Source organism: Ruditapes philippinarum, unplaced genomic scaffold (assembly GCF_026571515.1).
Source record: "Ruditapes philippinarum isolate M1 unplaced genomic scaffold, ASM2657151v2 ctg1099_1_1_1_1, whole genome shotgun sequence".
NCBI classification, from domain to species: Eukaryota; Metazoa; Mollusca; class Bivalvia; order Venerida; family Veneridae; genus Ruditapes; species Ruditapes philippinarum.
In genome coordinates, this window is record NW_026862937.1 from 26,306 (window position 1) to 87,253 (window position 60,948).

A 60,948-nucleotide genomic window follows, 5' to 3' on the forward strand; every position below is an offset into this window, starting at 1 on the left:
ATACGTAGCTTATTTACTCTTTTATTCAAATTATACATATTTAGTAAGAATTGCATAAATTTCAATAATTATTTTGTGAATTGAAATATCTTCTTGAATGCCAATTTCTTGGAAATAACAATTGCTAAGAAATAATTTATCATGTATACATACATATTTGTATCATTTCACTTAAAGATCTCCTGTAATGATAATGCATATCAACAGAAACGATGTCAAAATATTGACAATAAATATTCATGAATTAAGTTCATGTAGTGAATTGATATAACTTTCAATATATTTGTAAAATTGTTACAAATGAATAGCTTTTTGGCATAATTACAAGTACGCAGCTGATAACACTTTGATAGCGATATAGATTAAACATGGTATCATTTAAAATTTACGAATCCTCTTATTAAATATACGACTTTATCTATTTAATTGAAGATCCTTTGGGTAAACATACTCTGGCTTTTATGACAGATGCAATTGAGTTAAACGTCAAAATAAAATATCACTAACAATAATTTTATTCTTTATATATAACATCAATTATATCAAAGGAAATGAAAATAAATATCATTCTTCTCACAGAGGTATCCAAAATGAGATGTTGTTTTTATAATCCGGATAAAAGCTGTTATTGAAAATTCAAATTGTCAAGCAGTAAACAACTCGACGTAAAAGTCAATTACAATGAAGAATGCAAGGTCGATTATAAATATAAACATATCATTTGTCGATTAATTGTGTTACTTGATGGAGATTTGTAAATCCTTAAAGTGAATGGTAGTGTATCACATTTCATGAACAGAATGCACATTCCCTTAATTCTATTCAACAATTTTCATTGTTGCATGGAAAAGGGCAATAAAATAAACCAATCATTATAATTGAAGGAGAGAGAGTACAAAAAGCTTGAAGTGAGCTTGATGTAAATACTTTGCAATGACGGACAAAGTTACCTTCAGGAGGGATTCATTTCTTTGTAGGAGTTTGAAGTCGGTCGAGGTCAGAATTGCGACAAATATTCAAAACAAGCATTATCATGTTATATCAAAACGTGAATTTGTCCATATATGGAAGGTACACCAAGCCTCTTCTGTATTGTGTATATTTATGTATTGAACTCTGATCATATGATTTTTTTCATCTGAGGATATTACAGCATATAAAATGTCAGTGTTCAAATTCGGGATAACCATTTTAGACAAAATCATAATATTTTTATAAAAATGCAACTCAATTAATTAAACTCAAATGGTTATTATGTAAAATTTTGATATTCTTTTTTAGAATCGTTAAAACATACATTTTCTAATCAAATAAATAATCTCGTAAATCTAGAAGAGGACTATCTTTTTAGCTCACTTATGACGTAATGGTTTTCGTCCTTGTTAATCAAGTCAAAGCGATATTGAATTTGTCGACCATATTGAACGTTATTTGCATTTATTATCACATTTTACGTCATAAAAATTCAAATTTTGTATTGAATCATCAATTTATTATCATTCCCCTTATTAATGCCGTGACTGTTTTTTTTTTATTATTGAAAGAGACATATGTAAATACCCGTTGTAATTGAATCATACTTACGGAGAAAAACGCTAGTCCATCATCCAACTTTCTTACCAATGCATGCTTTCTTGAAATAGTTTCGAAATTTATATACGAAGTTTAACGTATCATCAATATTTCTCAATATTTGATTTATTTATAGGTATATAATAAATGATTATCATGTATTTTTAGCATTTTTGTATTGCAATCGAATAATAATTTTCAGAAATGTTTTGTTTTTTCTTTTCTTTTTTCCAACAGATATGACTGGATTAAAGCGCCGACCTTTCGTCTTTGCTTGCTTATATCAGTACCAATGTTAAAATTACTATTTTGATTACATGTGTAATACTATAAGTTCCATTTCTATTACAGGTGTTACATTTTATTATTATTTTTACCTTTATTAATTAATTTATTTGTTTATTTATTCATTTTGTTGTAATAAAAATGTTATAATTATGTTGTCCGAGTTCTGTATTTTACTTTTGAAACTTTTTTCAAGTATTGTGATTAAATTCAGGAGATTTTTTGTATAAAGGGAGGTAAATCTTTTTATGATACAATAAACAATGGTAACTGAGTTGTCTGTTTGTGATTCGTCAGGAATTCTAGAATAGAAATATTTTCAATATCTTAATTCCATGGAATTCAGTAATACCTTCATCATAGACCTTGACAGCGAGTTTTATTTTAAATTCCATTTTTCATAACCACCTTATCCTCTTCTTTATTAGATCTGGGACCAAACTTATTGGTCCCAGATTCGACACGGACTGATCAAAGACTCATCAACTAATAAGCTCCCTAGCCGCGAATTTGCCAGCATAAGAAAAGTGTTTGACCGAAAGTGCATTCGTTTGTGTGAGACATCATAAAAATACTAAGCGACTGGTCAGTGTTATTGCTTGAAGGTCCCCACTTAAGGTAATATAGAGCAAACGCCTAAGAAATAAGGTCGGCTGATTTGTCCGCATGGCATGTGCAGTTTGTTCTTCCTTTTTGTAAACTTTACGATTTTTTGTTTATTTCACTACTGTCAGATAAAAATAAAAATTTGGTTTGGAAGCATTAATCACAACACAAGAGCTTGGTGAAAACTCTAGCTTACAATCTGCTCAAAAATATTCATATTTCTTATTGCAATTGCTTCTTTTTTTCTGCCAAGTATGTTTGCAAAATGTTTGTTTGATTAGGATTGTGTTTTACATCACACCGACACAGTATAGCTAGGTCATATGGCGACGTTCCAGCTTTACTCATGGAGGAAGATCTAAGGTGCCTATCGTGCATTATTTCAGGCATGAACGCGCACCTGAGTAGAACCACCGACGTTTCGTAAGCTAGTTGGATATCTTCCTCACATGAAAGAATCCAAAGTCCCTGTCGGGATTTGTACCCACAGCGGTGAGGGGCAAGTGGTCTGCCAAGGGTGTAAAATACAACAACAAACATAACAAATTATCTGTTTCAAACTTTACTTTAAAAAATTTGTGAAATAACATATTGTTTAATATAATAATAACAGCTCTATTGCTTCTAGGTGTATATATAACTGATAAAACATAATTATTATCTAGTGTATAAATCTGACACAAATAAAACCAGTTGTACAGTATTTTTATCAACATAGTTTCTACCCTGATACTAACAAAGAAAAGTTCCCTTCTGTACATTTTACAATTCACTGATCATTACTGTACATAGTGTCATAGGCTCGATTATTTGTATACTAGTAATTAAAACAATCTTCAATTTTTTCATAAAAAAATTAACACAAATCAGTAAGTGTGTCCCTTTAAAGATTTTACCTAGGACATCGTCAAACAACTATATTTATATAATTATTCAAAATCTAGCGAAATATAAAAAAGTAAGTTTGCAGTATCATAAATTCGTTATAAAGATTCCCAACAGGTTATATGGCCTTGCCTTACAGCTCTGGTTATATATACAAGTAACCATTTAAAAGGGTCATATAACCTGCTAAAAATCTTTATAACTATAAAATATATCATAAAAAACGAAGTTGTTGTGTAACAAATGTTAAGTACTTTATTTAAAAGGAGAGCATATGTAAAGTCTTTAAAAGAAAAAAAAGTTTTGCTTTGTAATTGCTGATAATAAATCTATAATAATACATGTAATAATAATAATACATATTGCATTATAATAGGGTGTCATATTTGGTATGTGAAATAAAGTAAAACCAAAATACTGTGTCTTAAATGTGAAGTCTATGTACACTGTCTACATGGACAATTGTCTATAATGATTATATATAACAATACAAATGAAATGTAATAAGAAAAGTGAATTTAACATTTCCCCTAACATGTTGTATCACACTCCCAAAGTTTTGATTATGTTTCTCAAGACATAACTCTGAACAGAAACAAATAATTTCCCCTACAGGAATTTGTATTTTGCTGAGACTTGAATGTAATGTAAGTAAATAACACTATCAAGTATAATTATACTTGCAAGAAAACAAAATAATTGGCATCTTTTTTTCTTCAGAAACTGCAATTACGGAGATGGCGTTGCCACAGGAATAAAGCTAATTGGAGTAAAAAATCACACACACAAAAACACAAGAAAATTATGTTACTTATCTGTCGCAGAATTACAGAACTGAAATGTCTTGTTACACCACCGGATATAATGTATTATCCAGACATATATAGCAAATAATTACAGTTGACTAAAAATGCAGACTCAACATTGTGACAAACAAAATCATTCATCAAGAGTAATTACTGTTCATTATGGGCGCAAACTTTCAAAGACAAATGATGATATTGTTTTTTCTTGAATATTTGTTAAATCATCCAAAGATACATCAATGTTGGTATTTTTCTTATGTAGTGAAAATAAGGAAAACAACATCATTTGATCACTTTATACTGGCATAATAGATTAGTTAAAACATATTTCTTTAAGCTCGATTGCTAAATAAGTTCTTACAACTTATATTTATCACTTTCGAGTCCGCTTTCTGGAACTCACTAATACTGGTGTCATATTAAGAAACATAGTCGAAACCAAAGTAGGGCCGGAACCCATGATACCTGGGTTGAGAGGCAGACACCTTAACCACTAGGCCACCAATCCCCTTAATAGCATAATAGCACTTAAAAATTTCATTTAACAATTCAAAGATGAGCAGACTGGCCTTGCGGTCAAGATGTCTGTTTTCCTCAAGTACAGCATTGTTGAGTTGGAGACCTGCTGGGGTCACGGCCATGTTTCCTACAATGACACCAGTACTGGTTATTTCCAGGAAGTCGACTCAAGAATGTCATTTAAATAAGATTCAATTGAGCTACAGTAAATAGTAAAAACTAACAATGTTAATTTCCCGAAAAAATATATATATATCAAAGTTGCATTATAGGAAAAAAATTTCCTGTCACTACATGTAGGAAACTTGTTAAGTTTAGTTGCAATATGATTGATCCCTATTCTTACCTATTATTTGAATAACAATAGATTTAACCACAGACATGTGTTCTTTTGTTAACAAATAGGTTGTTTGTAATGCACTTATATGACAATTAGAACTAGTAAAGTTAGGATCAGAAAGGTAATTTAACAAAACTAGGCACTTTTTTGAGCACAAATGTAAATTTAGATATTTTTTTCTTCATATAAACATGACATATTAAGAAATTTTAGATCATATATAAAAGACTAAAGAATCCAGTTCATAGACACTTGCAAAAATAGGCAATCATACCCTGGCATGGTTCTTTAATTTAATGAAATGTTCCCTGACAAAAAGACATGTCCCTTTTTACACAAGTCAATAAATGAAAAAAAACACACACAACTGGCAAGTAGCTAAATAAGGTGAAGAAATGAAGAAAGAAAATACACCTCTTATAACAAATTTAAACCTATATCATGTATATGCTAAACAAATACAGTTTTTCTTATTTCTTATCAATTAAATTTAATAAAATCTAATAAGTAATATATGCTTAGTCATTTAAATAAAAAAACAGGAATGTAGAAAAAGGGGAGATAACAACGAAAAAATGAACACTGCAATATATCGTGAAAGAAAGAAAGGAAAAAACATGAAATGTGAACCTCCCTTATCTGAACAGAAAGCCTATGAAAAAAAAAACTAACAAAATTAAACATTAAAAACAATATATGTAAAAACAAATTACAAAATATTAACAACATAATGGCACCTTAATGCAATAACTGATTAACTCCTATTAAATCAAAAAGGACTTATGCCGTTACTGCACTAAGGTGACAAATAATACAAAAACAACATCTATGGCAATCTGACAAAAACAATTTCAACTATAATAAATGGCTACTTTTAAATAAGGACGGCATAAAGTAACACATTCATGTTACCAAATTAACTTTTAAGACATCCTATATTTCTATAATGGACTCATCCTTCTTTGAATTTGGAACTGTCAATTTTTGGTTTAAGGGGATTTTTTTATATAATTGTTAACATTAACCCTTTGACAGCTTGCTGGAACTGAAAGTGATAAGCCCATGCCACCAGTATATAGCCAGGCCAGCCTGCACATTGGCGCCGTCTTACCAAACTCTATACTGTTGGCTGACTGACTTAAAATTTTCAACATGACATCCCAGCATTGATAATGGACAGTTCCAAAAAAATGGAAGCTGGACAAGTCTGTTTGAAATTTCAGCAGGAAAAAAGTTAAGCATAGGACACAGTCATACTCTATACCAATGGTATAGGCAAGCTGTAACTGTTAGTTTTCATTACTTTAAATTCTCCTTCATGGAATATTTAACAAATTATTGTTACTTAAAACCAACATTTTCAAACTTTTGTTTCTTAATAAAAAACTGTGTGTTTGATATGTATCATCTGAAAGCATGCTTATAGAGCTTTTTATATAAATATCACATGCTTACAAAGGTTTTAACATAAATATCACTTGCTTACAGAGGTTTTAACATAAATATCACATGCTTACAAAGGTTTGAACATAAATATCACATTATGGCAAGTCATAACAAAACATATGTTTCAATTTTGTATACATGTTGTGATGATATGACAATATAGTGTAACCATTTATGATATTTTTAGCAGCATTCCATTTTTCCCAGCATGCCAAAGGGTTAATACAACAACATTCCCTCAGCCCTCTTGCACCATTAATCCCACCCTCTGTACTATTCCACATGTATACATTACAAATGTCTATAAAACAAAGACTGTGTGAACAATAATCACAGACATGTGACTAGCTTTTCTAGAGAAAAAAAAAGATTTAACTAAAAGAAAAGTATAATAATTAAAACAAAATATTAAAAAAAAAACAAGAAACTAACCAATAACCCTTACTAAGTTGAAACCAAAAACAAGAAAGCCTCTGCAGCAGTGAGGGGCAAGTTGTTTGAAGTAAACAACCTAAACTACAAGGTCAGAGGCCCGACCTAAATACTGTGTCTGGGCAAAAGTATCTAGCTGAACCAACAAAATGTCTAGAAAGAATTACCATATTGTTTCATAATATTTGCAAAGCATTTCTTTTATGGTATACTTTCCTCCTCCTTCTTAAAAGATTTTCATATGTAACAAACTACCTTGATTTTTTTTGTCTGTTTTAAATCCAATTGAGGAATTAAGTATTTACATACACGTATTCTTGAATAAATGCAGATTTCTGGAAATGTACATGAATTAAATTAAACACATGATTTAATGAAAAATTTGAAGGTTGAATAGCTTCTTTTTCCCCCTAGTATATGCATGATATAGAGCTTCAAATTATATTTTTACACATTCAAAATAAACAAGCAAATTCATGTTCAACCATACGTCATAGTTGATTGAAAATTTTTAATTAAACATTTTCACCAAGTTTTTAAAAAATGTTTCAACAATATATTAACAAAATATAAATATAAAAAGAGTAAAATAAAAACAACTAAAGGCAGTAGAGAAAAGTAATTTGAAGTTGAAAAATGTCCGATAAATCAAAATTAAAAAAAAAATTGCCCATTGATTGTATAAAAATGTTCTTTGTTACTTTGACAACTAATTATGAGCAGAATTATGAAATATATTGTACAAATATGAGCAGGCTGGATTCAGGTCAAAGGTCAATACTTCTGATTGTATTCATCACTTATAAGGTTAAGAAAGCACTGGCGTTTCTGAAATAAACAAAAATAGATAGAAATTATAAAATTATATAACCAAAACAACTACATCTGCGGATGTTTCTTAATTAAAATTTCACCATTTTCATGTTGAAGTGTTGAAATCTGCTTAAGCTGGTGCTAGGGGGCATGGATATTACCTTACAGGAATATGAATTTTAAATGAAAATTTTAAAAATAAAATCTGGTTTTTTTTAGCCCAAATAAAGCTGTTCTTGGCACTATTAAAGTGACATTGTACTTATTTTCAGCATAGTTAAATATAAAATTGGACATGATCATAGCAAAATGGGAAGTTATTTTTACTTTAACCTATACAAACACAATTTACACTTTAATGGATATAATTCCACTTTAATTTCAAACTCAAGACAAGGGAAGTAACCTCTACATAAAATATCTAAGATACTAATCAATACATAAAAATTCTAACAATTTTTAGCACAGAAGAACAATCTTTTTTGTTGTTTTGCCTCCCTGACTTTGACCTCCATAAAACTTTAAGCCACCCACCCCCCATGGGTGCAAGTACATGCAAGACACAACATCTTAAACATCTTATATAATTGTGACAAATACAGAAGCACAACAAGAAACAGCAACTAAGTTTGACAAAATAATTACACTGTATGAATATATGTTCACCAGTAAATTTTGTGTCTTAGTCTAAGATGAATGGGAGGGATACAAAATATTAATGTAGATACTATTTTTGCATTGTGATGTGTGGAACTGCAGACATACATTTTGCATATAACAAAGTCTATCATTTGACATATTTCTTGTTCATTTGTTTAGTTTTTTTTTGTTGTTTTTTTGTTGTTGTTGTTTTTATTGTTTTGTTTTTTGTTTGTTTTTTGTTTTTTTTTTTTTTTTTTATTTATTTTTTGTTGGTTTTTTTTTTTTTGTTTTTTTTTTTTGGGGGGGGGGGGGGGGGTTACGTCACACCAACACTGTACACCAGCTTTACTGGTGGAGGAAGACATCAGGTGCCCCTCTGTGTGTTATTTCAGACAGAAACAACCACCTAAGTAGAACCACCAACATTCTATAAGCTTGCTGCAGCAGCTGGATAGTTTTCTCACATATAAAAATCTGAAGATGCTTGCACATCTCCAACCTACAACAGTGAGAGGCAAGGAAATTGAAGTCAACGACCTTAACCACTCAGCCATGGATGGTCCCTGAATATTTTGTAGTGTAAAATGGTAAATAATACAAAAATTATTACCATAGGTGATGGCAAACATGTTCCAAAAGCTTCTAATAATAATGGTTCATCTTTTATTGCTTGTTCGAAATCTGCATATGATAAACGGCTGTCATGGTCAAGATCCTGTAAAATAATGAGATAAATGATGATATAAAATAATGAGATAAAAAATGAGATAAATAGAAAGATAAATAATGAGATAACATAATGAGATAAAATTAATTAAATTAAATTTATGAAAAATATATGAAAATACAGAAAAATTCTGTGTTACTTATTGACATGAAAATCCTTTTTTGATAAAACATTCAACAATTCATACATACATGTCAGTGTTATGCATTTATGTATTGATATATGAATTAACTCTGACACATTTTCAGTAGTAAAGTCTCCGAACTATGATACATTATTGAGAGATAACCTACCATCATTTTAACACATATTTCCACCAATTCTTTAATACCTTCTTCTGGATCCTCTTCAGTTGGTTGCTACAATTTTAGGAAAGAAAGGACATGTTCAGTATAATTTACACATCTAGAGTGTTTACAGTGTACCATGAAGCACCTCAATATTTGCTTAGGAATTTTACTTCAACCACTTTTATTTTACATTACAACTGATGTATATGGCTAGGCCTATCAAAATAACACATCCTTTACATGCTGAAGCCTGCATGGTATAGAAGGTAAGCAGTTCAATCCATGTGCAGACTGATGCTTGAAATAATGCATTAAGAGGTATTTGACTGTTTTGAATGGCATTTGGTCGATTGGACAACCTGTCAGGCTTGTAATTTAAGGACTGCAGGCCACATTAGTTCGGACCCAGTCAGGGACAAGCCGTTGTTTCCTAGAACAAGAAATTTTACATTCATTGCTTAGTGCTGATTGCTTCAAGAGTCATTCAATAAGCTTATAGCTTCCAATACAAATCAAACTAAAATAAATTTGTATAAATTATATTTGATTTTTTCCTCTACGAATAAAGATCCAGACAATAGAAAGTTTTCAAATATAGTCACAGTGTACATTGTCTGTACAACTAAAAACTTTATACATGTACATAATTTGATATTTACCTTCACCATACTGTTTTTGAGTAACTGATACATTTCTTCTCTCGAGATGTAACCATCTTGATTTAAGTCATATGTCATAAATGTATCTGTAAATATAAAATCATTATGTGTGAAACAGAAAATTAATGAATGAAAGTATAGTGTACTACAAAACTGTTGTTTGTGCAAATAAATTTACAAAAGTATCTTTATATTCAAAACTGTTGGGTGTGAAATATCAATTTAATATTACCTACAAATACATTTTGAACTTACTGGTCCCCTCAGCATTAAACAAAATTTTACTCTTCTAATACTGCTATTTTTTCTCAAAAAACATTTAATGAAAAAGGATAAAGGATAGCAATATTATTGTAATGTATCAAAGTTTTATTAAAATCAAAATGTCATTTTATAACAATTTCATACAAAAATGCTAAAACATTATTTTTCAATAATTAAATATACATATTGTTATAAATTTGAATCAATTCACAATAAAAAAAAAAAATAAATAAAAACATATGTACCATATGAAACAACTTACATTTTGTTAATTCTTCTATATCCCCTTTTAAAAAGACTGACAGTCCAAGAACCCATTCATCTTGATTAATATGGTTGTCACTGTCTCTGTCAAATGCACGGAACACTGAAAATACCAAACATAACATACAGATGAGTTTTTTTTTTTGTTTTTTTTTTTTTGGTGTATATCAAACTGATTTTTCTAGCAGGTGCTAGATAATGCAATCTTGCATCTCAGTTATAACAGAAAATGTGAATTTATATGCTTCTTTAAAGGCCCATTATAACCCAGAAATGTTTTTATTTTTATTCCTCAAAAGCTTTTTATGTTAATGTCCTGTTACAGTTTCCAAAAAGTTACTCATTGACCAATACCTGATCCAGCTTTTGACTCTGTTCCCTTTTGAAAATTTTGTAGTTATATCAATTTAGTATTTTGTATAGAAGTCTACTACTTTATTTACATTTTTATGATTTTAAAACAAATAATTTCACAATCCTTGCTACTTTCTTCGGGTAATAAACATGAAACATGTTCTAAAATATTACTTAAACATTGCAAAAATAAGTTTGCCAATTCTAAAGAAGGAACCAATTTTTTTTATTTCTGAGGCATAATGTGGCTTTAAGAAATAAAGCTTTTAATAAAATTTTGATTATTTTAAAATAGGGATGGCAACGAATACCAAAATCAATACTCGAGTACTCGGTCATTTTTCCGATCGAGTACTCGGTTACTCGGATGATTTCCAATGATCTTTAAAGTTTTATCACACAATATCAACACCGTCTGCATGCTACTTTCGTTTTCTATTTTAATTCATAGAATTCGTAACTATAGATAGGACTGCAAGAAATACATATATAAATATAAACATAAGAATACAAATTTTCCCCCTAAAATACAGGATGAATTTGAAGCGCAAATACGCTTCAACGGATAGAAAATTCCGTATTATGTTAGTGGCAAATAAAGTACCAGATGGAAGTGCCAGACTATTTTTGACGTTGGTTGTATAAACGTAGCATTTGGAAACGGAAACGAAAATTATAAAAGGCGTGGCTGGTTTTGCAAAAACAAAACGTATTCATCCGTCGGTCATAAATTTATTTCTTGACAGGTACATTTCATTTTCTGAAATTTCTTATAGAAGTGTAATATTATGAAAATCATTTGTAATTCAAACGAAAAGGAAAAATATGTTGAAGTAGCTTTCTGAGCTTATGCATTTTTCTCTTCGGAATAGCGAGATATCAATTTTTCCACCGCTGCTCGTAGCAAAATACAAAGCTACAACATAATATTCTGTATATATTTACGTTTTAATAATAAACAAGTTTCGGCTACAAATTGTCTAATATTTAAAGGTGATTAAATATCATAAGAGGCCGAATGACGTAAACGCCACAGGACTGTGTTCAATCCCATACGCGTGTCAAACTGCTGATCGCCTTGTTAAACTAACGATATCATTTTCACACCTCTGCAAGAATGTTTTGATTGCATTTAACAAGTTTTTGTACAGATACGTGTACATTTCTGAACTAATCTTTCTAAATCGCAGAAAAGTAGAAATTAAATGTTTTTTTTCCGAGTAATCGAATATCAATTTTGTTAACCGATATTCGGACGTTCGATCGAGTACTCGGTTAACCGGTTACTCGTTGCCATCCCTATTTTAAAACTATAATAAAAATCTAAAATGCAATAAAACTAAAAAATCACTTGATGCTGTCCCCAGTGATTTTTCTCGTTTAATTGGGAAGAGGCCTTAGCCTCATGATTTTGGGAAAAACTATCGCTAAAATTGCTTATTTGGGAAGAAAAAAGCAGGTTTAAGTTCAGATTTTTGGGAAAACTGCATGATTTTAAAGAAAATTTCAATTGGGAAGAGGCCCTTTTTCGGAGTCTGTTTTATAAGTAGGAAAATCACTGGTCCCACATAAGAATCTACAGTTCCAAATATAAAGTAAGACAAATCTATTATCTAAATTTCAGTTTCTAAAGGATTAAGAGAAAAAACTCTCTTAGGACAAAGAAATGCATGGATAGTATTTGAAAAGTTCAAAACAACATTATGTCACGAATCTTCAAAACATGTTACAACAGCTTTGCAATGAACCCTTGCTCTATCATTCTAAACCATTATTTTTATTATAGGACCCAAATATAATAAATATGTTATGCAACATTAGGAACTAAGTTATCACAAAACAGACTTTATACAAGTAAATAATTTTGCAAACTTTCAGCTTTCTAAGTGGTCCACGCACTCTACACATCCCTAGCAAAGAGCAAAATCATTTTTATTTCAAACCAGTTGTCCCTTTTCCAAGGAATTATCATCTGTTATGAGTGTAAATATTTAGGTAAATGCTTCAATTTGCTTGAAACAAAGGAAGTTGGCCAGAAATGTAAATATTTAATGAGCATCTGAACTGTGTGCTGTACAAGACATTTTTTATCAAGTTTGAGGGTTTCTAAGTGCTAAAAGTAAATAGCAGTTGGTGTGATTAAAACATTGGTGCAAATAAAAGACAAGTATATTTGTTAGGTTTTACCATGCACCAACACAGTAGAGGTCATATGCGTAAATTAGGTTAAATGGAAATAGAAACACAAAAAAAAATTTTAAAAATTTTTGTATTTTTTTTAAATTGCCAAAAGGGATTGGCAAAAAAGGGTGAAAACATGAAAAAAAAAGGGGAAAAACAACCTTTAAATAATCCCCTGTATTTTGTCAGTTCTTTTCCGTGGCTGACAAACGGCCTGATACACTATGGCGAAATGGTGATTTTCCCAACATTACGGGTGTTTAAAACTGGTTGAAAAGGGCCCTAAGGTCCCCCTGTGTGATCATATTTTGGGGCCAGGGAAAGGACAGTCTTAAACAGAACCACTAAACTTTAAGGGAAAAGGGCTTTTGGGGATAGCTTCCCACATTAAAAAATCAAAAAATCCCTGCAGGTTTTTTGAACACAAAAAGTAATAATGAATGTTTATACCTCTGTCCATTAACATGTCATCTGTCATGCCAAACATGTTATGAAGAATGTCTCGAAACTTCATTCTGTCAAGTTTCTTGTTGGTAGCACCTTCAACATATTTGTTATACATTGATAAAAGTTTCTCAATCTCTGCCTTTTGAACTGGAAAAAAAAGAAATATTTTCTTTTCAAAACATATCTACATGTAATGGAATAACTTACACATTACGCAATCTAGATATTCACATGAAGTGCGGGGTAGAAGATGTTTGGTGAGTTTGAACATGTGTTTATGTGTTATCATCAAATAAGTAAATTGAAGAGTGCTAAAAAAATAATAATTCATCTTTGAATCTTATTATACTACATAATCCATAAATACATATCCTTCAAAAATTTAATTTTAAACTTGACAAATTTTGAAAGAACAAACCAGTAAAAAAACAATATTATCGAAAGTCAAAAGATTAGTCACACTAACGGATTTTGCGCCATAAAATTGCTTTTGAAATTGGGAAAACATTTGGTACCTTTTGAAACCCCCTCTTGTGAAATAGTTATTACTCTAAATCAATGCAAATTACAAATTGATAAACATGTTATTTAAGATTATATTAAAATATGAATTATTTTTCTTTAAAATGTCCTTAAAAACAGAATTAAGAATTAAATATGTCTAAGTTGAATTATTTCACTTTAAAATGGCCCGATACTCTTCCCCAACACCCCTAGCTATCTATCTAAAGAAAATTGTCAGTTAACTATAAAAAATACAAACCAATGTGTTTAAACATAACTCATTTGTAATTAACACAGTCCTCAAGGACAATTTATGCAAGTTTCATACCCCTGCACAGGCATCAAATAGTAATATACAAGTGTCATCATAATCAGAAATAAACATACTAGATCATTTTTAGTTTGGGGAAAAACCTAGTTGTAATGTGTACCTTCACATTAAACTTGAATTTTGAAATATGAAAAGGAAAAAAAATGTTTTAAAAACAAACCAGTTTATAGGGCCCAAAAACCCCGTGGGGTTATGATTTTTATTCAATTTCTGAAAACCCCCGTTTCCCTTTAAAAAAAAAGGAAGATGTCAACTACCCCGTTTAAAGGGATTTTTGTCCCTTAAAAAGGGGGAAAAAAGATTTTTTTTTCAATTTTTAAGAAATTACTGTCTTCACAATCAAAGCAGTTTATCTTTTTCATACCCCTAATTTTCAGTTTGGGTTTTTTAGGGGCATGTAATTAAAAAATTTGGAAAATTTGGGTTTCAGTTAGGGCAGTTAACATAAATTTTGGATAGGGAGTGTGGGGAGGTGGGGATGTCCGTAATCCCGGGAAAATCCCTTCCCGGGAAAAAACGAGATTTAAAACCCGGGGAAGAAAAGAGAACGATTCCTAGCCGCCATCTTGTAAGAAGGTAATTAGAACGGCAAGATAAATCCGAAGAATCTGAGAGATATAAATGGGTCATCCGTACAGGGAAAGTGTTTTCAAGGTAAGCAGAACACTTTAATGGTGGCAGCGGCTATTCGAATTCACGTCAACTTCGTAGGAATTCTACGCAATCCGGAGGGTAAACCAGCGATTTTCTCAACCATAAAAACTTTGGTTTTCAAATATTGAAATCTAAGTATTTCCAATATTTGGGAGGGGGAAAAGGGACTGTTGGTTTGGATTGAACATGCACTGTACGTTTAGATGATTTAATGTGGAAATTTGCTAAAATTGAGTATTTAGAGTACTCTTTTGGTAAGTTTAGAAAACTTCGGATATTCGGACTTACGACGCATGCGCATCGGAAAGCTAAGCTTCCGCCCAGGATCAGTTTCGCACGTGAAAACTGTGCCAGTTCAGCATTATATTTAAAATATTTTTGGAATAATATTTGGGTTAAATTTTTTTGGTATATTTTCAGCGGTTCAGTATAATTGATTGAATTTATTTGCATTGTTGTTTTTCAAGGTCAATACACAAAGTAGATGTACTCTTGTTTGATTTTTGTTTGTATTGTATATAGTTGAAGGCTAAGTCTCACTATATATTTAATTTTACAATTACAGGCACAGATCCTCATTGTAGTTATAAACAACAAAGTCAGATTTTTGTATTTTATTTTCGTTATTGATTTTTGAATTACTTAGTAAAAATTCTATCATAATTTTAATCTGAATTGTTTTAATAAATGTAAATTATTTTTCGGAAAGGAAATAATTGTCTGTAATACATTAAAGTATTTCGAGATGTAAAATAATTGCAAGGTCTCTGCTGGGTCCCTAACCGACTGATTGACTTGACATATTTAGCTGAACTTCACTGAATCCAAATTGGCAACGAATTATAACTAATTCCTGCATTAGTCGTCGTTAATATCCTTTTGGGCTTACCAAGTAAGAACAAAAATTAATGGCAGGGTGCAGCGAAAAGAAAATTTGTGTTAATTTTGGCTTTTCGAAAGAGGAACTCTCGAAGGATTCCGGCAATAAGTTCAAGAATAAGCTGAGTCTATTATTACAATCCGTTAATAGTGGAGGGAAATATAAACACTCGGAGTGCTGCAAGACATGTTGAGCGCACTTTAGATAAAGAAGGAAGTAGGCTCGCTTGGACTTCTCCCCAAGTGAGGGGTTGCCAAAATTAGAATTGGGGGGAATATACTACCTAAAGTACCATCTTCGTCAAGGAAAGATTCTGGTGAAGGAGGGGACAGTCGAGCAATTTTGGACAGCTTGTTGGAAGTTCAAGAAAAAGGGAACTTCAATGAAGATGCTGAGGAGCCCGACAAGATTCCTTCAAGAAATGATTGGCAAGAAGTACAAAAAGTCTTGAAAGTAGCCAAAGATATCATTCGCGCCAAAAATGCAAGTAGTGCGGTTGACCCCCTGTCCTCAAAGGCCAAGTCTTTAAGAGGTGGGGCGCGTCCCAAGCTAAATACAGCTGCTAGGTATGATGATTCTTCAAGTGATGAATTATCTGGACTGAGTAGACAATCTTCTCCGCAACCTAGAGTTAAACATAGCGCGAAAAAGTCCGAAACTGCAGCATTTATTCGGAGTCTGCCGAAGAGGTTGCAGTATGATGGAAAGGGAAACTGGCTGGCATTTAAGCAGAAGTTCTTTCGTTATGCTAACGCATGCGATTGGACGTCAGACGAATGCCTTGATGGTTTATGCTGGTGCCTGACTGGAAAAGCCGCTGACTATCATGCAATCATCGTGGAGAGAGATGGCGATATTTCTTATCGGAAGCTCTTGCAGAAACTGGAGATGAGATTTGGTTCCAGGGAACCTGCTGAAACAGCCCAAGTGTGTTTCCACCAATCTTCACAGCTGCAGGGGGAGTCTCTTGATGATTGGGTAGATAGGGTCATGACCCTGGCGACAAAATGCGTTCAAAGACCTGCCTGAATACTATTCCAATAGGCAGACAGTGAGCAAGTTTTGTGAGGGTCTGGTAGACAAAGATGCCGCGGTAGCCGTAGCCATGGATAGACCTCAACCATGGAGGAGGCAATGAATAAAGTCCACTGGTATCAGCACCTGCATCAGTCAGTTTATGGCCGTTCTAAGAAGAGGGCTAGTAAAGAAGTTGTTGACGATGGCGCTAATGTGTTTGCCCTAGAAGAAGCTCCTGAGGTTGCGCAAGCCAACGCTGCTCCATCTCAGTTGAGTTCTTTGGAAGTGGCAATTGAGAAGCTTCAGAGATGTTTTGACAACATGATCCTGAAACTAGATGAGGAGAACACTTCTCAAGGAAGAAGCAGATGGCCTAGAAGAAACTTGTTGTTTCGGTTGTGGAAAAGAGGGTCATTTCAAGTCTGACTGCCCCTCACTGCAATAAAAAAATCAAATAAAAAGGGGAGGAGGTAGTATGTGTTCTTCCGTTAGCGCCAGATTCTCAAACCAGCGTCATTTCATGCTAAGCATGGAGTGAGACCAGGTTTGTGAAGGAAACAGTCATGGACTAAGTTCCATGCTGGATGTATTCTCGATGTAGACAGCATGTAAAAGAAACATTAGCAAGTGTATTGCAGAACAGTTCAATTCGAGGCTCATTTGGTTATTGCTGGGAAAGAAGTAACACAGACAGTTTAAGCCAGGTCGAGGAGGGTTGTTCCATAGCAACATAATCCTATGTGTTTGTCAGAAGCATGTCAAAGCTGCATTGTCACTAATACCGGTATCGGGCATTGTACGAGTATGTTTCTGGGGTCGAACTGAGGAAACTGCCTTGTGGGGGGATGTGATCATTGCGCAAGGGTTGACTTGGACCTCATCATGAGGGACGTAGATGTGGCAATTCTCTTGGTATTGCAAGGTGTGTGAAGATGAAGTTTGACCGTGACAAGTCATAAGGTATCATCACAATAATGTCGATAACCAGGTATCACGAGGTGTGCGAAAGATGAAGTTTGACGAAAGTCATAAGGTATCATCGCAATAATGCTGATAATCTGGAAGAGATTTGCGGATCCATTGTATCGTCGGCAATTCCAAGGTCACAAGGGTCGCAAAGGTTCACAAGGAAGCAAATGTCCAAATGTGTTGGGGTTGTAAAAACGCACAGAATCAGGTCAATGGTGCTAAAGTTTAGTGTGTTTGAAGGATGCTGTTAAAGAATTGTGAGCAGATTATTGAGAATACAGATGATGCTCTTGTGTGGAAGGGAAATAGGGCACAGTTTTGAAGTAGTCAGGGGTTGTCATAACATTTTTCGCAGAAAAGGTTTGTTTTTGAACTTGAGGCGGTCATTCCTTCTGTCCTTTATCGAAATGCAATAACAAAGATGTTTTCTTAATTTTGAGGCGGCCCATAATGCATTTGAGAACAGGGGGCATTTTGGGGCCTCCTGCCGCCTCTTAAATGACATACCTGTGAGTAGTGGAACAACTTTCGGCTAGGGAAGCTGTAGAGTAAACTTCCGCAGCATGCTAGCTATTCTAAGAGCTAGTGCTGGGTATTGTTACCGTAAGTTTGCCAAAGTCATTAAGTAGTTCTAAGTAGGTCCTGGGGCATAAGTCCCACTGGCTTGAATAAGGAACAGTACTTATAAATAGACTAAGTTCTATTGAGGTACATGGGCTATACTAAAGGTAAGATTCCCAATAAGTAGAAAGGTTCTTCAGATGAGTCAGGATATACCATCAGGTGGTCTCTAGGTGTTGCAGTGACCAGGGCCAGGTTTAAGAAGAGTGTTCTTCTGGTATGGCAGGGGTCAAGATAGTGCAAGTCATGTGACGACATGTGGATTTGCATTTGCAGCATGAAAGAATGGATGGTCATGGGTAGGTTGGCACAACGGGTCCTGTTCTGAAGATACAAGAAGAGAAAAACTGAGGTTACAGCCAAACCAGCTGTAGTCCTTTGATGCTGTTGGGAAATCTTATTAAGAAATAACAGAAGCCTGTGGGATAATTTAACAAGTACAAATGTGCAATGCTAAGTTTGTTGCTTTCTTGTTCTGTGTTAATGTGGCTGCTGTGGTGTAAAAGGTAGCTCCATAAATCTTTAGTTAACACTCAGGGTGTTGGTATGGAGGTGTAAGCTGCAATCGGCTTAGGAACTGGACGCTGGCCGATGTTAAAAACAGTGCCCAGGAAGGTAAGATATCTAAGATATCAGTTATCCAGTTAAGCTATCTGTCAATAACTTGTCAGATAGGCATTGGCAGATTACTGTTGCACAGGCTAATGCCTGCCCACTTATAATCTGTGTTTACAGGCCAACGCCTATAAAGGCGGTTTTGTGGTACTGGTTTGAAACCCAGGAGTGGACTTGAATCTCGGGGTCCCGCACTTCCAGTGAGAGGACTTCATCTTTAAAAGCGGGGGGGAGTGTGGTGAGGTATGGTAGTGTAACCGTAATCCGGAACATACCGTTCCCGGAAGGTACGAGATTTAGTCCGGGCAAGACGAGAACGATTCCTAGCCGCCATCTTGTAAGAAGGTAATTAGAACGGCAAGATAAATCCGAAGAATCTGAGAGATATAAATGGTCATCCGTACAGGGAAAGTGTTTCAAGGTAAGCAGAACACTTTAGCAGTTAAACTGCATGTATTTTAAACTCTTAAAAGGCTAGCATTGCTTCCAGATGTTCTAGCCAAATGTGAGTCACATACGCTAGTCTATACCATGTAGAGGCTATCCGTATGGTATTATTTTCAATGATAAATAAAGGACAATAATGACAGAGTGTATACAGTCTAGATACTGGAATAGACCCAGGGCCAGGATCATTGCTTTTTCTTAAGTGTATTACATACAAATTTTACTTCTGCAAATATACATATACTAAGGGATCTAATCCAAGTGATTGCCATGTAGTCATACACGATTCACGTGCGGTTAGACAGGAGACAGGACCACCAACATCTTTTTAGCAGACACGAAGAGCAGACACGAAGAACGGAAGTTAAACAGTTAAAGAGTTAAAACACGCCAGCGAAATTATCTATATTCTACTTACAATGACAACCACCGCTCCCATCTTTGTCTTTTTTCTTGCTCAGCTTATCGATGAGTTTTGCCTGCTCTTGGCGTTTGGAAGACATGGTTGTCTGATGGCAAAATTATCGATATAAGCCAAATTCAAGAGAATTTTTAATGTCTTTTAACAACCGGATGTATACTTGTTGTTAAGTACAATGCGCATGCGCAAGTTTATTAATCTCAACGTGTAAAAAATACCAACAAGGAATTATATTTACTTGAAAGCAGCAAAAATTTAACGTATTAAATAAAGATGTTGTACGTTATATTGATATTCATTGATGATAAAAAATAATAATCAAAACTGTATTGCTTGAAACCAGCTATTTGAAATCAGTTCACTTCTTTTTGTAATATTCTTTAAGTGGGGAATTGGCCTATTGATTAGAACTCAAGAGATCATGTGGCCTAGCTCTACTCTTGTCACATGATGTTAACACGTTTTCTCGGTATGAAGACACCTAATCCACCTCGTTCACTCCCAAAGTATGCAGTTCCTGCAAATAAGGATGTCACCAGATCATCAGTTCATCCCCTCATTTATCATATTCTAGAAAGTGGTCCATATGTTGAGTCTTTGTTTGGCATATCTTCAAGGTAAATATGTTAACATTAAACGAGCTTCTATCTGTTATTATGTTTATTATATATTAGCATCATTATTGCCAGAGTAATAGACTTGGCAGAAATTAACGACAGACATTAAAACAAAAAAAATTGAATATTGTATCATTGATCGCCAAAGCATTTGACGCAGATAGAATCTTGCCATAATATATTCAAAGAGACTTATCTTGATCCTAAAATCTGTCGATCTAATCCTACAATAAAAGCGTTAATATCTATGAATATTAAATTCAAAACATCTAAAATGTCGGTCAGTTAATAAAGGTTCTCTTTGATGAGAATTATCTTTTCATTATAAACTATGTTACCGGTTCAGTGGCCTTAATGTTATTGACCTAAATCTATCAAAAGGCTAAAAGTCCATACTGATAGTATGAGTCACAAATTGTCTAAACGGAACCTTGGACGGGAAGACAAATAATTACTTACTTCTATTGACCTTACTACTATAATTAGTATGGGTTTTTTCTTTTGTTTTGGAGAACATACATGTATGTATGCTGCATTTGAACAGAACTTCAAGAATTGAAATAGAATATTTGCCTACCTGGTGTACAAAACACGATTCTTGTTTCTAAATTATAAAGTTAAACAGTTACAATATAGAAGTAAGAAAAACATGTGTTTGGTAAAAATATAATACCACAGAACCAAATAACTCTGAAAGATGATGCCCATCCAGTAACTATCTAATAAATAAGGAATCGAGAATGCAAAATATTAAATGAATTACTAACTTTGAAAATGGTAATTTGAGTATTCAATACTATTTTTACTGACCAGTAAATAGAAAGGAAAATATTATGAACTTGTTGAAAAAGAACAACATTTTAACTGTATAAAAACATTACATAAAAAAGTCTTACACATAAGTTTATGGCACATATTTTATAAGACAATTGTCTGCCATCTCAAGAAGATGAACAAAATTAAAAAAAAAAAGCTAACCTTTTTTTATTAAATTTAGAAAGAGTCGTACTCCAGTGAAAAAAACATGGTTGCTGTGTCGTTTTGTACTTCAAAATGAAATTCTGAAGATCTGTGGCATTTGTATTTTGAAGAAAAGAAAATTCAGGTTGCTGAAATGTTTTATTTACGTCTGGTTTGTTTAAAGAGAAGATAAATAGGGCAAGTGTATTCAAAATTTATATAATTTGCCAGAATCATGACAACGATTGGACAAAGTTCACAGCTTTTAAGATTCCAGGATCATGGATTAATATGTGCATGCACTTGCCGAAAAAGGTTCACCTTACAGCATAGATTTTCAAAATGCTTGAAGTGGAGAATAACCTTTAAAAAATGGTATAGTTATGGATTTTGCAAGAATTAATGCATTTTGATATGTTTGTAATAGTGTTAATGAGTATGAAGCCACTGATACAAGTAGAACTTGCAATTAAGTCCAACTTTTTAGGGTCTTCACGTGATGCAATCCTAGTCTTTAAATATCAAAGTGCAATAACAATTTTGTTTGTTAAGTAATCAAAACTCTTTTGTCAATAACAATGGAATTCAGCAAATGCAATCCATGACAGATGATGAAAAATGACAATGGTGTGACGATATCTGTGCAAAAGAGAAATGTTGGTAAAATAAAGTTTAAGAAATTGGGATAGAGCAAATTTTATTGCGTATCGCATTTAATGACGGCAATGAGTACACATGCATGTTTGCATATTTTATCATGTGATGTAATTAAATTGTCTAATATGATCTCGCTATGAAATTCGATACATAAAGTCCAAAGGGGTGTATTTGAATTGTTGTTCGTCATATTGTATGCTTTTGTGGTAGCTAGTTGTCAATTTTTTAAACAATATCTTCTCCTAAACCACATGACGGAGTTTGGTCAAATTTCACCTGAATGATTGTTAGGTGGCCCTCTACAAAAGCAATATAAATGTTTCCATATTTATAGCTAGCTCTTTCATCCCCTAGGGGCGTGTGCTTTCGGACAAACAAGCACAAAGCATCGGTTGAAGATCAGCAGAACAAGATATGTTTGTAAAACATGTATGCCCCCTATCAGCAGCCAATTAGTCATGTGATAAGGTTATTATGCATGACTTCTGACCCAGTGATCAAACAATTAATAAGGGTTATCAAGTATCTACTGGTCATGACCTTAACCTTTGACCCCTTGACCCAAAACTCAATAGGGGTCATCTGCTGATCACAACCAATCATCATACAAAGTTTGAAGTTCCTAGGCCTAAGCGTTTTTAATTAATTGATCGGAAACCGTTTTTACCTTCAAGGTCAATGTGACCTTGACCTTTGACCCCTTGACCCCAAAATCAATAGGTCATCTGCTGGTCATGACCAACCACCATGCCAAGTTTGAAGTTCCTAGGCCTAAGCGTTCTTAAGTTATTGATCAGAAACCGTTTTTACTTACAAGGTCAATGTGACCTTGACCTTTGACCCCTTGACCCAATACTCAATAGGGGTCATCTGCTGGTCACGACCAATTATCAAACAAAGTTTGAAGTTCCTAAGCCTAAGCTTTTTTAGTAAATTGATCGGAAACCGTTTTTATCTACAAGGTCAATGTGACCTTGACCTTTGACCCCTTGACCCCAAAATCAATAGGTCATCTGCTGGTCATGACCAATCACCATACCAAGTTCGACGTTTCTAGGCCTCAGGGTTCTTAAGTTATTGATTGGAAAGCATTTTTACCTACAAGGTCAATGTGACCTTGCCCTTTGACCCCTTAACCCTAAAATCAATAGGGGTCATCTGCTGGTCATGACCAATCACCATACCAAGTTTGAAGTTCCTAGGCCTAAGGGTTCTTTAGTTATTTATCGGAAACAATTTTTACCTACAAGATCAATGTGACCTTGACCTTTGACCCCTTAACCCCAAAATCAATAGAGGTCATCTGCTGGTCATGACCAATCACCATACCAAGTTTGAAGTTCCTATGCCTTAGGGTTCTTTCGTTATTGATCAGAAACCGTTTTTACCCAAGAGGTCAATGTGACCTTGACCTTTGACCCCTTGACCCCAAAATCAATAGGGGTCATCTACTGATCATGACCAATCACCATATCAAGTTTGAAATCCCTAGGCCTAAGGGTTCTTTCGTTATTGATCGGAAACAGTTTTTACCTACAAGATCAATGTGACCTTGACCTTTGACCCTTTAACCCCAAAATCAATAGGGGTCATCTACTGATCATGACCAATCACCATATCAAGTTTGAAATCCCTAGGCCTAAGGGTTCTTTCGTTATTGATCGGAAACAGTTTTTACCTACAAGATCAATGTGACCTTGACCTTTGACCCTTTAACCCCAAAATCAATAGAGGTCATCTGCTGGTCATGACCAATCACCATACCAAGTTTGAAGTTCCTATGCCTTAGGGTTCTTTCGTTATTGATCAGAAACCGTTTTTACCCAAGAGGTCAATGTGACCTTGACCTTTGACCCCTTGACCCCAAAATCAATAGGGGTCATCTACTGATCATGATCAATCACCATACCAAGTTTGAAGTTCCTAGGCCTTAAAGTTCTTTAGTTATTGATCGGAAACCGTTTTTGCTTACATGGTCAATGTGACCTTGACCTTTGACCCCTTGACCCCAAAATCAATAGGGGTCATCTACTGATCATGACCAATCACCATACCAAGTTTGAAGTTCCTAGGCCTTAAGGTTCTTTAGTTATTGATCGGAAACCATTTTTGCTTACAAGGTCAATGTGACCTTGACCTTTGACCCCTTGACCCCAAAATCAATAGGGGTCATCTACTGATCATGACCAATCACCATACCAAGTTTGAAGTTCCTAGGCCTTAAGGTTCTTTAGTTATTGATCGGAAACCGTTTTTGCTTACAAGGTCAATGTGACCTTGACCTTTGACCCCTTGACCCCAAAATCAATAGGGGTCATCTACTGATCATGACCAATCACCATACCAAGTTTGAAGTTCCTAGGCCTTAAGGTTCTTTAGTTATTGATCGGAAACCGTTTTTGCTTACAAGGTCAATGTGACCTTGACCTTTGACCCCTTGACCCCAAAATCAATAGGGGTCATCTACTGGTCAATACCAATCACCATACCAAGTTTGAAGTTCCTAGGCCTAAGGGTTCTTTAGTTATCACTCGGAAACCATTTGGTCTACGGACCGACGGACCGACAAGTGCAAAGCAATATACCCCCTTTTCTTCGAAATGGGGGCATAATGACGGGTGGAAAAATCAACGTACAATCAACTAGATATTAACGTTTACTTCTGAAATCTCTGATGATGTCCGGACTTATACCAAGACGAGTTGCAGTATTAATTGTCAAGGACGAGGATGGGTGAGCCCCTTGTGCCAGAGACGGTTATGAATAGCAGCCACTTAGCTGGCATAGGGCCATCTTGCCTCTCAGTATTGTCACAGTTTACAGTACCTTCAATGCCACAGTGGTCGCTCTTCATTGGCCTACTTTGCGGCTTAAAACCATTTCTTTGGGAAATGATCAAATCAAATTTACTGTAAGTGTATAACAGTGACATGTCCGGGGCTGTACTCTTTGTGTGAATGGACCGACATTGTGCACAAGTAGGTCACAGCAGCTGTTAAAAATACTTTAATTTTACAAATCTTTAAATCTCTCTTCAAAAACTTCTATGCCAGAGCTTACATATTTGGCATGTAGGATATGATCCATTACACGTTATAAAATCATGACCCTGGGGTCAGAATTTATCCTGCCCTGAGGCTCCTTGATAGGAAACACATTTAAATCTCATTCTCATGAGACTTCATGTCCTAGACTTTAGACAATTAGCGTGTTGAATTTCCTAGTGGATCTCTACGAGTTACACAAATCATGCCCATGACATGGCATGTGGTCAAAAATGGTCAGTCCAAAGCAAGGAATATTTATAACCTTTCCAGTTGAGCTAATACGTACCACCATGGCCTCTTCTTATAATTGTTTGCAGAGATTTCTGCCACACCAATGGTCATTGAAACATTTCAGTTTTACTGCTGAGGAAGGCCCCTTTGTGCATTTTCGGGCACAAACAGGCACCAGAGTAGAACTACTGACCTTCACAAAATTTATCTTAAAAATTGCCAAAAAATGTGATCTTGTCAACAACTTCATTGGTGACCCAGATTTTTAAAACTTTTTTCATAGCTTTTTTCATGGAACGGTGAAATATGAGGGAATTGATAAACAAAGATAAAACAAACCATGCATTCTAAGAATTTTATTGTAAATATCTAAAACTAACATAATAAATCATAAACTCTTATACAATTTTAAAGATTTAACAGCAATCTGGATAAAATAAATCATACATTTGTGTTAATATAATAAACCCATTATTTCAAATCAACAGTAATAGAACATTATAATGTAAGTTTTGCCTTGGTAGGTTATTTTTTTTCATTTTGTTATATTGTCTTTAGTATATAATTATATCAAATATTCAAGATAATAATAAAAAAAGTCAAAACACTAATCATACTTAACACTGAATAGTTTTATGAACTTATAACATTCATTCTGTCCGATCAACGATAAAGGAATATACATGAAACATTACTATAAAGTATAAACAATAAGAATCAACACTATAAACTTTTAATATCAAGTGAATCACTGACTGAACATGAACTTGCATTCTAAACACTTAGATCCGCGCAGTCTGATCAGGATCCATGCTGTTCGCTATCAGTTTCTCTACTTGTAATAGGGTCAGTAAGTGAACAGCATGGATCCTGATCAGACTGCGCGGATGCGCAGGCTGGTCTGGATCTATGCTGGTCGCAAACCCATTATGTTGGTTTTATCTTGACGCGGCTCATATGATATTTTAACACATACATACATACATTAGTAAACCTTGGAATTCATTTTTATCTATGGTAATGCGTTTTTCATAACTAATTAACTATCATACATAAAAATTATTGAATGTGCATGCAATGAGGTACAATAAATATTTTATTTGGAAAAGCCATAATATATTTACAAACTAATTTTGTAAACAGAAAAAATGATATGACAAACCTACTTCAAGGGCCATAACTCTACATCTTTTGCTAGAAATAATGCATAATTTATGGTGTATTTCTTGTTCTACATGCCATATAATGCAAAATCTAGCTCGAATTACTGTTTTTTATCACTATATTTTATCTTTTTTACTGATATAGCATTAGGGGCCATAATTGCATGCATTTGGCTGAAATTGATTAAATCTGGCTGAATTTACTGTTTTTATCACCAAATTCAATCCTGCTGTTAATGTAAGTAAAGGTAGTAAAGGCTTTCCATATTTTGACATACATTCATTTATTTATTTATTTTTATTTTTTTTGAAATCTCAAACTTTTGCAAGTGCAATAATTAAATGCATCTGTAATGAAATATTTCGCATGCAACTAACACTAATTATTGTCCTGAACCAAGATAGCGAAACATGATATGTGAATAAAAATCCTTGTATTCTTTGGTGCATGATTACAAATTGTAAAAGATCATTTTAATGTAATGGTATACATATGAATATTTACATGTTATAGCTTCCTTAAACTGGTGTTTTATCAGTTTTATATTAGCTTCCTCATTAAAACACTCGTAGCTTAGTTCAATATACCTGTATTGTACAAATACATATTTCATTTCCCGAAACTTGAAAATGAATATTGGACGAATATATTGACTGTATAGTAAATTAAGAACAGAAATGTTTTTGTTTGTTTAAATTTTAGGGGTATTTATGATACACCGTTATATAACCATAAATTAAACACTTGACAATAGAACTAATCAATACCTAGTTAAAAAATTACAATATTGAACACCTGTTTTGATGTTTTGTGGCAATCAGATGTTTTAGTATAAAATTTACAAATGTAGATTCTTAAAAATTAATTTGTAACCTTTTAATAAAATGCATTGTCACTTAATAACTTTAAACCTGGAATAAATCAGAGAGGGGATATACTAATGGCTTTGGAAATAACTGAAAAATAAGACATAAATTAACAAATTATCTGAAAATTTCTCAAAATGAATTCTACATTGTAGATGTTGTACATTAGCCATTTCAAATATGTACAGCATAGGTGCTTAAAAAAATAGTCTATAAAAACATAAAAAGCATTTTTACAAGTAGATTCTCCACAAACAAATGGGATAAATTGATGACATTTTATTTTCTGTATCTTGGTGTTGCTATCAAACATCACGCAAAGTTAAGCTTCTATTATGCTATTATTGGATAACTATATACTAGAGAGAAAAGAACACCCCCCCCCCCTCCACACACACACACCCCAAAATGAAATATTCATATAGATGTACTGTAGACTTGGTCTGATATAGAGATATAGATAATTAAATATATATAATATGCATTGTGAAGTAATTGATCGAATACAAGTGCTAATGTACTGTGCAATATGACTGACATATCATATATCGACTTTACAATATTCAGACTAATGCATAATTGATAGGGGTTTACACAGTCATGTGATACTGCATTAGTCTCCCAGAGTTAACCTGTAAATATTACTATACCAACATTGCCACTTTTAGTCAATGATAACCAAAACCTGCCTCTTTTTGTTAATGGTAGAAAACAACATGAAAAAAAATATGAAAATAACGTCTCTTTTAGTCTTTACCAAGAAAACAAGAATAATGGCATTCAAGTGCTTAAACTCTTCAAATTAGGTAACATACACATAAATTGCCAATGGAATGATATGGTACTATGGAAGATATTTTTTTTGGATAAAGTATAGTGTAGAAATACATAGATTAAAGAGGTACAATGAGATATTTATAAATAGTGCACCAAGACATTGTTATATGATATAATAATATAGGTTAAATTAACTATTACATGCATATGCATTTCATTATTTTCACAACCTACTAACATGTTAATATAAAGTGTACATACCATACATGTATGCAATACATTAAATTTAAAACATAGTTAGAATCACAAAGACAGATTTTCTGTCAATATTATGTCTGTAGTCTTGCAAAAATTACAAAATGGGCCATAAATCTGCAAAAATAATTATGATAACAAAACCCTGAAAAAATTTTGCCAGGCCACTCAAAGGCAATACTTATGTGAAAGATTAGTTGAAATTTCTTGAGAAATGTATAAGATGCGTACAGAAGAAATTGTGAAAATAATTGGTTAATAAAACAGTAAGCAATGAAAAACCTGCTTTAAAATAATTGATAAATGGACCTATCCTTAATATATATATGAACCACTACAAATTCTGTGAAACAGTTCCTTTAATTAAATCAGAGGGGACAAAATTTTATTTATTCTGTATGTATAGTTCAACAATGACATTATATGAAACAAGCTTTAAAATTGATATATCTTGTTAAATCAATTTAACCCTTGTTTACAAAACACTTCTTTCAATGCCTATACTATTTAGGTACAAAGTTTTATTTATCAAGCTATAATAGTCCTATTACCTATAAATGAATGATTTGGTTATCAAGTTGTCACATAACTAAAGCTGAGGTCAACATTAAAACAAAATGAGGTAAATAACCTGTCTGGAATGTCAAAGGTTAAATATGTAAATAATGTATAAAAAATTTACCTCAAGGAAAAAAATATTTTTATACAGTGAGTGTTATCTATTAAAGCTACATGCACTACAGAGGGATATCACAAATTTAACAAAAATACCAAACTTATGACAAATATTTGGTCTGTACTAGTCACATGGTTTTAGCCTGATGGGGACAACAGGCTTACATGTCAATTAAAATATGACTGAACTAGTTCATTATCTTAATTGCCATATTTTTAGCTGGTTACTTAACATAATAAAATTTGCACATTTTGACATATTTAGGTGTTTTTTTAAGGACTGCATCGAAAAAGTCACATTGACCAGCTAAAATTCAATCAGTTTCTTTACATTTCTTGTATTTTGATCACAAAAATTTACTTTATTTTCATCTCACGCCTACTTTCATTATTATAAAGGGGTGAAATAATTTTTTTATAACCCAGGCGTTGACATGATAAAACTCAGTTAAATACAAAGTCTTCCCATTTCAAACAAATAAACCTACTCAATGTTACAACATAAAACGTCTCATCTATAAGTACATACTTGATAAAATTCATGTACCCATCTATTTTCATTAAAAAAAAATTCACTTGAAGGTCATAAAATTTGATCATCTAGTTATATGTTAAATGCAGTACACAATACATTTCACACAATTCAGGGGAAAATGACACTTATAAAGATGGTTTACATTTTCAAAAAAAAAACTACTGTATTCAATCTTTTATTTGACTGTTCAGCGGTATGAAACTTAAGGCCTTGTGAAAGTTGATCTCAAGGTTGAAAACATTAGGTTTTTTATATCAAATAATATGTCCTTTACAACAACAAGTGTTTATTTATAGAAATAATAAAATACAAGTACATATTTGCAAGTTATTCATATTTCATATTATCGTTATGTTTATTTTGTCAAAGATTTAATTTTAAACTCTCAAAAATCACAATTATACTATAGTATGCAGAATCATTCATTTTAGCACAATGTCATGTTTTATATGTTTACATGTATGTATTTCAACATTTAGGGTTGGTTTTTTTTTTAATCAAATGAGGTCTTTTACAACAATTAGAGTTTATATACATGTATAACCACAATTGCATGTTATTTTATGTCATATCAATGTTTTTTTGTCAAAAATGTAATTTTAAACTCTCAAAAATCTTAGATAAATCACAATTACATGTATAATGCAGCATCATTGATTTTATCACATGTTTCATATAAGTTTACATACATAAACATGTATATAAATACAGTGACAAGTTAAAAAACAACATAATTATCTAAGAGACCTTGAAAATATAATTATACACATACAAAATTGGTTTTCTATGCAAGATGTTCATGTAAAATAACGACATACTGTAACACAAATCAGCAGTTACAATTGCTATTCTGTAAAATCAAACATACAAATCAAGAAAGTGTAGGACAAACTATTTTGTTTGTTTCCAATATTTTGATTCTTGCTTAAATAATTATATGGTATGGCTGAAAAAAAAATATTATGCAAGTTTTATTTTAAGGTGAAATGCCTTGAGGCAGTAAAACCTCTTTCACAAAATCACAAAAGGTTATAGTAAGGAAGAGCATATAAACAATTATATTGCTTACAATAAATTTTAACTTCCCAATTTAAGAATAAATTCTGCCAATTGGTCAACAATAATTATACACCAATAAAATCTTAAGAACTTCAATGTTTTGTGTACATGTGTGTGTGTTTACATTCAGTGTAGTTGTTGTTGTTTTTACTGATAAAGCTACATGTATGGCCATTTAAAGGAGAATCCCAAACTCCTCCCTGATGATCCCAAACCCCTAGAAAAATTCTTTAAATTCTACAGATTTTGCAAAAACTTCAATTAAAAAAATATCTTTTTATTAAAATTCTCTAAATTAGTAAGGGGAAGGACCCCTATTCTTACCTGTGAAAAAAACCTTTTTATTTTATTAAGTTTTATTTTCCATCGTATGGAAATTATGAAAATGCTGTCGAAAAAATTGTGTACAAGCCCTGTATCATCTAACAAATCATACATATATATACATTTATAAAGTAAAAACTTAACCTGAGCAACAAAACAAAAAGTGCAAGGTTTATAGATTTAACTGTACTATCAACCGTGAGAATTCAAACAGCCACATGCATCTTAAATTGCAAGAGGGAAAAAGCAAAGGTATTGATATTCCTATATCGCCTTTCTGTTTCAACATATGTTAAAGATGCACAGCAGCTGCTGAATTATTGAAAAAATACCCCCCCCCCCCTCCCATTTTTCTGCAGAATTTACCTCCCTGAATTTCTTAAATAGATTTGTTCAGCTTCCACTGTTCTTGGACCTGTCCATTATCAAATTTGGGATTAGGTTGAAAATTTTAAGTCAGCCAACAGTGAAGACCCTCAGGTCAGACTGCATGGATGTGCAGACTGGCCTGGCTCTATACTGGTAGCATAAACTACCCATATTCACTTTTGGTTCCAGATGGTTAAGAGTTAAAGGCCTAACTCAGCCTTGTTTTGATCATAGAATGGCAACATCTCATAGTGGCATCATGTAAACCTCTCATGAATCTCAAAATCTCATCACATTAACTTTGTTTGTACCACTCAGTTAAATTATAAAATATGTGGATATTTTTTTTACACCACTCATCAGAAAAAAATCATGGAAACCCTTCATGAAGTTTGTGTGTAACCACTCATGGAAAATGTATGGAAATTGTCATAAATATTAGAATACTTCATGGCAACCTCTCTTATATATTTCTTTTAAACCACTCATGGAGACTTCATAGATTTTGAAACCACTCATGAAATCTTAAGCAAAAGCAAAATAATAAAAGAGCCTCATATCTTTTTTCGCTGCATAAAGAACAAAATTAAAGAAAGGACCACTATATTCTTCCACTGCATAAGTCATTGGTGAAAGTCAGAATTTTTTTGACCACATGAACAAAATCGCTTCCAAGTGGGCATTTAACTTGTATTATAAATCATGACGAATCAACAGTTCTATTGATACATGTACATCCTGTTTCTGTCAACACATATGACTATGAATATTTTGTCAACAAAGTACATGTAGGACTATAGTGAATTCATAACTGAGATATAAATGAAGTTTTTTTGTCATTATTGTTAATATTGCCATCTTAGTACAGTAACAGCTTAACTCCAATTAAATTTTAAAAGGAGTTAACATGTTGCTACACAAAGATAACAATAGACGAATGATCGTGAATCACTTCACATTATTTAATAATAAAACTCATATGACGTTTACGACAGTGTACATGAAACTTTTGTTTACAGGGCTTTTAGAAGAGAATATGGTTGCCTCACGTACTATATTGATAAATTAAAATATGCACGTACAAAATGAGCTAGATATCGCCATATATATACATGTATAAGTAACTAGACAAGGACATAAACAGAATTTCGTATCCTGAATGAGTAATTTTGATATCGCCGCGTGATAACCTATAACAACTGATAACCTAGTATCAGCAGATAACCTTTTTATTTCTAACTGATAACTGATAACCCAGTGAGGCTGATAACCTATCATGACCTTTGATAACACTTAAAGTGATACATTAAAGTTAGTATGATAATAATGTTTCAAAAGGTATGATCATAAACAAAAGTTTTACCATGAAATCTACAATGAGCACCCATCCCTCAATAAATATACTTAAGATACCCTACCTCCTGCCCCATCTTCAAGAAAAGAAAATCACATCTTTAATAAAGGGGAAAAATTACCAATATGCTTGATGTAACTGTTTAAAAACCATGACAATACACCAAAAGTAAAAAGCTTTTGAGATACAAGATTAAAGGCATTTTAGGGGGCATATAATCGTAACCTGCCTTTAAATTAAAACCTCATAACTTCATTTGTTAAAGAAATTAACCATAATATTCTTATTGTTATTAGTTATTACTTAATATAGGACAAAACTTTTAAATCTAAAACACCTTAATTGGCTGAATAATGTTAAACCTTTCACTGAATAATGTAAAAGTTACTGACTGTGCAATTTTCAAAGTTTATATCTTTCTGGTTGAACAATCTAGCTGTATTTGTAAAATTGCCTAAATTGATGAAATATATGTTTAATTACTTGTAATGATAGGAAATTTGTTACACATGGGAAAAGCTTAAAACTAAACTAGAAAACGTAAAATTATTCACTATAAATTTAACAATCTATGCATTATTACCATTAGATGACTAGAATTAAATCAAGAAATTTCTACCACCTTATTAAAGCATTGCACTAAATTCATTTTTAAAGCTACCAGATCATCTACAGGCTAAAAACTTGTTGAGCCTTAATGTTTGTGGAACAAACTGTGTGATATGATAATGCCTTCCCTACCTAAGTTAACTTAAAGCTTCTGAAATTTGTGAAGTGGACTTGCCCATTTTAGCATTTGGAGCAGCCCATTATCAGTTTTAGGGATTTCACTATGAAAATATCAAAACATGTGCAGCTTAAAGTAAAATGTTTGGACTATGTCCAGTAAAACTGCCCACCGACCTGACGCTATACAGGTTGTACCGGTTTGTTAAGATTGCCCCAACAAGTTCAGGATTGAATCACTAATCTATTAAACATAAATTATTCTATACTTTTGAAATATCACAGAATTGTTTGGGTTTTTTTTTTACCACTTTTTGAACAATCTTTATATAAGACTTAGTTCAACATAAAATTATTATTAAAACTATCCTGTCACTCATAAAATTAATACCATATTGGTTTATACAGAATTTACTTTTATTTCATTGTGTATGAAGCTATAAGCCTATAGACACACTTTTGAATACGTTCCTGAAACTAACCAGTACTGCGCAATGAGTGTAAAATTTCTTGCTCAAGAAAACAATGACTAATGTCCCTGACGGGGTTTGAACCCATCCAGTTAGCAACATTAGATTACTTCTTGTCCGAAGCCTTAGCCACTCAGCAATGACACCACATAATACCATATTATTTAAATTGTATACATTCTTACCTAATCATATAAATATATATATACATGTATATATATTATTTTTTATTCAGCAGTGATTCATTACAAGCAGAAACAAAACAGCAACATTTTATAATCAATTCAAGCATGAAATATACTCATATCACTCAGCTTGAAAATCAATGGAATTATAAATATAATACACCTAATTTGGAATGAATTATAGCAAACACAAATAATGCCAATTGTAAAACAATCGTTTTGAAATTCACAATTTACATGTCACTCAGGGTCGGCAAAATCTTCATTTTGAATAAACCTGCCTGTTTCATCTGCAACGTTTTTTAAAATTTTTATTATGATATTAATTTTATAAAGTAAATTCTGGAACACTTTTACTTGTTTCTTACGGGTTGTTGGACATTTTTGGGCCTGAAAATTTGAATTTCAGTAAAATATTTTATGAGGTCGAGAAATGAATCAGTACTAACGATACAAAAATATGGAAATGTGTTGCTTTAAAATTAAATACCTGAATTATTAATATACATGACAAGAAACACTTAAACAAATACTTATTCAAAAATTTTCCACAATGTAAATATAGAATTCAAAGTAAAATATCTAACAGTTATGTTCTTCCCCATTTTCTCAATTTTCTAACTTAAATACAACATTTAGACCTATCTTTGAAATATCATCCAAAAAATCTCATATATTAAGAAAAAAATGTTTTCAGACTGATATTATTTGATGAGCAGATGAACAATAAGTGCTTAATATATGTTATTACACAATGAAAAAGAAAATGCACACAAATTAAAATGATAATAATCATAATAATAATGAAGGTAAAAATCTTGCATTGAATATTATGTATATGTGATTAATGGTGGAATTCATCTTCAACATGGTTTTTCTTACAAAGTAGACATTATTTTTTCAAAACATGAATGAATAATTTGGTTAAAAGTACATGATTATATATTTATATATATATATAATATATACAACATAAAAAGAGGGATCAGTATAGCTCAGACCTTAAGTGACGCATGAGAAATGATAACAAGAAATGGTTTTTTTAAGCATTAAACACTTTTAAAGTTTTGCATTGTCAAGAAGTGATACATCATATAAACGAGGGATGCATAGCACAGATTTCAAGCTTTATAAATCTGGAAATGGTTGGCCGAAAAAATGGTTCTATATATAAAACAGACTTGTATGGTTGAATAGTAATATCTACAACAAAATCATACAATTACGGACGTCACACATAACACAGACATTCAGTTTACAATAAGAATATTGTTGGTAAGAAATTGTTTTGAGAATTTCTAAACAGTTTTGCATTGTTGAATAGTGATAGGCACATAAATTACATAGTTAAGAAAATATATCAAAATTATAATTTCAAATTTATCAAAATTATAAAAAAAAATTAAACTATCAAGGAAAAAAAATGCTTATTAAGACTTTCTTATAAATAACTGTCACTCGAATGAAATTGAATTAAACAAAGTAGAAAGGCCATACTAGCTGTAGCTAGATTTTTTACTGACAGCAATTTTAGAAAATGACCACTACTTTTATAAGTACAGGAGGTTATTATCAACATAATTAAAGGCTGTATACAAGCAAAAGGCATATAATTATGTGATACAAGCAGTAGAGTAGAAAGATGTAAACAGGTTTATAATAAAAGTAAATTAACAATCATGCATATTAATTTTATATACTTTTTTTTTTTGATTTTCGCCATTATGACACTCAACTCATACTGTACAACTACAAAATTCATTCATACGTGACAAAGTGAATGTTTTGGCATAAACAATTAATTGAAATGTTTTGTAACTCAAACATATCAATAAAAATTTTTTTTTTTTTTTTTAATTTAAGAATACAATTATATGTACATGAATGTATATATCATGCTTAATGGATTTGATACACAAACTTAAAAAATAATTATATAAAATATTTTGTGTAAATAAATTTGTTCACATTTACCAGTCACGATATGTTGGACTTTTAATGCTTTTATTCAAAAACCTGCTATGGAATGGTTTCCTTAACCATAAAGGACTATAAGTAGCAGTTTTTTCCTGAAAGACTTCACTTAGAAATTTGACAAGAGCTATTTTCATGATTTTATCTTCATGACTTAATCTATCATTGACTATCACCTAATCATGTAATGCTGAAAATTCTGCGTCAAACTTTTATTCTGCTTACAATATGGAATAGTAACCATGTTGTTAGTTTAAAGCTTAGCTGAGAGTCTCCAACACACGATTGTTCAAATGGTTTCTAAATAAAAGTGGCATCAAATATGCAAAACACCACTGGTTCGTTAATTTTCTTGGAATAAGATAACTTATACATGCCTTGCTCCCAGAAATACAAGCTTATTTAAAAGCCCTTTTATCCCAATATAATTTTAGACAGTTGAAACATTTTATTTCGTAAACATTACTTTTATAGACAAGCTGAGATATTTACATCTGTCTGGCCGGTGGAGCATAACTTTTAACAACTGCAAGCTTTTATGTCTATGCATATTTTATAACTGTAAACAGATACGATGATTCTGTAGCAATTCCCTGCTGAAATCGCAAACAACTGTGTTTGGGTCGACAGTAACTTTAAGGGATTTCAATATCAATGCACTTAAATTGAGCTACAACAGCACTAGCGTAACTTTGGACAGATGCTCCATGCTATGTTACTGCTGCAATACATTATATTAGGCCTACAAGTCTCCTACAAGTATTTTCAAATTACAATTAACGCCATATTACAAATCTTAACTTATCCTTAAATTTAACAGCACACTCTTTAACTAGTTAAATATGACGAAAAAAAGTTTAACATTAAAAATGCCTGAACATATTATTTTAAAATTTCAACTTTTTCACTTACATGAAACCAAGCTATTACTTAAACCAGTCACAGAACTTCCATGTAATAGTGCGGCCTACCAAGACCAAACTTATGATGCAAAATTGGCACAGTCCAGCTGATGATTATACCCACTGTCATATACGTAACAAACCTATATGGCACCTGTATTTTTGGATGATGACGATCAGCCTTCTCCAAACCAAAAATGTACGAGAGGAATTTCACCGAAAATGTCTGCACAACAGTTTTAACTAAAGCTACGGTTAAAACACCTATCATAAATCGCAGCGTTGCACAAGCTATTGTCTTTAAACTCGGTAAATATACTTCAAAGAGAGCTTCTGGAGGTACTGCCTGCGACATGCCGTTGAAATAGTTTCCCCATTGACCCATCAGACATCCGGTTAACGCAGCAATGACCTTCACACAATCGGTCCTCGTCTGGTTCCCGATTTCTGGAGCCGGGTACAAGACTGTAGAGAAGGCTACGCACAGTATGAACATCAGAACCGGGGAGGCGGGACTTGTTTGTATGAACCAGTCTATTTGATTGTTGAATGGTAAAATAAAACTGGCAACAACCAGGGATATCAGAACGCCTACTATCACATCCTGCAAACAAATAAATGCGTACAGTTAAGTTTTGCAAGAACTCTCTCCATATTATAACAATTAATACAATATTTAAACAGCCTCCAGTGAAATGTAAACCTTTTATTTCAATATTCCATTCGAAATCTTGTACATAGTAAACAAGCAATAAAATACCATTATACATGTATTTCATCTTTTGTCTCTACCATGTCAAGAAACATACATGTATTAAAAGCACTTATATAATTTGATTATCATCATGTAATTTTTATTATTTTTTTTCATTCTGTTACTACTTCCTCCAATGGTCAGCACAAAAAAAATATAATCCAACAGAATTTTTATGGAAATATATCTTCATTAAAGATCCTGTAACACAATTTTTTATGGTTTTAAATCATAAGAGAGGTAATAAAAAATTTAATTTCTATAAAGTTTAAGTCAGAATTTACAATAAGAAATGAATGCATATATTTTAATGATTACAATAATATGCGCAAATATTTGTAGTACATATTTTTTTTATTCTTCAATGTATTTGCATAATTATGTACATATATATAATTTTACTTAGTGTGGTAAACCACTTTGATCACAACATAGTCATACAGGATCTTAAATAATTAATGAAGAACTAAGAATTTGTTCATCCGTTTTCCTTGCTTAATTTGTACAATCCCCTAAAACCTGCTTTGATACTGGAATAGTGCATTGTTATTATAAGGGGCTTTGACAATTTAAAGCTACAGAATGAAGAAATACTTACTAGTAAAGAATGAACACCAAGATACAACCTACTTCCACATGTCATGAGGCACCAGGCAACTGCCAAACCAACAATCAGTGGTGTTGATACCTAATGAAATAATGAATGAAAAACTGAATTTATAAGGTCAAAATATAAATTATTTATTTAAAGTTAAATATAGACAGACATAAACAGGTAAAAAAAGCTGATGCAGTCATAAAGTGGGATTTGAGGGCCATGAATTGCCATGATTTTGAGGTTATCAACACACATGTTCTGTAAATAATTAAAATGGTCAATATGTTAATAAAATCAATACAGTCATAAATTGAGGTACATACATGTACATGTAGTCAACACAGTTTAAAACTAGAACTATCACTAAATGTGATTAATACCCCCACAAGACTGCTTCGGAAATGAGGATGTTACTAGTAACAGAATTCCTTGTAAAAGAATTGAAATATAGAGTTATGGTTGTGGGCAATTAAAGATAGTTGTGGTTCTTATATGTTGCATTTCCTTTCAATGTGGTTGGCCATTGATGAAGTTTAATTGAATTACTCTGTAATAAGTCCAGAAAGACAAAGAAAAGGAACAAAGGGCAATAACTCTATAAATACTGAAGATAGAGTTATAGTTCTTGTGCACTACACTTCCTCTTATTGTGCTTGACCATTGTATGAAGTTGTTTTGAATTCCAACCATTATGTTTTAAGTTATGCTCCTGACAAGGAAAAGTATCAAAGGGCAGTAACTCTGTATTTTGTCAAAATGGAGTTATGGCTCTTGTGCACTGCACTTCCTTTTAATGTTCTTGACAACTGTATGAAGTTGTATTGAATTCCAAACAGTAGTTTTCAAGTTATGCTCTGGACAAGGGAAAGTAACAAAGGGCAATAACTCTGTAATAAGTCAAGATGGAGTTATGGTTCTTGTGCACTGCACTTTCTCTCAATGTGCTTGACCATTGTATGAAGTTATATTGAATTCCAACCATTAGTGGTCAAGTTATGGTCCGGACAAAAAAGGCAATGAAAAAGTAACAAAGGGCAATAACACTGTAATTACTTTAGATACAGTTATGGTTCTTGTGCACTGCACTTCCCCTTATTGTGTTTGACAATTGCATGAAGTTGTCTTGAAATTCCAACCAGTTGTTTTCAAATTATGCCCCGGACAAGGAAAAGTAACAAAGGGCAATAACTCTGAAATTAGTCAAGATAGAGTTATGGTTCTTATGCACTGCACTTTCTCTCAATGTGCTTGACCATTGTATGTAGTTATATTGAATTCCAACCATTAGTCTTCAAGTTATGCTCCGGACAAGGAAAATGCAACGGACGTCTGGACTGACCGACCGACCAGACTTCCCGAAATACGTCGGTCCGACGGACATGTCCGATAAATTTTGATCAGGTCCGACAATTTTTTATTCCGGATCGGTCCGACTGTCCGGCTTTTATCCAAGCCGCATGTATACAAAATGGCGTTGCTAAAGGTGCCAAACCTTGGAAAAACCGAAAATCTACATCAGAAAAGTGCGCAGAACAGCAATAAAATGATGAAAAGAATAGACCTGAGACAAAATTTAATGAAAAATGGAAGCAGAACCATGAATCATTGATGTTTGACAGGGAGGGGATGAAAATGCGCTGTACGGATTGTGCCGATTTTGACGGCGAAAAAATAAAAAACAAAAAGTGTCTTAGAAATACACACACAAGTTTTTATTTGATTTTGATCAATTTTATTTGGTCCGACTGATTTTGTTTCGGTCCGACAGATTTTCATGGTTTGTCAGACCGAAAGTCTGACAGTTTTTTTCAACTTTCGGGAAGTCTGACCGACCACCGGGTGACTCCTATATACCCCCCCCCCCCAAACTTCGTTTTTGGGGGTATAATAAATTGTAGTCAATACAGTAAAATACTGCAAAAGTCAATACTCTCATGATTATACTATATATATATATACGATATATATAATACCAGTGATTTTCCTGCTTACAAAACAGACTCAGATAAAGGGCCTCTTCCCAATTTAATTTTCTTTAAAATCATGCAGTTTTCACAAAATCTGAACTTAAACCTGCTTTTTTACTTCCCAAATTAGCAATTTTAGCATATTTTTTTCCCAAAATCAAGAGGCTTAGAGGTCCCTCTGAAAAATCACTGAATACATTGAATTTGTACATAAACAGGTAGTCCATATAATCATAAAATGAGGATGAAAAAATTGTCAATATTATTAAAGCCTTCAAACTGATACAAAGCCAGCATCTTTAATTTCTTATATAACACAAAATCCTGTTAAAGAAAGACCATTATCAAACGCAGTCAGTATAACTGGGATTTAAACCTACGGAAAAAATCTTAACTTAACAAATATTGTCATTCATAATTATTAGCTTAAAACAAATTATTTTGTAAAACACTAGATTTGAAATTTATATCATTTAAGCTAAACTTTATTTAATTGCAAATATGAAAATACTGATGAAAACATTGACAGTGTGTTGACTTTAATAATAAAACTTGTATGGTGACAAGAGTGATATTGTACCATGAATGTAAAATAACCTAAATTTTCTGAACCATTAAATCGGCACTCCATAAAATCAATCTTCAAGTACTTACTAAGATTCTATTTGCATTAACAATATCAAATGGCTTAACTTTAAACTCGACATTGCATCAAGATAGAATATACCGACACATATTGACAATGAAAAATGATATTTTAAACCACCTAAGTTGAAATATAATGCTACAAAATAAATCAATAAGAAGAGGTCCCACTAGAATAATTTGTAATTTGATATAAAGTACACTTAAGAAAGTCCAATTAACCTGCTGAAACATAAACTAATTTAGATTATAAAGAAGGTTAGTTGTTACTTGAAAAAAGTGAATAGCTTCAGGCCATTGCTTTTTCAGGAATTTTGATAAAATGCTAACATTGTCACTATAATGTTAATTACATGTATGCAGAAATATATATATATCAGATATCATCTGACATACCCTTAACAGCCAATAAAAGATTTCTTCAAGACTAAATGCATCTTGGTATAATTCTAATCCTAAAAAAAAACAAGAGCTGTCACAGGAGACAGCCAAGCTTGACTAATAAAATACTGGAGGCAGTAAGGAGGACAAAACTATGAAAGAAAAATCAATTATGTATAATTATGTATTAAGTTATAGTAAAAAAATAACATTTGTTAAAATAAATTCCAAGATCAAGGGAAATAATTCTAGAAATAGTCACGCTAGAGTTATGAAACTTGTCACACAACATGTATGTAATGATAAGAAGTATATATTTGAAGTTTGAAGTAGATACCTTAAAAAGTAACAAAGTTATAATATTTCTTAAAGAAAATCCTAAGTTTAAATAGAAATAAAGCTGTAAAAATTACTTCAAGAGTTATGAACATTGTCACATAAAATATAATTAATTATAAGGAATAAGTATTTGAAGTTTGAGGTAGATACCTTTAAAACTAAAAAAGTTATAGTAAAAAATAACATTTTTCTAGTAAAAAAATCTAAGTTGATGGGGAGATAATTCTTGCAATATTGGTGCTAGAGTTATGAACCTTGTCACATAAGATGTGGATGATGATAAGGTACATAAGTATGAAGTTGATCCCTTTAGAAACAAGAGCCGGTTGAACCGGGTGATGCTCCCCGAATAGGTTTTGGACACAGGAAGGTATACCTCTTGTTGTGTCAGAGTTATGTCACAGACAAAGTTCAAAGTGTAAAAACAACCCAAATATTGTGCACGACACATTGTCTAAATATGGTGATCATTTTTGTGAAATAGTTGTAAAATCCGATTTCAAATAACAAAGTTATGCGCCTGACATTATTTTGCTGCAAGGTCATACCTTGACCTTGACCTTCAAGGTAGTGACCTAAATGTTGCATGCGACACGTCGATTCAATATGGTGATCTTCTCTGTGAAATAGTTGTTAAATCCAACTTCCAGTAACAAAGTAATAGGCCGGACACGATTTTGCTGCAAGGTCATACCGTGACCTTGACCTTCAAGGTAGCGACCCAAATGTTGCGCGCGACACAATGTCTCATTGTGGTGATCATTTCTGTGAAATAGTTGTAAAATCCGACTTCAAATAATGAAGTTATGTGCCGGACACAATTTTGCTTCAAGGTTATGCTGTGACCTTGACCTTCAAGGTAGCGACTTAAATGTTGTGCATGACACGTCATCTCAATATGGTGATCATTTCTGTGGAATATTTTTTAAATCCGACTTCAAATAACAAAGTTATGGACCGGACACGATTTTGCTGCAACGTCATGCTGTAACCTTGACCTTCAAGGTAGCGACCCAAATGTTGCGCACGACATGTCGTTTCAATATGGTGATCATTTCTGTGAAATATTTTTAAAATCCAACTTCAAATAACAAAGTTATAGACCGGACACGATTTTGCTGCAAGGTCATGCTGTGACCTTGACCTTCAAGGTAGCGACCCAAATGTTGCGCGCGACACGTCGTCTCAATATGGTGATCATTTCTGTGAAATATTTTTAAAATCTGACTTCAAATAATGAAGTTATGGACCGGACACGATTTTGCTGCAAGGTCATGTTGTGACCTTGACCTTCAAGGTAGCGACCCAAATGTTGCGCGCGACACGTCGTCTCAATATGGTGATCATTTCTGTGAAATATTTTTAAAATCCAACTTCAAATAACAAAGTTATAGACCGGACACGATTTTGCTGCAAGGTCATGCTGTGACCTTGACCTTCAAGGTAGCGACCCAAATGTTGCGCGCGACACGTCGTCTCAATATGGTGATCATTTCTGTGAAATAATTTTAAAATCCGACTTCAAATAACAACGTTATGGGCCAGACACGAATTCGGGACGTACGTACGGACTGACGGACGGACAACCCGACGACTATATGCTCCCCCGAAATTTTACGGGGAGCATAATAAATAAGTTACAGTAAAAAATAATATTTTTTAAGAAAATTCTAAGTTCAAGGGGAGATAAATCTGAAAATATTGGTGCTAAAGTTATGAACCTTGTCACATAAGATGGTGATGATGATAAGGTACATATATTTGAAGTACGAGGTTGATCCCTTAAGAAATAAAGAAGTAACAGTAAAAAATAGTATTTTTTAAGGAAAATTCTAAGTTCAAGGGGAGATAAATCTGAAAATATTGGTGCTAGAGTTATGAACCTTGTCAAGTTTGAAGTTGATACCTTAAGAAATGACAAAGTTATAGTGAAAAATATTTTACTGCACCAAAACTTTAATCTGAAATCTGGACGCCGACGCCGGGGCGAGTAGGACAGCTCTCCATATACTTCGTATAGTCGAGCTAAAAAAGTAACAGCTCATAATAACAAACTATTCTTAATTTCATATTTTTATCGACAAACTATCTGTATCATGTTTTTTATGTCTTCGTTTCAAGATTTTTAACCTCTTATTTTTTAGCATTTTATTTGTATTTCAAGGTTGACTGATAAAAAACTTTATTGTTATTTATCCCCGGGACCCTAAAATTTGTTTCAAATCTACCGTAAAACATATCACAAAAAATGTTGGCCTTATTTACAATTGTTCATTTGATGGTATTTATTTTGATTTAAGTATTCATTGTATTGTCATTGACGTTAACTTAAATGCAAAAAAACAAAACAAAAAAAAACCAACAAGTTCTTATGTCTTCAATTAAATTCAACAATTTCGCACACATCTGTGTCCGGATCACATGAGTGTCGGGTCGGCACTTCAATGATATCTAGTACTTGACTCCGACTGTCATATCATATGATCAGATGAAACGCATAATATTTACAAATATTTTTCAACAGTATCAACATTATGTCAAAATATATAACTCAGTGACTGGTTGTGACGGGAATAAAGAAAGAGTTCACTGTCATAAACCTTGATATTTTCATCGCAATGGCATTGAACTTAAATTGTTTATAACACCTTCCCCTATATAGTAACTAGTTTTTATCAATGAAATATCATAGTACACATATCAGTTAACAATATTTACCTACAGGCAAATTAAGTTCAAACTACCGACTCTTAGGTCATTACCAGTTGTTAAACATAAAAAAGTTAGTTCGTCCAGTTGCTGTCTTTTTTAAAGCAAAACTCACACCCTTTCATCAGCCAGCCTATAGCTGGCATCTGCTGGCTTCCAGGGCCCTTATTACCTAATACTGGGGACGTCTGTGTTGATGTGAAAAAAGGGGAAATTTTATTATTCACTATATATTTTTAACTTTTAAGTTTTCTTAGTTAAGTTCTGGGTGAAGACTTGATGAGTAATACAGTTGTGCCATTAGTTACATGACTGTCTGGCTCAAAACTAAATAAGGCACATGTTAATATCCTCGTATTACTGATATTTATATTACAGAGAGCTACAATACATGTATCCTCACCAATACAGCAATATAAATGCCCTATTTCTGATACACCATATTTTGAACCTTTACAAAAAACTTGAACCTTTACAAAACACAAGTCTAATTTTCTATAAGATTTGTCCTAGAATTTAACCTTTACCATATTTTCAATGAAATGAAGGAAAGTTCTATGGGGTTAAAATGCTATATATAGCTGCAGTGTAATTCTTACATATCGCTACTAACAACTAGTCATTTGGTTCAATATGTCCAACATGTGTAATTGATAGTAATATAAAAATCAAATTAGAGTAATTATGTAGTAGAAAAGGGCCTAAGGCATAATTAATTTTTAAGTAGAGTTATGTTAGGTCAGATGTCAAAATAAAATTATTGAATATCAGATCATTAAAATATTCATAGGAAAAATATTATATTATCAAACTGTCAATTTTATGATTCCTTGTAAAAACAGATAGAGGGAAATAACATATTAATAGCACCATATTTTGACAATAAACTTTGTACAGACAGTGATGTTTTCTGAAAATTAGATTAAATTTGGATTGGGTTCTGAATGTGGCTACAAATGGTTGCAATTACTTAAGTATTACACCCTTATAATATCTCAAATAGACTTGTCCATATTCAGTCTGGACAAAACTATCTTGAAAAGAACAATCATCACCATTAATGTCAAACCACTTGCGGGTCTAGACTTCAGGGACAGCTTTGACAAACAATGGAATCCAGGAACCAGTCCCCAGCTTTTAGTGGATAGACCCGTTGGTTCTTTTATGCCCAGTGTATAGCACTGATACATGCGCAGATTACCTGGATTTCTTACCAGTACACCTCTAGGTATCCAGGCAGGTGGGAAACACTGAAAGTGTCTCTGAAAAATCCCAAGGATCTAACAGGATCCCACAGGATCTAACCTGCGACCTCAGGAGTGACAGTCAGAGGTCTAACCAACTGAGCTATCGCATCACATATTAATTGAATAGCAAACATTGCAGATCATGATCAGACATAATAGATGTGCTTGCCATCTTTGTCACATGGATTCAGGGCTGGCAAAATCAATTGTCCGTATTGCCCAGGTTGTCCTACAGCCTGTACGGACAAGTGAATATTTTCAGGAATTAACTATGTCAATATCATACGGACAAGTTAAAAAATGCTTCCTATAAAAACGGACAAGTAAGTCAAAATCAGATTTTGCCGGCCCTGAATATTCGGATTAGATTCAGTCTCCTTTAGTTAGGCTTATGAGTTTAAGAGTTCTGACAATTATTTTTAACGATGAAAGAGTTCTATTAATTTTTATTTGTTTGGGTCGTCAGACCAAACAAATAATGGTAGCGAAATTTCAGAGTCTAATGCTGTTAATTGCAAATGTCGAAAGTAGTCCACTTTTTTGAAGCGGTTACTTCCCTTTATATGTACACTAACGCCGAAAAATTCAGGGGAGATCACTGCGTAAAGATGGTCAAAGACAGGCACATTAATTTTCAAGCAAAATAATTCCCGAATGGTCGAAGATTTCTAATATTGTTCTATTGTATTTTCTGATCGAAAATAAGTAAATACAAAGCGGAAATTCAATCTCTGACACAGAAGTTTACGACAAACCTAACAACAAGTAGTTCTCAAAACAGCTTAAAACTAGCGATTTAAAAGAAAGAAATATTTTTATTTTGTTATAAGTATCCAACAAATTACAACGCATTCAAAGTTTAAAAATAGCGTTGGCTTATAGAATTGTTAATAAATGCACAATCACAAATGACGCGGATGAATATGATTTTATCAATGAAAATACTATTTTTAGCGATGTCGATTACCGAATACTACACAAACCGAGTAGTGGAATATATAGATTCTACATGTCGGACTGTTTGGGCGAGAAGATTTTCGCTAAATTATTTACTTCAATTTTAAACAACAGGTTTATCCTGAACAAATTCAAATACCTCGAAATTAATAAGGAATTACAAACCCGAAAATGCAATGGAAGTTCTAAATTTAGAATGACTTGATGTTATTCAGACGATGTTTGTATAACTTCTCCGTGGTGCAGAGGTAACGCCCTCGCTTAATGAGTGAGAGGTCTGGAGTTCAAATCCCAGTCGAGGAAACTTTTTTTTAATTCTTTTTTTAAGTGTCTTTGTTAATTAAGTAGCCATGATATGCAAGGATAAAGTGTGGCTGTCGTAAAAATGAACATACATGATTTTTTGATGCAACTCTAGTTATGCAGAATTCCGCATGTATCAAACTCTGGTGCCTTGCAAAATGAATTATAATACATAAAAATAAACTTATACAGGAAAATACATACAGATATACAGTACGATTTAGATTGCAATCAGAAAATACCACAGAACTTGCAGCCCTTTATGGTTTTCTTCAGGCCGTTCACATATAAATTGACCGTGGCTGAAGGCTTTTCGCGCTTGCTTAGGAAGCGAGAGGTCTGGAGTTCAAATCCCAGTAAAGGCAACTCATTTCTTTTTCAAATGGTTTAAGTCAAGTAAACATTGGATTGAATATCAGTGTTGCAATTAGTCTTATAGCCAATTTACTACAATTAAAACGATGGAAAGCATTGGTGGCACTATACATATAATCTCACAACCTTACATTCTGAGACCCAAACAAATTCAGCGCCTTCTGTGCTTTGATTCTTTTTGCTATAAAATGTTTTTTATATATCTATTATGATTTTTATCATGTATACATAAGCTTATTGGTTGTATATGTATGAAAATGTGTATAGGATTATTATATACTACCTCGTATCTGTTGATAATGTTGTAAGCCATCATGATGGGTATAGAAGAAGCAGCAACGGCATGAGTTGATGGCATTGAAAACTCTTGAGCAAAGTCTATATCCATTCGTATAACATGACGAGTGGTCGGACGTGGCCACTGCATAATATCCTTGCCCACCTGCCCTATGTACATGGATATACCCCAAACTAACACAGTTGTACGCATCAGTGCACTATCTACATTCCACAATACAAATGGCAAGAATGTTAAATTAAAAGCCTCGTCACCAAAAAACGATGCAAATTTGAATGCATAAAATATGAACTTATTTTTGATCCTATGTGGAGTAATCTTGTAGGGGTTAGTATCCCTGTATTGGCTATCCGAATCCGAGTCGTCCGAGGCAAATGGAGGCACGCCCTCTTTTTGCAAGTCAGTATTTTTGGGACGATTATTATTGTTCTTATACCTAGGCTGAAGGACATACTCATCGTTATGTTTTTGTTTAACATATTTGTCGTACGTGCCATTGCTCAATGAAGACGTGTCCTGGTTTTCAAACTCTTCGTCAAACCCATCCGGCTCAGGCAGACGTTCGATTCCACAAACCCGCTGGAATTTTGCAACAATTTGCGGATCGTGTAATTTCATTATCCAATCCATTTTTAAATTTATATCTTAACGGTATTAATCTTTATGTGGTTATCTACACAACTTCAAACGCTTCTGAACATTAAGAATTACGAAATAGTCCGAAAGTTTCCAACAAAATCCACCTGAACCAAATACCTGATGGTCGTCAAGTCACGTGATAAAACAAGTCAAGGAAATTCCGATTAAAAATAGAATTTTCAAAACGAGGCGATCAATCGGAACCTCTCATTTCTGTCAATTAATAGCCGAGATATTCCGTTTGAAAAAAGAGACCGCGAAAATGTAAAATTTAATTTAAACAGGCTAATGAAGTAGCCAGGTTAGTATTTATAAAGAGCAGATTCGGGTATTATCGACCACATAAGCCTGTATTCTATTCTAATTTCCTATAAATTAACTTATTAAAGAGCACCTGTTACAGATAAAAAGCCGCGGCATAAAAGAACAATATGCGGATAATGACTTTTCACATCTTATAAATATCGTTTAAATATAATTATGGGGCATCGGTAGTCTTCGACCATATGCGGCTATTACCGACCGGTCATCGATCGGAGTTTTAAAAAAAATGGCGAACACATTTTCTGCAAAGTTGAATTGTATTACATCATGAACATACTTTAGGATAACATTCTGCTACAGTTAAATATACATTACTTGCAGTGCATACAAAACTCGCAGTGAAATGGGTAATCCCTGATTTGACTGACCGGAATATCAAGTAACACGTCATCACCAGTGCATGAAACATGCCATTTACGAGGACATTTCACGCACTGTACCCACTCATCGCCGTCCTCATAAACATCATCTGTTTGACAGCCAGGACACAATTTACTCTCGTCAAAGCTATCATCTGACTCTTGAAATTGAATTTTAGTATTTTGATCATCATCTCCACTGTCGGATGAAGAACATTCACGCTTACGCTTTTTAAGTTTCAGTTCTTTTTCCAACTGTTTAATCCTCTTTTGTTCATCCCTTTTTAGTTTCTTTTCTTCTCTTTCCTTCTTTTTGCGTTCTTGCATTTCCTCTTTCTCTCTTTTCTTTTGTTGTCTTTCCTTCTGACGTTTTTGTTTTTCAAGCTCTGCCGCTTCTCTACTTGCTTCCCTATCCTCAAACATCCTGAGAGCTGCAGAGCCAGAAACTGCTTTAGGAAGCTTGGTGTAAAAATTAGTACCATGTCGTTTCTTCTTTGGTTCAGGAATGGATAGAGACCTGAATGCTGGGGAGACAAAAGATTTCCGAGTACTAGTAACTGATAACAGACATAACGCCAGTGGTTCTTCTGGATTAGATTTGGTTTCCGTATGCGATAATAATGGACGGCTACAACACAAAGAACTTGCCTTTCCAAGAAATGTTGGCTGACAATCAGAAACAATGCTAGAGGAAACATCACATGACTCTGTCGTAACAGGAGAAACATTTCTGGGAGCCATTGTGGCCAAATCTGAAAACATGTGTAGCCTTTGTTTTAGCTACACTGGACTCTGGGCTAAAAATAGAAGTTATTTCAATGTTTTCCTTGTCCTGAGAAAATGGAAGAGCTCTCGGAGGATTAGCAATTTTGGAGGGTTCTAATTTCGATTTATCAATTCCAGCTACATCAAGTGAAAACAAGCCCGAGCGCCTAAACCCATGGGATGCATTTTCTAAGGTGCTTACAGTTTCCCAGGCTGATTTAAAAACTGCAGGGAATTGACGTTTTGTCAGAGTTTCGCCAATGTTTTCTAGTTGCCATTTTTTCAAATTTTTCTTCCATGCTGATTTCATTGGAGAGAAAAAACCGACATCACACGGCTGCAAAACATGAGTGGCGTTAGGTAATAGACAGTAAAGAATGATGCCATTTTTGGCACAGCATGTAGCTGCAGCACCAGACACATGAGTTGTATGTCCGTCCACAAAAAGCATCACGGGCTTTTTTATATTTGCATTGTCGACATACTTAGAAAAGTGCTCCAAAAAAGCAACAAAAAGTTCGCTATCCATCCAGCCGTTGCTGGTATGTCCATAGATAGCTGCAGGAAAAGCTTCCATATCCGTGTCTCGAAACCTTTCACCGGGATATACAATTAATGGCGGTACATAATCCCCGAACGCATTAAAGCAAACCATTACAGTGAATTGCTGTTTGTTACTAGAAGTAACATCTCTACTAGAACTTTACCCGTCTTCAAGCATAAAGGAAAACCACTTTCATCTCCGTTGAACATTCTTCGGGGATCTTTAAGAAGATTCTTGAAGTCCGGTACTTCATCTGAAGGCTTCTGCATTTATACGGCATCGTTTGAAGCTCATTGCCATTTCACATTCCTGTAAATAAAAACAAAATTAAACATGAATTAAGCTTGGAAAAAGTGTCGGTAACTTTGAAATTGAACATTTTTGTCGGCTGTTACTGAATCTGTTAAGGACTGCGGAAAGTCTATATTTAAAGAATATGATAAATATAAATAAGTAACCATGCTAATTATGTAAAAAGAGAATAAAAAAAAATGAATCCATTAAAGTATCCCCGCCTAAATCTATTTAAAAACGTAATAGTAATTAACAAACGTTACGATGTCTATAAGAGTAATTTGTTAGTATAATGTTCGGAAGACATATGTATTTGATTATTTGAATCATTTCATTTAAAATGCATTAATAAAAAAAAAATAACCTGTTACTGTGTCAGGACAAATAAACACCACCATGCACAAATTTTTCTACCCGTTATAAAATAAATATTATGGGAATTAAAGTATACTTTTTGAGATTAGATTTTTGTTTACTTTCTAGATTTTAGTTTTTGAAAAAATACATATACAACAATCTGTCTTTATTTTACTGGATGGCTTTTTAAAAAAAAACACAGTTACCAATATTAGTTCTGGTTTAAATTTTTGATGGGACAACGGACGTAATGATTCGTAATGTATTTCTGAACTTAGTTTATAAAGTTCTTCTGCTGTTAGTAGTCACAAGGAATTAAAATTGACAAAGATTTAAGAACCGTAGCTGGGCTGGTCTCTTTATTCTGGACTGCCGTCCGATAATTGTCAAAGTAGGGGAATTGAATAAACAAACTCCGCCAACTTCCTCTAGACAATCAAATGGCCCTTGGATTTTACGCTAGCAAAAGCCTGGCGAATACAAGTTTAAGCCTCAATGCCGTTTCTTCTGTAAATAAAAGAAAAGATGTAAAATATTAGCTTAAGACAAAAGTGGTCGGTAACTGCCGAACTTGATATTTTATGTCGGCAGTGACCGACAACTCTCTAACAAGGTTAAAAAGGACGTTGCGGACGCACAGTCTATATTTTCGACGAGAGGACATATGATAAGCTACATAACGTACATGCTAAAATACACGATAAAAAAGCAAGTAATACAGTAAAGTTTTAAAAATCACAAAACGTATGCCTCCCCCTTTACAATCGTAGTTAAAAGCAGTAATTTAGTAATAAACAAATCTTACCATGTCTTAGAGTAGGGATTTGTCTGTGTTGAACTGGTAAAAAATGGCGAAAAAAATTCTTGGAAAGATCGATGATGTAATTTTTGACGTCATGACGTTTGATTGGCATACATATTAATTAATGATTAATTATAAAAAAAGTAATAAGTGGTCGGTTATTGCCGATGGACGAAAATACACGAATCCGATCCAATGACATGAATTTTTTCTGGTTTTCTCGTGTAAAATATTACATTATTTCTCGTGCAATATGGAAAATGGCATTATAGAGTTAGATTTTAATTGTTTAAATCTTTCTAGATCTAGTTGTTCACTCAAAAAAACAAACAATCTTTTTATCTGTATTTATTTTACTGGACTGGTTCTTCATGGTTGACAAAAAAGTAAAAATGGATTGACCAATTAGATCTTATTCTGGAATTACATATATAGTATGGACACGTGGTGACAGTAACAGATTCTGTCTGGTATTCGGATGGGGGAAGCAGTGTAGTTATATAAGAATTGTGGACTAAACCGCATGATTTAATAGCTTCATAGTGAAAAAATAATTTACAAAAGCATTTCAGTAGCTGCGCATTCCAAACGTTATTGATCAAAAACCAAACCATGTGTAAACAGAAGGGGGGAATTGAAAACAGGAACTCGACCAAATTTAACAGAATTATGGCCCTTTGTTGATTTTTTCACTATATACAATATAGAAATTTTGTGAACGCAACTCCTCTTAAACCGGATGGCAGATTTTGCTTAAACTTCCAGGGATGAACAACCTTAATGTGTAATTGGAAGTAAAGGAAGGATTTTTGCTGCGACCAAATTTAACAGAACTATGGCCCTTTGTTGACTTTTTCACTATATACCATATAGAAATTTTGTGAACGCAACTCCTCTTAAACCGGATGGCAGATTTTATTAAAAAGTTCCACATAAAAATCTTACATACAGATATGCATGCTCTTGTTTACGAGCACATCTGCACAGTGGGGGCACCCGTGTCCTTTGGACACAGTTCTAGTTATCATAATCCTCGTTCCACTTCTGTCAGTTGCATTTAAATGTGGACTATTTTCTTAACTTGAGGGAAGGCCAGTATGAAATTCAAATTTATATCCTGAAAAGAAAAAGAAATTCTATAAATAGACTTAATTTCTGTGGTCATTTACTACTCTGCCGAACTTTCCAGTGGTCCTGTGTGACTAGATGCCGCAGGAGGCCCGTGTTCGATCTGTCTTATAGATCTTTGTATACATATTTCAGTGATCGTACAACTGAGTGAGGCCCGTGTTTTTTTTTGATGGAATTGTATTAAAAAGTTCTTCGAGTGAATTTACATTATAAAATCTATTACGGGCCTGTGAAAAATCATGACATTCCAGAAGAAAATGATTGACAGTAAAACTTTCATTGCAAGCTACACAGAAAGGGACACTGTCATTCGTGAGGAGATAAGAATGGGTAACTTCAATGTGTCCAATTCGGCATCGAAGAAGAACTTTTTGATCATGGCGGTTTGACAAAGACAGAGATAAATAAATAACAAATAGCTTCTTATATTACAACAATATTTAATTTTACATAAACACATTTCAGCGGCAGCGGCGCACTCCAAAACGTTATTGACGTCAACATCATAATACAAAATGTATTTAACTTACAACTTGTGCTTCAACGTTACGCAGTCAATAACCATTACTGCTTCACAAAGTAATGTCCATCACTAAATTTCTATGCCAATTAAACACTAATGATAGTGAAATTTTGTTTTCTCTGTTCGCCTGCTGTTTTTTTTCCATGGTGCCATTCCCAAATTACAACAAAATTTTATGATAACACTATTTTCTAATTTCTGCGTGTCCGTCATTTTCGTGTTGTAAACAATATCGTCGTCTGGCGATTTCAACTAAATTTAACGGAAATGACGTCCATAATGTTAAAGAATTACTTAAATGACATAGAAGAAACATGCGATGTATAGTGGGATTTCTACGTTAATAAGTAGTTTTTAGCAAAAAAATATACGATGACTAACTGCGCTTTTCTGCCGTGCGCCGGGTGCCGTGTATGTGCTTATTTAATAGCAATATAAAATCATTAGTTATTGACGCAGTTAACTTTCAAAACGTGTTGATAATATTCTACAATGTATGCTGATAAAATTTCATTACAATACACGTTGACGTTCAAAAGATATTTAAAAGTCCAAGAATTTTTGGATAACCCCCGTACATCTTCATTACAGAGAATCAAAATCGGCTGCGTACATATTTGCCCATTATTTGGTAGACGTACTTTTTAATCAGTTACATGCAATTTTATTTATTTTCTCGCAAGTTAAGTGAACGTAGGACTAGGACAGTGTATCATGATTTCATTTATCCCAAAGTACTTGCACTGGAAAAAGTAGGGAGAAATGTATTAAAATATGAGAAAAAGACAAACAAGACAGTTCACAAGCGACGTTCACAGCACGCAGTTTTGATTTCACAAGAACGAGGAGCAGTTTAAATTTTGTCAAAGTACTATAAAAATGTGCACCGCTCGTGGTGAACCAAGTATGTCGTTTTGGGCGTGGCGCTTTGAGGGATACTGTTTTTTTCCCTTTCTATTCTTGCTCTCTTCAATATAATAATGTCTTTAAGATTGGTACGGAGTCTAACAGAACGGTTTTAGAATCGAGACATTTACGTTAAAAATCGCTATATTCAACTATAAGCCTCTCAAAAGGGTTTTCCTCTGTTCATATTAATCGGCTGTGACAAATGTCTAATAAAATTCATGATAATTATGGTAAGGGTGGCTTCAAACCCCGTCCACCTTCCCGATGGTTATAGATATAACGATAATTTAAGTAATTTATTTGAGATTTCTCTGTTTTTTAGCCTAAAATGCCCACTTTCACCAGGGTGCGATGTATACATCACTGAACATAAAGGGTTGATGAATCGCTCAAATATCAATTAAAACTGTTTTCCTAAACCAGTCAGTTCTGCTTCACTCAGATGCAAGGAGTTTATTCGTAATGCCGAAAATATTCAGTTGGATACATGTTCAGTTAGACCATATATTAATAGTTGACGAATTAAGAGGAATTCCTAGAGGAGAAACTGAAAATTTCTTATTTTTTCAAAATTCAAGGATAACTAAAAAATCTTGGAACCCAAACCAAATTAAAACTCTACTTGTATTTTCTGGTTAAATTATACTGCACATGCGATTTCAACCTTGTACATTCATTTTTACAAAAGTAAGAGTGCGGAAACTGATTTTTTTATTTTTTCCAACGTTCAAGAACGAAATTATCGAACCATGGCCAAATTAAAAAGTGATCTGCTTATTCCTATGATGTATTTGTCAAATTTGAGTTGAAGGTGTACAACTGTTGAGGAGATAATGAACGAAACTGATTTTTTTTTCAAAGTTAAAGGAGCATAACTGCCAAAAATCATTGAACTATGGCCAAATTCCTTTTCAGTGTCCATATGGCAAATTTCCGTTGAATGTGTACAATTAACTGTTGGAAAACTAATGAACGGAAACTGAAAATTTCTTCAATGGACATTACTCTGTCAAAAGTCATCGGACTAGACCAAATTCGAACTTGACCTGCATATTCACATGATGTATCCATAGTCAAATTTGAGTTGATTGTGTGCGACTGTTACCAAGATATGATGAACGGAAACTGATGATGACTGAATGCCGTAACAGGATTACGCTATATGCCACAGCCATTTTATGACAGGGGCAAAAAAATCAACTCTCATGCGAATTGCTTGGTTGTCCATTTCTGCTTGCAATCAATAATTCACAACTATCTTTCCAAGAAATATTACCGTTTTACTCAAGGCGAGATTGAAAAAAAGCCTTTATAGTGTCTTGGTAGGCAAACAGGCCAAAGACAACATTTCACTTTTATGTACACCGTTACGTATAGGGACCAGAAAATTTGCCACTCTTTCACACTGAGGTTCAGTGTAACAAACAGTATTAATTATAATTAGCTAGTTTAATTAAAACCATGATCTTGGGCCTTACAAATCGTCATTCATTCACACTTGCTCTAATAACCCTTAACCTGCTGAAATAAACAAGAGCCCGGTTTGAACCGGGTGATGCTCCCCGAATAGGCTTTTGACACAGGAAAGTACACATTTTGTAGTTTCAGAGTTATGTGCCTGGACAAAGTTCAAAGTGCGATAGTTCCAGAATTGGGCAAGTCAAAGTTACTGTTCTTTGCAAACTTCTTATAAATAAAATCTATCTACCTACAAAGATTCTGTTGATACCTCTTATGCTTTCTGAGTTATGTCCCGGACAAAGTTTAAAATATAAAAATAAACAAAGGGCAATAACTCCAAAATAAGCCAAGGCAGAGTTATGTTTCTGTGCAATGCACATCTACCCATTATTATCTATCTACCTACAAAGTTTCATGTTGATATCTCCTATAGTTTTAGAGTTTTGTCCCGGACAAGTTTTTTCTAAAAGGGGACATTATTCCAAAATGGGGCAAAACAGAGTTATGAATCTTTTGCACTACAATTCTACCCAATGAGATCTATCTACCTACAAAGTTACAAGCTGATATCTCTTATAATGCAAAATAGAGCATTGTTCTTTGACACTGCACTCCGCCTCAATGCCCTCTACCACTGTGTGAAGTTTAAACAAATTATCTCCAAGGGTTTAAAGTTACGCTCCAGACAAGACAACGGACGGACGGACAAGGTGGCGACTATATGCTCTCCCTTCAGGGAGCATAAAAATGATTCACATTTAACTTCATAATATGCTCCAAACCAGTCGGAAACATCAGGTTCTTGTATGTTGATGGCTCACTTTTTTCGTATTTTGTTACTGAAATCTCTTTAAAAAATTTGAAAAGTATAACCCACTTCATCACAAAGCATTCTGCAAATTCAGCTGGTTAAGCGACCTTAAACATGTTGTCAAAATAACACTTTTTTAAAAACTATGAACTGGTCATATTTTTTTTTCCTACTGGACATATCTACTTACTTCTCAAGTGCCGGTAAGAAAATACAACATAAACTAGGACAAAAATATCTCCATTTATTTTTTTTGTTGTTTTTGACACTTGTTATGGCTGAATCATCACAATTTGGGTCCATATACAGTGTTGCCTATGTAACACGTGACTATTACGTCATGTATCTATAACATTACACTTACTATTAGATAAAATTCATAAAATTACTTTTTAAAATCAGTAGAATACAATGCCTGTGTTCAACTTTGCCACAAGTCTTAAAAAAAGAAATAGCATTTCATCAAATAGCATGTAATTTTTTTCCTAATATATATCGAAATGGAGTACAAATAACAAATACATAAAAGGTATATATTTGTACTTTCCAAAAAGAGTTAAAATTTAGTGAGATACTAAAGTATGTAAATAAACAGTGTGAAGGAAGTTTTTAGTTTTTACTAAAACAATTCCATGACAATGACTTGTAAACCATCTCTATTTTGTTTAATATAAACAAAGTTAACACAATTTATTATAGGGACTCAATTATTCTTCAAAAACACTATGATGATGAATAAGGAAAAGAGAGCAAAAAAAATAATAATAAAAAAAAATATAAAAAAATACCCCAGTGCTATGTTAAATTTTGCAAAAATCATTTCTTACTGAAAAAAAAAAACCCACAATAAATGAATTCCTTATGTTTAAATTATGGTGTATGATAAAATGTATTAATAATCCTTAAGGAAAAAAGCTCATTTAATAAAGAAATTTATTTTTCTTTTTAATAAATTTAAAAGAAAACGCTTGTAATGAAAAAGTAAAACTAAATTATATATGTTTTACACTTCAGATATACTAGTACATGAACATTTACAAGGGTTTCGGAAAATCATCAATGCAAAAAAGAATGGTCCCAAAATTAGAAATTCAACTTTCAAATTTGGAGGTCGTCATTACAAAAATTACATCTATAAATAATGTAAGAGAAGAATTCTTGCAACTGTTTTTCTTAAATACAGGAAGGTAATACATGTAACTATGCTGAAGATAACTTGTGGCAACTTCTTGTATTAAATTTCATTAAAAATCGATAAAAAGACAATCGAATTTGTCCACATATCAACACATTTTTCTTTTTACATACATAAAAAACACAGCTCATTGTTACAAGTGTCAAAAATTACTTCTAAAATAAACAAATGCCTGTAGCACATAATGAATCAACAATTAAAGTACACGTCCGTAACATTTAAACAAATAAAATGTGTACTGTTCACATACAGAAAAAAAATATAATGAAAACACAAAAACAGTACTGTACATAGGCTGCAAAATTTTACTTGCAGTTTTATTCACATTATAATATTTACATTGTTTGGATATCATATATGTAGCAAAATGTTGCTACATTTGCATGTATAAGATCAAGCATCATTCATGTATACAAATCTCAACATGTATGTGATCTCATCTCTACAAGAGTGTGATCTCAGTCAATCCTTGGGGGCTGTCTATACATTTACACGACCTCAACACCATGACAACAACAACAGTCCGGGGACATTCTCAACATAATCTAAACATTTACACAATGACGTTATATTTCAACAATGATGTCACAATCAGACAGCGATGTCACAATCTCAACCATGACATCCAAAATCTCAACAATGATGTCACCATCTTGGCAATGACATCACAGTATCAACAATGACATCACAATCTCAACAATGACATCATCTCAATCAATGCTCTAGTGGCTATCATCTATCTAGAGAGATACACACTACCTCAATTACAAACAATAAATACTTAATGAATATTTTACTCATGATTCATGCATCCATTCATGACAAATGTTGTGATACTAACTATACTGTGATCATACACGTATTTTAACACTGATAACTAATTGATTACAGCTGTTAATAATGCCAAGAAGTAAGGACCCCCCCCCCCGACCCCAAATCCATTTCCCCACCCAGTGTCAATGCTTCCCAAACAAATAAATACATTTTTTGTTTTCAAAAAAAGTGCTATTTCACTATGCTGTACTTTAAGGTCCAGCATTACATCTTACTCAATTCTGGTTGTGACTTCAGTAAAGTTTTGAGCTTTCCATGCTAAGAAAAATCTCATTTAAAACAATTATGGTACCAAAAGAAGGATATTAATTGGTTTACTTTGAAAAATAAAACCAATTCAAACACTTTTAGATTCTTTGATAGAAATTTCTTTGATCAATACGCTTTGAAAAAGAATATATACACAGAAATAACTTTTTCTCCTCAATCTTTCAATACATCATGATTAATGCATAAAAAATCGGTTATGGTGACAATGTTTCTCGGAGAAATTCCAACAGTCATTAAAGACATTCCATCATTCATAAAAGAAATCATCCCCGCTACCTAATTACACAGTCGTTAACTCATGACTAGATAGTAACTTAAAACTCAACGACTTTTCAAGCCTTTCACGCCGATCATTTTTTCAAACATCTCCTTGCATACAACAACTACAGATCGCCAGTCATCTAAAATAACAAACATTTTCCCTTTGCATAATGAAGGATCATGGACATTTTAACAAACAAAGTAAATCACACTCAGTACCACACCCACATCAAGACACAAACATTTTACTTACAGACCAACCAAGACTATTTTTTTCCTGTTTCTAATTTTTGAGAACTACTTTTAGACACAAAAAAAAACAACAGTAAATGTATCATGTTTTACAGCAAACTATTAGTGTGACGGTTCAATGCAACTCTGTTATTTCTCGTAACACCTAACCCCTTCCAATGCTGAATTTGTATAATGGAATTGTTCAGTTTTGAATTTTAAGTTATTTTAATTTGAAGTTTAAAGATAAACTATGCTCAAACATAAAAGAAAAATTATTAACTGATAAAAAAAATTAACTTGTTCTTGGGGAGTGTCTTTAACACTTTTACACATCAACATTTAACTACACACCTTCACTTTTTGAAGTATCAAATCAAACATGTGTTTGATCGGGCAATACAGAAAAACCAATCATTTTTTACAAAATTAGAGAGAAAAAAAATTCCTTAACAAATTTATGTACATAAATTCATAGCCAAGTTAAATAGTGTTTGAAATTTAATTGAAAATAATAATAATAATAATGATATATATATACAAAGTGCACCACATTAGTTTCGTCAAGAATTGTAAAAGAAAAATAGAGAAAAAGAACACACTAAAAAGAAGAAAACTATCATAAAAACTCAAGTTCAGTATTTCAGAATTTTTTTTAGGCTTAACCTAGTTTTTTGACAATGCAAAGTGTTAAGTCTATCTATTATCACAATTTTATTTCAAATAGGCCCGATTTTCCCTCCTTTTCAAATAGACCAGATTTTCCTTTCCTTTTTAAATTGGCCCGGCTTCCCTTTCTTTAAACCACTGACGGCAAAAATAACTTGCCTAGGGACAACCCGGACTTCATTCCATGTAATCTAACTGAGCTCTATACTTTCAACTCCTTATTTTAGCAATTTGATTCCAAAATCTCCTAAAGTGATAATGAACAGGTCCTATTGTAAACCAGAAGTAGTCCATTGCAAAAAATAGACCATAATCATATAAAAAATGTTCTGGAAAATATGAAAATATTGGTAAATAAGAATCCGATGTCAGAATGTTAAACATCACTAGCTGACATTTACAATTCAATACTAACTTGGCTAGCCTAAATGGAATGTTAATTCAGTAAAAAAGTCGTTTAACCTTACTTAAAGTTCTAGCTCTATAAATCCAACTAACTTCAAACATCTACTTATCTTCTAAACTATGTCTTAGATTTAAAACAAAAGAAAAACCCAACAAAAACATGTATCTATTGCTCAAGTGCAAATTTAGTTCAGCAAATCATACTAAGTCTGTCAACCAGGTTGGTGCCTTTTTTTACCAATTTAATTCTGACTTAATTGATAAATATTAACAAAGATGAGAAAAAAAAATTTCTATATCATATTGTCCATGTTTTTGCAAAGTCAATTTAATTCCTACAAAAAACAAGAGGGCCATGATGGCCCTGAGGTCGCTCACCTGTATCAAGGCCCCCGGATCGGGGCCAGTTTAAACCCCAGGGCTTTTATTTGAACAAACTTGAAAGACACTCAT

The 60,948-nt window shown here is 33.0% G+C and overlaps 2 protein-coding genes across 2 annotated transcripts; both read right to left on the reverse strand.

The window, feature by feature from the left end:
- Positions 1 to 5,869: 5,869 nt before the first annotated feature.
- LOC132720660 (calaxin-like) lies at positions 5,870 to 20,175 on the reverse strand. Its single transcript, XM_060704832.1, has 7 exons — positions 19,989 to 20,175; positions 13,536 to 13,679; positions 10,549 to 10,653; positions 10,023 to 10,108; positions 9,367 to 9,432; positions 8,957 to 9,061; positions 5,870 to 7,719 (listed from the first exon to the last, which is right to left on the reverse strand). The coding sequence occupies exons 1-7, from the start codon at positions 20,071 to 20,073 to the stop codon at positions 7,666 to 7,668; spliced, it is 645 nt and encodes a 214-aa protein (XP_060560815.1). The 5' UTR covers positions 20,074 to 20,175; the 3' UTR covers positions 5,870 to 7,665.
- Positions 20,176 to 25,844: 5,669 nt separating this feature from the next.
- Positions 25,845 to 48,486, reverse strand: LOC132720661 (sphingosine-1-phosphate phosphatase 2-like). Its single transcript, XM_060704833.1, has 3 exons — positions 47,697 to 48,486; positions 38,491 to 38,580; positions 25,845 to 37,742 (listed from the first exon to the last, which is right to left on the reverse strand). Exons 1-3 carry the CDS (start codon positions 48,339 to 48,341, stop codon positions 37,176 to 37,178), a joined length of 1,302 nt encoding a protein of 433 aa, XP_060560816.1. The 5' UTR covers positions 48,342 to 48,486; the 3' UTR covers positions 25,845 to 37,175.
- Positions 48,487 to 60,948: the final 12,462 nt, after the last annotated feature.

Coding starts and splice junctions, on each gene's coding strand:
- LOC132720660 (XM_060704832.1), bottom strand. CDS start 20,073: ATGTCTTCCAAACGCCAAGAGCAGGCAAAACTCATCGATAAGCTGAGC. Junction 13,680..19,988: donor TGGGAGCGGTGGTTGTCATT/GTAAGTAGAATA, acceptor TTTTTTTTCCAG/TTCAAAAGGCAGAGATTGAG. Junction 10,654..13,535: donor TGACATGTTAATGGACAGAG/GTATAAACATTC, acceptor TGGTATTTTCAG/TGTTCCGTGCATTTGACAGA.
- LOC132720661 (XM_060704833.1), bottom strand. CDS start 48,341: ATGGATTGGATAATGAAATTACACGATCCGCAAATTGTTGCAAAATTC. Junction 38,581..47,696: donor ACATTATCAACAGATACGAG/GTAGTATATAAT, acceptor TTATTTCATTAG/GTATCAACACCACTGATTGT. Junction 37,743..38,490: donor TTGGTGTTCATTCTTTACTA/GTAAGTATTTCT, acceptor ATTTGTTTGCAG/GATGTGATAGTAGGCGTTCT.